Source organism: Peromyscus eremicus, chromosome 1 (assembly GCF_949786415.1).
Source record: "Peromyscus eremicus chromosome 1, PerEre_H2_v1, whole genome shotgun sequence".
NCBI lineage: Eukaryota > Metazoa > Chordata > Mammalia > Rodentia > Cricetidae > Peromyscus > Peromyscus eremicus.
In genome coordinates, this window is record NC_081416.1 from 27,753,664 (window position 1) to 27,814,611 (window position 60,948).

Sequence of the window (60,948 nt, forward strand, 5' to 3'; positions counted from 1 at the left end):
CACACACACACACACACACACACACACACACACACACACACAGAGGCTATTAAAAATTAAAGGAAAAGATTTAAAACTTTTGAGTATATAATTGACACAAAAACAATATGGTCACCTCCTCTGTGTGGACTCAGAGTGTAGACTAGGTGGCTATCAAGGAGGCAGCTTTGGGGACAGCCAGGGACTTCTTGTAGCCATGTATCTATCTCATGGATTCTTGGAATGACTATTTTTAAAACAATATGATACATGCCCTCAGCCATATTGCAGAACTTTGAGGATGCTTGCTCCAACCAAATGCTGTCCCCTTCACTGTTACAGTTTTTCAGTCTCAAGTCAAAGGCACCAAAAAACAAAATAAACAAAAAAAAAACCAAACAAAAACAAAACAAAAAAACCCACAACAATTAAAAAGTAATGATTATAGTAAAAACCATGGCAACATTTAGTCTTTTGATTCAAGCTAGGTTTCACCAAGAAAATTTGTAAAGCAGCTCCCTCACAGTCCAGCTGGAAGCATATGCAGTGTATGAGAGAGGGCTAGGCTTGTAGTACTTCCTGGGTGCTGATCCACATTTGCTATAAGATGACCAGCAGGTTCGGGTTGGAGTCGCCATCCATGTGACCCATGCTCAGGCAGAGTCATGGTCTTGATTTTCATTGTGCTGGGAGCCATGGCAATGGCTGGGTAGATGACGGTGCCATCCAGCAACACTATATTGGCATCAGGGTACTTGGGTATGTGATGTTACATTTCATGATGGAGTTGAAGGTAGTTTGCAAATGACGCAGGACTCCATACCTAGAAAGGAAGGCTGAAAGAATGCACGCAACTGCAAACTGCTCGTTGCCATGGTGATGACTGGGAGAGAGGTTTCAGCAGCAGGTGGTCTCCTGTTCAAAGTCCAGGGTGATATAGCACAGCCTCTTGATGTCATGCATAATTTTCCACTCAGCCATGTTGGTGAAGCTGTAGCTGCACCGGGGCAGTATCTTTATGAGGTAGTCTGTCTGTCTGTCAGGCCCTAAGCAACCAGGTCTGGACGCAGGATGGAGTGGGGCTAAGGGAAGCCCTTCTAGATGGGCAGTGTGTATAACCCTGCTGCTGGAACCATCATGATGCCAGTGATACAAACAGAGGCGACAGGGACAGCGCAGCCTGTATGCTTTATGTACATACATGGCTGGGGTGCTAAAGGTCTCCAGCATGATCTGGGCCATCTCTTCACCACTGGCTACGGATTGGGGAGGTCTTGCTCCTCATAGGCATTGTAGCTTCTCCATGTCCTTCCAGTTGGTGACTCTGAGTACTTCAGGATCAGAATGCCTCTCTTGCTCTGGGTCATGTCGCTCATGTAGGAGTCCTTCTGGCCCATGCCCACCAGCATGCCCTGGTGTCACAAGTGGCTCATGATGGAGGGAAAGCCTGCTTAGGGAGCATTATCCCAGAGAAGGCAGCTTTGTGTAATGATGGAGTTGTTGCTGACAAGTTGCCCAATATAACCATCCAGGGTGGCAGGTGTGGACTGGAGGTGGAAGAGCTCTGAGGGTCCCGTGCTCAAGGGATGGTTATAAACCAACCAGTCTCACTAAGAAACTAAGTTTGGACTTGAACTCACAATCCCTCAGCCTCCTCCGAGTGATGGATTTGAGGTGAGTGCCACGATATCTGTCTCCACAAAGGGATCCCTGTTCTTAGCTTGTTGGGAAGGTGAAAAGTACAGGGGACATCTTTAATCCACAGAGGAAAGCCTCATGCCAAGGCATCTGAAACCCTTTCTAGCATTCAAGTCTTGGTATGTTTCACCAAGGAAGGCTGACATGAGTGTGGTAAATACATACATAAGATGGCAAACATCAACTGTGGCAAACATAGAAAAGTGTGTGTGAACAGATATTACATGGAAAAAAAACAAGACAGGGTGTAAGTATACATACTTAGTTAAAAAGAGAGTAGTATGTTCCAAGAGTCAGATAATGTAGGAATAGTCTATTGATAATCTCAATTTCTCACTCAACTGCTTGCGGTCCTCTCTCCCTCCCTCTTCCTCCCTCCCTCTTTCCCTCCCTCCCTCCCTCCCTCCTTCCTTCCTTCCTTTTTCTTTCTTGCTCCAAAGTATTTATACATGTATATTTATAATACATACATTCTGTGTTCTCTTTTTGAGTTGAACCCAATATGTACCTTTTGGTGTGCTGTTATGATCCTCAGAACTGTAATTTGTAAGGCTTTAGTCTAGTTGATGGTTGGATATATCATTCATACAATACTTAGGAAAAATAATCAAAAGGAAGGAAGTATAAACATATGTATTTGACATAATTTTACTGTAAAGAATTTCCATGTGCAGTTCAAAGGAGAGAAGCAGCCATATGCTGCAATGAAGTAAAAGTCATTTAAATATGAAGGGACACACTACTTCTGGGTTTGTGGTCTTCTTGTTTATCCTTTCAATATTTGACTCCTTTGTATTATCTCAATAAGGGAAAATCGAGAGTGGATGAAGATGTTGAGTCTTTTAATTTTTCCTTTCAATACTATAAGAAAAATGTCTGTTTTCAGTTATTTTCTAATAAATATTGTAAAATATTAAAGATGTTTATTTACTAGCAATGTTTAAACATGCTACTATTTGATATAGTAACTTATTTAAGGTGTGTGTGTGTGTGTGTGTGTGTGTGTGTGTGTGTGTGTGTGTGGTCTGTGTGGTTGTGGATGGGTATCAAACTCAGAGTACTCATGTATGCTGATCAAATGCTCTATAATTGAGCTATACCCTCAGCTTCTACTTAAGCAGTTCTTTTTGAGCACCTACATAAAGATTGTATGCCAGCATCTCTTGTTTTTAAATGGGAAAGTGACTGAAACAAATAAATAAAGGCAAAGAATGCATCTGCTGATACTCTGTGGGCAGAAATTAGTTTTTGTTAATATGTGAAATTTTTGTCACATGCTTTCCCATGTATTTTGGCTTACAAGTGGAGTTCAAGTCTATTAAAGAGGAACTAGTAATCTTAAGGGATGTGGCAGAAGAGTTTTGGAAAGCCAGGTGACTTTATAGCTCATCCCTGAGTTGTGTTGCAGAGGCATGCATGACCAACCTCGTGCCAGGGCTATGTGTGCTCCATGTGCTTAAAAGTGTTCTGGTGAGATGGCTCGGGAGGGGGGGGGGGCGGGGTAAAGGCATCTGCCATCAAGGCTGAAGACTTGTGCTCAGTCCCTGGGCTCAAGGTGGTGAGGAGAGAGCTGCCTCCTTCAAAGTGTTCTGTGACCTACACACACACACACACACACACACACACACACACACACACACACTTGCGTGCACACTTTCACGAAAAGTAAATGTGACATCATATATATATATATATATATATATATATATATATATATATTTGTAATGTGGCTTTAAAGGCCTCATCGAACAGTTTACTGAGGTGAAGGACCCTTAGAATTCTTCAGCAAGGAGAATTTTGTTTAGAGGAATGTGGAGTTCTTTTTGTTGTTGTTGTTGTTTTAGAAGTCATAAATCTGGGAAAGGGACTGACAAGAAGGAGGGGATGATGGGGTGGGAGAGATGAGAGAGGGTGTAGGGAGAAAATAATCAGAATGTATTATATACATGTATAAAACTGTAGAAGAACTAAACTAATCTTGAAAAATTAAAGTATTTCCAGAAATGACTAGCTAGTGCTTCTCTGGACATGTGCATTCAAGGCGCCTTACTGACCAATAAGAAACCTGCAACTTGGCAGAAAGATGAGGAACAGAGATTGAGGTTTTTGCATCAAGTGTTTGAAGGTGACAGCTGGCTGAAGCCCAGGGAGTGCCTATGTTTCACAGAGAATGGAGAGGCCAGTCTCATAAGTAAGTTTTATATTCGGAACACTGAAAGATCTGACTCGGTAACTGCAGAGACTTACAGCTTAAGTGTGAGGCTGAGCACCAGCTCCAGACTGACCACAGCCCTAGTGCACGCAAGGCAAGGCAAGGCAGCCCCTGGGTGATGCTAGCATGCAGCCATTTTCATTGGTTTCTTTAGGTTCGTTCATCATCCGATTTCTACTCTGTCCTCTGCTCTGGAAGCTGGCAGCATGGGCAGCATCAGCTGGGTTCTCAGTGGGTTCAAAAAAACCCACTCTGGCATTGTGAAGGCAGGCGGAGCCTGAGGATGGTGCACACATGTATCTCCTTCACTGTGGCACTGTCACATCTTGTAGGGTGACTGCTTCCCTTTCCCCAGGATCTTCTACAGCAAGCCACCAAGGGTCCCCCAGCTGCTCTTTCCCTTTGTCTTCTCAGGCATCACATGATGACAGATGTCGGGTGTTACCATCCCCTTTACTGGATTTTTCGACTGCCCATACCTTTGTGAATTGAGCCATTGTTGAATTTTCTCCCACTTCCTAGTTCCTGTTGGACCTTACATGTTGCTAACCAGTAGGAATCCATGCTCTCCACAGCTATCCTGCATAAACAGAGGGGCTTCTGCTCTGGGAGCCTCAGGCCTGGGAGACAAATAAACAAGTCCAGGGACTGCAAATCCACACATATGCGCAGTGTTGTCAGTCAGTGGGATTTACTACACATCATCATGATTTTCAAATGTATGGAAATGCCTTTGTGAGCCCATGAAATGCAGTTTATCTGAATATATGAAGTTCGTCTTACCTGATGTCTTTATATATTCCATCGGATAATTTATGATAATAATAATGACTATTTCCAGCTTGGCTAAGGGCATATTTTCAAATATATGGATCATACTCACATACAGAAAAGTTGGGACCTAGTTCTGAGATGTTTGCTGCGACAAGACGTTTTGGGCCCGAAATTAGAAGGTGAAATCCAGTGATTCATTTCTCACTGTTCTTATGAGGACAGGGAGAAAGATGGCTAAGCCAAATCTGAAAAAAGTTTTGTAAAATTGTGTCTAACTTTTTCACTTCAAGAAGGAAATGTTGGTTCTGAGTCTTAGGGTGCAAGAACAATGAAAGAGAAGAAAAAGGCTGCACTCTGTTCTCAGTCTCGGCTACACCTTGTCCTTTGTGTGACCTGCTGTGGTTCAAGCAGTGAGCAGAGTCTACAGAACACAAAAATAAACATCTCTGAGGGCCTGTGGAATTTGATGGCCTGTGTATGTGGGGCAGACAGCGGGCAGCATGCCAGGCTCTGCAGGTGAGCCCTCCCAAGGCCCACACTCCTTTTTAGCCACTCTGCAAAAGGAAGGAGATGTGAAGCCGGCCAGTGAAGTTCTGCTTCTACACTTGCTTGTCCCATTCTATTGTCAGAGGATGCCCTGTGTTCCCAGTGAGATGAAGCCACTTAGGGCTTCGAGACGTAGGTTTTGGGAATGCTGGCTGCAGTGGCTATAAATAACAGAGAAAGAATGGGTGAATTCTTACCCCGTTGCTCAGGCTCCTTGTACCAGCTCTATGTGATTTGAGAAAATGCTCAGACTAGAGAGCTGGGGAAGTTCAATGCTTACTGACTACTCTTTGCTTCCAGCTACCAACTTAGCCTCACTTCCAAACAACAGTTCTTACAATATTCCACAATGCAAAGGGTTAACTTCTAGCTAGCTGAAATAGTTGACTCACTGTCCCTCCTGTCTCAACAATATGACGGTGCACAGCAATTACAGAGTGAGGAAATGTGGTACAGACAGTACCGTTGTTCTTCAATAACAGGCTTCCTAGTGACAAAAAAAAAAAAAAAAAAAGAAGAAGAAGAAGAAGAGACCTTGTGCAATGTATCTCCAGCCCCGGGCTCTCCTCTGGAGCCAAGATGTCCTTAGTATAATGTGATCTGACTTCATAATGCCATATTCTCTAACGGTGTAAACTGGCATTAGAGAATTTGCAAAAATAACATTGAGTTAGATGAAAATTATTCACCGGACTGCATAAATACCAAGCACCAGCTTCATGCCAGGTTTTTTGCCTGTACTTAGTTGTATGGAATGTCTGTCTCCGTATCAGCCATCTTGATCTCAATATCCACATCAGTCTATACCATCGATGTCCCAAAGAAGATTCTGCTCAGGGCTTCCACTTACTCCAATAAGAGAGAGAAGAACTCTGTTACTGTTGAAAATGGAAATCTGGGACAAATTCTTGCTGTTGAAGTACATTGTAATCAGCTTAGACGTAAACACTGTCTAACGTTGCCTAGAGTCATGGACCAGGAGCTGACCGGGTGGGGGGAAGCAGTTTGTTTTCTGTACTGCTGTGAAACACTACTTGCACCTGCTCCTTCCTTTCTGTGGGTCAAATACCATTCGAATCCCTTGGGTGTTTATTCCGGGTTTTATATAAAGTATTTATAGCGTCAAAGTAGCAGACACAGTGTAGAAACTGTGGCAGCTCCTTCCTCAGAGATCAGTGTTGCAATTTAGTGCCCAAAGGTCCCTGACAGACATCCAAAGCCTTCTGGTGGAAGCCGGCAGTTATTTGCTTGTTACTAGGATCTGTCTGAGGACTGAAAGAGAAGCAGAAAGGAAGAAGAGCTAAACAATAGTCTCTCTTTACCCAAGAATAACATGGGTTTTTGTTTGTTTGTTTGTTTGTTTGCCGTGACACACGAGGAAGGTCATTAAACAACAAAAATATGTAACCCCATGTTCAGCTGCAGGCGTACCTAACGCCAAGGACTCTAAGCAGACAATAATAGCTTGGACCTGGCCTGAGCCTGTCCAAATTGAACAGAAACTTTTATTTTTTAATAACATTCTCCCATCTCAGTCCTTGTATTTAAGTTTGCCCCTGAGTGAGAGTCTGCAAAGCCACCAGCTGGAACACGTGGCAGCGCAGACGTAAAGGCTCCAAGGCTCTTTTGAAATTCTCTCCTAACATAGTTGGACATTTGCCCTTTAATAGTCTCTGATGTACATGATCCCTCGGGGTTTCCTAGTCAAAGGCCAGAGGATTGAATGAGCCTTAGTTCTTGGTTGGGACAGAACCAAACGTTTCCTTGTTGTCTAAAACGAGCGCAAAATGTGACTGACAGGCAAGGTGTTTCTCAGTGAGTGTCCATAAGAAATGTACAATCAGCCGTGCTTAGCAAGTGGAGCCAGGCACCGTTTCAGATGCCAGGGCACAAAACCAAAAGGATACATACACGACTAAGTAAAGATACTTCCTCCTGCTTCTACAGAAACAGGTCCATCTAGAAAGACCAGCTCTAAATGGGACATCCTAAGTACTACAAATGTTACATCCCCAAAGAATGCCTTCATAGGACAGAAACAGAGGCAACAGAACCTCCTCTGAAATCCTACAATTTCTTTGTTCCTATCATAAATCTAAATTCTTCACCAGTCCGAGTTTTAAGTGATTGTAAGAATGGGAAATTCATGGTTTGTATCCTTTCTTAAAAAAAAGTCTATCCCCAGATTTTAAAGAGCTTTTCCAATTTTCTTCTAGCAGTTTTATAGTTTTTACTTTTGTGTTAATATCTGCTACCCATTCAGAGTTAGTTTCTGCAGATGGTGTGATTTAAGTCCCTGGATTTATTCCCCTGCTCCCCCCATTGAATTAGTATACTCTTCTACTCTGATGATCTAATTGGCAATCAAATGCATTGTTGACTTTGATTTGGAATAGGTTTTAAAATTAGTTAGTATGTCATCAGCCTGTGTTCAATCTTTTAAAAAAGTATTTATTTTTATTTTATGTGTATTAGTGCTTTGCTTGCATACATGTTTGGGTACCATGTGTGTACCTGATGCCAGCAGAGGCTAGAAGAGGGTGCCAGATCCCTTGGTACTGGAGTTACTGAGCATTTTGAGTTAGGACTCTATGTAGGAGCTAGCACCACTCATATGAGTGCTAGGACTTGAACCCAGGTCCTCTGCAATAGCAGCAAGCACTGTTAACCACAGAGCCAACCCTCCAGCCCCTGCTCTTTCTCTTAAAAATTCCTTTGACTTTTATAGATATTTCATATTTTCTTACAAATTTTAGAATCTGCTTATCATTCTCTATTAAAAAGAGACTATTAGCATTTTGGTTGAGATATCATTGGAATTATTAATCAGTTTGGGAAGTGATGATATTCTCTAAGTCTTGAAAGCAGTAAACAGGGTTTTCTATTTCTCTGTCTCTCAGGCCTCCTTACATTCCTCTCAGTGTTGTTTGTAGTATTTAGTCTTTAAGTAATATGTATATACATATTATGGTAAATTAATTCATAAACATTTCTAATTCTTCAGCCCTTATAAAGTAGTATTTTAACTCCAACTTTTAAATAAATCTTATATGTTATTATATTATTATATGTGTATGAGCTTTTTGTCTTCATATATGTCTGTATTCCATGTGTGTGCCTGGTGCTTTCATGTTCAGATGAGGTTAGATTCCCTAGAACTGGTGTTATAGATGGTTGTGAGCCATCATATGAGTCCTAGAAATACAATCCAGGTCCTCTGGAAGAGCAGCCAGTATTCTTAACCCCTGAGCCATCTCTCCATTCCCTATACTCTAATTTTTAATCATTTATCACTGACATAAAAATAGAATTAAGTATAAAAGTAGTAATAATAAATTCTAATTAATTGAAATTAATAACCTTTGCTTTTCAAAATGTAGCACTAAGAAATTAACAAGCCATAAAGTGTGAGGAAATATTTGCAATACACAAATTCATATCTAGAATAAATAATTCTTGTATCTCAGTAAAATGAGATCTTAGTGCTTTAATAAGTTCTTCATACAAGAAGATTTATGAATAGTTAATTATAATGTGGAGAGTAGTTAACAGCATTTCTCACCAGGGAAGTACAGATCAGAATTAAAATGAGATCATTAGGTACACACTAGAATAGCTGAAATAAACATGTCTCAAGGCCAAGTATTGCGAAGACTGAGAGGTAACTGGAATGCAGTATGCTATTGACAGTATCATACAACCATCTCAAGTAGTTTGGCAGTTTCTTCTTAAGTTAGGTATGTACTTACATAAGACTCAGCTATTTCATTCCTAGAAATTTGCTACAGAAAATAAAACACATGTCCACAAAACACTTGTACACAGTTGTTCACAGTTCTATTTATAACGATCTAAAACTGGAGTCAACACTAATGTGCGTCATAGGTGAATGAATAAACAAACTGTAACGGGTCCATAGTACCGACTACTAATGAGCAATGAAATAGAATCAGCAATGGACAAAACAAACAGAACGAAGCTCAAAACATCATCAGAAAGTTCTAGAGGTGTAGCTCAGTAGTAAAGCATATGCTTAGCATGGATGTGGTTCAAGTTTAAGCCTTGAACTAAAGAAATCCCATATTGTAGGAAATTCTTTTATTTATTTATTTATTTTAATTTTATAATTTAATTTAATTTTACGTATCAGCCACGGATTCCCTTGTTCTCCCTCCTCCCGCCCCTCCCCTTCCCCCCAGCCCACCCCCATTCCCATCTCCTGCAGGGCAAAGACTCCCCTGGGGATTGAGTTCAACCTGGTAGATTCAGTCCAGGCAGGTCCAGTCCCCTCCTCCCAGGCTGAGCCAAGTGTCTCTGTATAAGCCCCAGGTTCCAAACAGCCAACTCATGCACTGAGGACAGGTCCCGGTCCCACTGCCTGGATGCCTCCCAAACAGATCAAGCTAATCAACTGTCTCACTTATCCAGAGGGCGTGATCCAGTTAGGGGCTCCTCAGCTATTGGTTCATAGTTCATGTGTTTCCATTCGTTTGGCTATTTGTCCCTGTGCTTTTTCCAATCTTGGTCTCAACAATTCTCGCTCATACAATCCCTCCTCTTTCTCACCAATTGGACTCCTGGAAGATTTACTTATTTGTTGTTTACAATGTTCTGCCTGCACATATGCCTGCACACCAGAAGAGGGCACCAGTTCTCATTATAGATGGTTGTGAGCCACCATGTGATTGCTGGGAATTGAACTCAGGACCTCTGGAAGAGCAGCCAGTGCTCTTAACTGATGAGCCATCTCTCCAGCCCCACTGAATGAAATTCTTGGAAGACAAATTAATTTATACTGACAGAAGCAAATCAGTGGTAACCTCATGCTTAGTTTAGTGCATGGGAGCATGACAGGACCATTAGTAGGTGGTAAACTGTTCTGTGCCTTGATTATGGTCATATACTTAGGCAAATGCATGTATTTGCAAAACACATAGTTTTTAAAATGATTGTATTTTGGGACCTAGAGGGATGGCTCAGCAGTTAAGAGCACTGGCTGTTCTTCGAGAGGACCGGAGTTCAGTTCCCAGCACCCACGTGGCAGCTCACACCTGCCTGTAACTCCAGTTTCAGGGGATCTGATGTCCTCTTCTGGCTTTCCTAAGTACTGCACTCATACATACAACACACACATACACATGAATCAATAATAAAATAAATCTTTAGAAAGTGTGTTTTAGTATATGTAAATCATCTCTCAGTTTTAAAGTTTTTAACCATCTTTAAGAGTTTTGATCTATTTGCACACAAGCAGTCTTTTTTTGTGCATTATTCAGCCATGCCTAAGGTTTGGCTCTTTGTAAGGATCATTTATCTCCTCTCTTGGTTTTTTTCCCTTAGCAGTGTCTGGTTTAGGAAGGAGCACACGTACTGTCATTGTGATGATGGTAGAGGTGGAATTGTCAGGTTCCTGGTTTTTCCTAAGGTCTCACAAGCCTGTGTAGAGTTGTTTTTATCATTGGCCATCAAGCACCCTTTGGGTCTCCTGCACCTCATTATAAAATGATTCATCTTACTAGTGTCTAGGTACTGGCATCTGCTCCTGGGGAATCCAGTTTGTACTCAGCCAGAACACGAATACCTTCCCCGTCTTCCTTATGAGAGTCCTTCAGGATCAGGCATGACTCCCACTTGGCTAAGTGTATTTGCCACAGAGTCACTTTTCTCTTTGCCATGGCCTTGGCTTATGTCACCTGTTTACTGTCTGTGTCTCCATTGAGAATACGTGAACATCCAGGTACGGATTTGAGGGACAATGCATAGATGCTGTCTTTGCTTCTTTCTGGTTAAGCCCATCACAGGGTACCCAGTAAAGCTGTATGTTCCCACAGTCACACATGACCTTGATATTACAGCTTCCCCTCTAAGTTAATGTGTAATTCTCTCTTCACCTCACCATGTCTCTGTGGGACTCAGAGAAATGTGGGCAATTTGCCACTCTTCACTTAAAAAATCTCACCCCTTTAACTCTGTGGCTACTTTGCCTTTCTCTATGGTGGCAATTTTCCCATAATATGGCCCATGGTTCTTTGCCTATAGATATAACTATTCTAGAAGTTCCAGTGATAGAAAAGGACTACTGAGAGAAACTGGTTTGAAATAAAGGGCAATTTATCATGACTTATTTCAAAAATATTTCCTATATAACTGGAGTACTTTATAAGTGCTCAAAAAAGAGTCAGGCTGACAAATTTCCTATTTCTTGATTACTAGCAAAGAATGAAGCCAATTGAGTTTATGGACAGTGCTCATTCTACGAGAAGACTTACATAATAAGGATGTAGTTAGTTCAGGTTTCTGGTTTGGATATGAAGTATCCTTCTGCTGGGGGATATCTTTCTGTGAATATATGTTGTTCCCATTGGTTAATAAATAAGCTGCTTTGGCCTATGGCAAGGTAGCTTAGAGGCAGGTGAGAAATCCAAAGAGAGAGACAGGAAAGAGAAAGACAGAGTCTAGAGAGACACCAGCCTGCTGCCCAAGTAGCATCAAGATGCCAGCAGACCAGTAATGCCATGGCTACGTGGCAACTTACAGATGAATAGAAATGGGTTAATTTATTTAAAAAAGAGCTAGCTAGCAAGAGGCTTGTGTAGCTAGAGTTTTCCTGCCTTGCCCACAGTCAGGACAAATCTTTGTCACCTGCCAGTCCCACAGCCTCTCATACCCAACCAAGTAAACACAGAGACTTATATTGCCAACAAACTGTATGGCCTTGGCAAACTTCTTGCTAACTGTTCTTATAGCTTAAATTAATCCATTTCCATAAATCTATACCTTGCCACATGGCTCATGGCTTACTGGCATCTTCACATGCTGCTTGTCATGGCAGTGGCTGGCAGTCTCTCTCTGACTCAGCCTTCCACTTCCCAGAATTCTCTTCTCTGCTTGTCCCGCCTATCCTTCCTGCCTGGCTACTGGCCAATCAGTGTTTTATTTACTAACCAATCAGAGCAACATATTTGACATACAGAACATGCCACAGCAGGCTTGCCATAGACCATACAGTTTGTAAATAATATTAAGCCTTTGAGTGATTATTTTATAAGTGGCTGTGGGACCGCAGGGCCAGGTGGGACTAGAGAAACCTTCCAACTACATCCTTCAAAGAAGCTTATATGTGCAGGGGCCATGTTAATCTTCTCTGTATCGTTCCAATTTTAGTATATGTGGTGGCACACACCTTTAATCCCAGCACTCATGAGGCAGAGACAGGTGGATTTCTGTGAGTTCGAGGCCAGCCTGGTCTACAAAGCGGGTTCCAGGAAAGGCGCAAAGCTGCACAGAGAAATCCTGTCTCGGAAAAAAAAAAAAAAAAAAAAAAAAAAGAAGTTTATATGCTTCAGGCTTGGTCCCCAACCAGTAGTGCTTTAGAGAGTGATTGGCTCACGAGTATGCTAACTTTATCAATACTTTAATTGATTGATGTGTTCATAGCTGAATGGGCTCCTAGCAGGTAGAACCTATCCTTCCTATCAGGAGGAAGCCTGTCATTGTGTTCTGTCTCTGTCTTTTTCTATGTCTGTGTCTGTCTCTGCCTCTCTCTCTCTCTCTCTCTCTCTCTCTCTCTCTCTCTCTCTCTCTCTCTCTGTGTGTGTGTGTGTGTGTGTGTCTGTCTGTCTGTCTGTCTGTCTGTCTCTGTGTCTCTCTTTCTCTTTACTCCCTCCCTTCCTTCCTGGGCAATTTGAGATGAGCCATTTTGCTCTACTGCACCCTCCCTGCCGTAATGTTCTGCCTCACAGGAGGCTCTGCCTTTTAAGCAATGAACCTAGCCAACCGTGAACTAAAACCATGAACCATCATCAACTTTTCCTCATTGAACTTGTTTTTCTCATTTTTGTCACAGAGACAAAAAACTGACTTACCACAACTGGCTACCTGAATTAGAGACTAGGTCTCAGTAGTTCAGTGTCCTGTTTTTATAAGTTAGGAAACAGTGGCAGAGAGGAAGTGATTCAGACAGGGTCACACCACTGAATAGGGTCACTTGGACAGTCATTGTGATTCCACTCTCGGCAATTTTCTGTCATAGCCTTTACCTCTGTTATGGCTGCAAACCAGCTTCTAGAGTAAGCATCCTGCTAATGGGGAAGACACTGGAAATAGGAGACACGGGGGAGGAAAGCAATGGAAAGTGACTGTGCAGCACTTCCAAAACCAGAGATTCCAGTTTCCTTCCAGCTAACTGCGAATGCATGCATTTGTGCATTTTCTACAGATAAAAGAGGTTACTTTAGAAAACTCCACTGAGGGTAACAGGAAAGAGATGCACCCCTCCCCTAAAAGGTAGAGCTTTATAGCAACTAATGTTACTGTGTTAGCAACTCTTTGCAAATGATTAAATTCTTTGAAGCACCAAGAGGATGAAGTGAATTGGGACTAAATTCTAATTTGTACTCAAAGGGATAGTTTTAGAAGGACATTCTAATACAGTTTCTGATTGAGAAAATCTTTCTGAAGCCAGAATAAGATATAGACTACAATTACATTTTAGCAGTTGATGTAAAAATATAATACATCAGAGGATTATTAGTAAAATGAACAGTTTCACAAAGGTAGTGCTTTCTTTGTTTATAGGTTTAGACATAATGGTGAATCAGTAAAAGATTTCCCTGCTGTTTTTTTTGGAAAAAATCAGATGAGTTAATAATTTACAAGATTGCTCAAGTTAATATGATGGTAACTGCTGGCTACTTCAAAGTTTCCAGGAACCTGGCTTCCCAGTGTTGAACCTGTGCATTTCTTTGGGAAGACACATCTATTAATTGACCTGTTTTGAGAGAAACTTGAATGCAGTTTTGTGATCAAGAGGAACCATAGTTCTAACATTGTAGGGTCCCCTTCTCTCTTCCTTTGTTGCTTTTTAGCATTGTGTGGACATCTTGTTGACAGAAATGCCAGTAGTAAATTTGAAATCTCCAGGACTGGTATCTAACTGTATGATCCAAAGCCTGTAGAAATGCCCATTGCCATATGTGTTCAGATGCAGCAGCGTCGATGGAGTCTCCTCTGAGAGGAAGTTTCACCATTGTCAAAGGGGGAGAGTAGCATTCTTTCTGAGGATTGTGCTTTTTGGGAGAACTGTGGTGGGGCTGAATCCTCTAAAGTGGTGCTTTGCCTTCCCTAGTCCTGGTGAGGATAGTCCTTATGCTATGGTCATCCAGGTTAACTTTGACTCACAGAAGACCTCCATTTATCATATTGTCACTACAGCATGGTGAGGATTGTTGCTTAAATTTATTCAGATTCATGCAATTGTGTTTGGTTTTTAAAATATGTCTTTTTCTTTTAATGAAGGCCATGTGCCAATGTGCCACTGTAAGAAGAAGGGGGAAGTGGGAAAGATAGGCTTTGGTGTTGATGCTGGGTACCAAATGCTTGATGTTTGGGTTGGGAGCCTTTGCCTGTAATGGCTGAAATATCTCTCCAAGCCTTGGATTTATACAATTTTGTATTTTGTTAATGTTCCTTATAAACAGATTTTTTTTTTAAAAAAAGTAAACTGTATTACCATGTATTAATTGTTCCTAATGATTAGTTTCATAGAGACAATTTAATTAAAGTATATCATGTACCTATCCTTTTTCTTCCTCTTCTTTCCTGCTAACCCCTTTCTTCCCCTAAACTAGTAGTTCTCAACTTGTGGGTTATGAACCCTCTAGAGGCTGAACAACCCCTTCACAGGGGTTGCATATCAGATATCCTGTATATCAGATATTTACATTATGATTCATAACAGTAACAAAATTACAGTCATGAAGTAGCGATGAAAATAATTTTATGGTTGGGGGGTCACCACCACACTGTGTTCGGGTCACAGTGTTAAGAAGATTGAGAACCACTACCCGAGACAGCCCCACTCCATTCTCATGTCACATATGCATATATGATTTCTCTGCATCTGTAAAAATCTTCAGGCCACATGTGAGAGAAAACAAGCAACATTTGTCTTTTGTACCCCAGCTATTGTATCCATTCGTCTCCTGATGGATACCTGGGCTGGTTCCATTACTTGACTGTTGTGTACAGTGTTCAATAAATGTTCATGGGCAAGTATCTCCATAGTGTGCTGACTTAGATTCCTTTGGCATAGTCTCATGAGTGGTATAGCTGGATGGTATAGTCATTTTGGCTTTAGTTTTTGAGGACTCTCCATACTCATTCTCACAGTGGCTAGACTAATTCACATTCCTGCCAACAGTGTATGTGGCTTAATTCTCCTTTATATCTTCACCAAGATTTATTGTTGTTTTCTTAATGGTGGCCATTCTGACTGGGGCAACACAAAAACCTTGATGTAGTTTAAAATTGCATTTTTCTGATGGCATTAAGAATGTTGACTAATTCATCTTTAGAAAACTACTTGTTTACTTCATTATCCTATTTAATGATTGAATTGTTTATATTGGAGGTATTTTTAATTATTTATATAATGTTAATATTAATTCTCTATATGATGTATAACTAGCAAAGATTTTTCTACCATTTTATGGGCTGTTTACTTGATTATTTCTTGTGCTGTACAGAAGCCTTTTTTAACTTTATGCATCCCCATTTATCAGTTCCTGGTTTTATTCTCTGTGTTATTAGAGACCTTTGCAAAAAGTCTTTGCTATGCCTTTATCTTGAACTGGTTTTCCTGCTTACCTCTCATAATTTCAGAGTTTTGGTCTTACAGTAAGGTCTTTGTTTTTGAATAATTTTTTTGCAAGATGAGTGGTTGATACCTAGTTTCACATTTCTGAATGTGGCTACCCAGTTTTCCCACCACCATTTGTTGAGGAGGCTCTTCTTTCCATGTACATTTTTATACCTGCATCAAAAATCAGGTGGCTATAACTGCAAGGGTTTAATTTTGAGTGTTTCTTAATACTCCATTGATATACATGTCTGTTTTTGTGCCAGGAGCTATTTATGTGGCCCTGTGGTGTGGCATGAAGTCAGATCTTGTGATGCCTCCAACATTATTCTCTTTGCCTGTAGTACAGGTGCTTTGTGGAGATGGAACTGAAATCGTGGTATATTTACCACTGCTTTCTGTGGCATACAAGTTTTCTTTGCTCTGTGTCTGAATCCTTATAAATGGCCAGGGCTGTGAAATGCTTCCTAGCCTCGTCCCTTGGCTTGGCTGAGGACTGAGTGTCACTTTAGCAAGCACACTGTATTCTCTCTCCCTTGCTGTTTTTCCTTCTTTTCAGCAATGATGGTGTATGCTCTCAACAGCACAGGAACACCTAGATAGAAAGAGTAATGTTCTTGCTGTACATGAAAAATTTATGTGGCTCTTTTGATATTTGAACTGCTATACATGTGTATTTTTGTCATCTTTTATCTCAGAAATAAATATTATACTTTGATATGTAAATATATTTTAGATTATGCTAGTATTTATATATATTTTAGAATTTAAATTGTAGGTGTGTCATGGGAAATAATTTAAAGGTACTCTATATTCACATTGCCTGTGTTAATGCTTTTTAAGGTTTATATTACATCATATGCACATTTTTGGTTTAATATAAGCTACTGTCTCAGTTTTTTATGTTTTTTTTCATAAATTTCATAATTTTCTGAAGTAATGGTAACTTCTCAAGGATTGTGAATATTTTGAATGTAAAAACATTTTTACATTTAAAGACTTTTTTAAAAGGACGCTACTGGTCTTTACCATGCCCCAGGATTCATGGTTATAAGTAATCATATTAATAGGAAAGTAATAATTACTTATCAAGTGAAAAATGCACCTTTGAACATGGCAATAGACTAAAAACATGTCTTTGTTTTCATTTTAGATGGCCAGTAACCCCTGTGCCAGGTAGCATCCTGTATCAACTTTGAATATCAACAAGGAGTTACTGGGTAGCAAACTTTCAAGATCATAACTTACTGCTGAAGCAACTTTGAAGGAGAAGAAAACCAGACTTCAAACCATGGCGAAGGTGACTAGAGCTGGGTCAGTAGCCCCTCCAGATGGAGGCTGGGGCTGGATGATTGTAGCTGGCTGCTTTCTTGTTACCATCTGCACCAGAGCAGTCACCAGGTAAGTAGGTCTTTCCTTCTTGATTTGTTAAGGATGACCTCATGCCATTTTATATGTGTGTTTGGCTGCTCATGTACCTTTTTCTTTGCAAGTTATGATACTACAATGCTACAGAGGCCCGGGTATTGGTCTCTTCTATAATATATGATATATGTTAGGACACTTAGGAATTTTTTAATGTGTTGGGCAAAATCTAACCCAGAAATTTGTTTTCATGAGTATCTCTACAAAATGTGGAAGTATGTGATACATAATTCTTCCTAATTTCCATATTGTGCTTATTTGTTAGTGTGAAACACATAAACTCCTCCTATATAAAATAACAGGAGAATTGTCATGATTTTTTTTCATTAGAAGAGGAATTTTTCTATGGTATTTTTGTAAAGAAATCAGTTTTCTAGGGATTATAAAGAATTGCTAAATGCATGCCCAAGAAGATTAAGTTAGCATAAACTGAGTTGGCTCTAGGGATATATAAGATGATCTTTATAAGTTTATTTTTCTTAGATTTGATATATTAATGAGAAATCTTAATTAGGATAAGTATTAATCATTTAGATTTTATAGTGGAAACAATTGCATTTATGATTCATAACCCATAAATGAGAAAACACTATCACAAGAGACTATAGTATGCAATATATCTTCAAGCTTGAAGTATAGGAATAAGGAAAAATATGCCCATGACTGAAGTATAGTTATAAAATTTATAATAGGTTTGTGAACACCTCGTAATCGAGCCAAGCTTGTGTAAGGTTAGAATCTATATCCTCTCGGGAGGGAAACTACGGAACTTCAAAGTATCCTGAAAACCCTTTTGTTTGGTAAGTATTGAGACTGGGAAGTGTCAAACCTAGAATTCAAATTCCTGTGCTTCACTTTGTATTTTGACACTGGTGATGGTGGCTGGATTTTAGGTTGAAGAAAAGCAACTGTATAAAAATAGTGACCCTTTGGTCCTCACTTACTCATTTGTTTTCCCCCAGAGGCATGGTGCTCAGCATACTTAATGTCCAACTAGCTCACTTCATATATATATATGCACGTGATTGCTCTTTCTTCACTTTTGCTCAAATGGACTGAGTTTCTCTTCTCTGACAGTACAAGAAAGTATTTGCATGAAAAACTTCATTTGATATCATAAATGAAGATACTGATATCTGTATGCCAACAGATACAATGCAGAGGTTTATATTTGTCACCATTAAGGTTTGTTGGTTATGTGTCCTAATAAAGATTTTTTTCAAAATAATTTCATATTGAGTCTTATTTTCTTCCTTCTATATTCTGAGTGTGAGGAGTTTGTATAATTAAAAAGGAATTCTTTTGTGTAGCTTCTTACAAATGGAAACTTCTATTAGTCCCAGAAGAGGATAGTTCTGGAAGTGGGCTCATTGCATTATAAGGAGGGCTTATGCTATAGTATTCTGGGTAATTGAATCTTCATGATGAATTTGTGTTCTCCCAAGGTTGTCCATAGTGCTCCTTGTGGCAACACTAAGATTCTCTGTCAATCACATTGTCTCATGTGAGCCTTTTGATTTAGGCAAAACGGACACATTTATCCCTGCTTAGTGGCAAGGCTAAGTGACTTACCTATATTTATGGCTGCCAGGATAGAGATAAACTGGGATCTTAATTTTTTTAATTTACCTATTTTGAATGCAGTGCACACACTCATAATCTACAGACTCAAAGTGCATGCACACAGACACACAAATATCCACACCCATAGAAATCACTACTGCTCTTTCTAGAATATAACTAAATAACTTTTTATCCTATTCTCATAATATACTGCACTTCTGCACCACATCCACACTTTGTAGCTTATCTTCAGTACCATCAAGATCAGCTGTAGTATTAGACACAGAGTTTTTAAATGCCTTGGTTACAGGAAGTATTGTCTGAAGATGGGCTACCTCCTATCTAAGGATAATGATTTATTGTTGTTATACCAATGATAATAAATCATGGTGCCGAGGGGATGCATCTCTCTAAATTTGTTTTCCAGGGGTCCTCTACCCTCTCTGTTCTGTTGTTAATCAGCCATAGGAGATATTACACCAATTCTTATACAAACAACTCCACATGAGTGACTGCGTATGCATTCATTGAACTTTCTGAAACTACAAGGGAACTTGGAGTAGGAGTCCATATATACTTGATCCCCTACATCGAGAGTCTGGAAGACCATCAGTAAATGGGTGAATTGTCTTATTTGGCATGGTGCTGAATCTCTGACTACCACCAAAGGCTGAAAGCCTCATAGCTTTTTAGGTTGTCCTTTTAATTAATTTAAAACCAGTTCCATTAATGATTATTTTACATTCATTGAAGACATAACTCTGTACTAGAGGCTTCTACAACCATAGATACATTGGCTATTTTATGGTAGACTCATGTACAATTATCTGAAATATGAACAAAATCATCCATATTGACCAAATATGAAGTTTATGACCTTTGGTAGTAGTCAAAGGATTCAACAACCTACCAAAAAAGACAAGCCACCCATTTACAGATGGGCTTCCAAGCTCCTGATGTAGGTCATCAAAAAGTTATATTAACTTTGGTCAATATAGAATTAAAATGTGATTTACATAGATACAAATTCATGTCTGGAAGTTGAGGGCAGGCTTTCTAGAGAAGTTGTCCTTGGAGTAAAGCCATAAAGGGTAGAAGAATTGGGCAGAAATAAAAGAGAAAGATGTCTCAAGACCTGCATTAGTGTCTGCCCTTCATCACCACTCCTAAACTGCCCAGAATTTAGTCAGAAAGCAGAAAAGAAGACTGGCTGGCAGTCAAGGCAGAGTGCCAGGGGTCAACAGAAGAGGCCAAGATAAGAATACTTGAGCAGAATAAAGGCAGATGAGAAAGTGTGGTGATGGAGCCAGCCTGGCCATCTAAATGTCATAAACCAAGAAGCAGCCAAGAGAACTGGGGAGGAGAACAAGAAATGAAAGCCAGGGTAATCTGCCTAGTAGATAATCAGTGTCTATGGGACAACTATGCTTGGATTTTCTATTTAAAAAATACATCTCAAAACAAAATATCTTGTGTTCAGATGGTAGCATTCAAACACATTGGAAATATAAAAAATATTTTCTCTTCCTTACTTCTTGACTCAATTTCACTGCCTAAAAATTAACATCAGCAATATTTTTTTTAGTTCAGTCTCAAAATTAAAACAAAAATCTTCCTCAACCTTGAGCTAACACAAATGTACATTCCTGTTATTTACATAAGCAGGATAATTTAGATACAGGATACAATTTCTCTTGGGATTGTTCCATATTAACAAACATTGTTCTAACTCACCGAAAAATAGTTGTTTAAAATTCTATCGTGCTTGTGTCCACAATTATTTGATACATTTTCATTAATGTGATTTTATATTGTTCTCTGAGTTCTGCTTTTATAAACAGTGCTATAATTATGATCCAAGTCGTTTAAAAGTCCTATTTCAGCTCTGAACTTGTACTTTGCAAATTTTAGATTTTAAAGTTCTGCAGTCCATGGATGCAGTCATTATTATTTATTTATGTCATCTATTTATTAATATGCATTGATTTCTTAAGGTACCTTTATCAAAAGACGTTATCCATGTAAGAGTCACATTTAAAGTGCAATTATGTGAATTAATGATGATGAACAGATGCATACATTGACAACTTGAGTGGATACTTGAGAAACAAACATTTGACTTAAATATCCACACAAAAGAATATCAGAGGCCTAGACTTGTTTTTGCCTAGATTTTTCTGGGACCAAATCAACTTAGTTGAAGTAAGTGTCTGGAGTTCTTTGGAGTTTTGCAGCTTTTTCAAACTCCTTTAAGAACAGTTGGGGTAAAAAACAAATGATTGCTAACTTTACTGTGTGCTTGTTGGCATGCTTTCAAATAGATTTCATAAAGTCATTTCCACCACATTGCAGGATTACTCAAGGTATATGGCGGTGATTTTTAACTAGCAGGCTATAACACCCCAGTGAGTCAGTTCTTGAACTGACTCAGCAGATAACTTAATCAACCTAGATATCTCTTTGCCAAGCCACGTATTAGCAACCAGTTCTGCAGTAGCTAGGACAGTGTTAGAGCATAGATGAAATGGAGATAGCAAGTGTGTTGACCCGTTGAGTCAAATTATCTTTAAGAAAGCAGTTTTGGTTATCAGGGATGATGCTCGCTGTGTTTTGTTTCTACATTCTTGTGAACAAATCCTATCAAACCCTCAAGGCCTGAAGAGATGTCATGAGACTCATCATTCTGACTTTTGTGAGTCATGCTTACAAAAATGCTTGATTTGTAGATGAAGAAGTTGAGACCCTGAGAGATCAAGAACTTTCCTCAGTAACTGTTTCCCTGCTATGACTGGGAGATGAGAGTTTTGCTTTCCTGACCTCTGTTATTGCACAGGTATCCCAGACAACAACAACAAAATCCAGATGCATTCATGCTCCTGTTACAATTCAATTTCTGTAAGATCACCACTGGGTTCTAAATCTTACAACACAAGCTTCCACCATCTGGAAAGCTCTACGGTCATCTCTCTCATTTATAAAGAGGTTGAATGTGACCATATTATTCCTTTTTGTTTTATTATTTTGTCATTTTTAACTTGGTCCTCTTCCTTCTGAATGACATAAGCCATCTTCCTGAATGCCATGATCAATGAAGTGCTTGGAAAGATGGATGTAGCCATTAACCATTTTACCTCCAGCTAAGGCACTCATGTGTCCAGACATGAAGCTTGTGCCCTTGATTTTCATACTGTTGTGACTAGTCAATTCAGTTCAGAAAATCAGCAAGTGGAAAACAAGGTAAAATTAAAAAAAAAAAAATGACAAGAGACATCGCACTGATACTAAGTTCCCCAAAGATGAGAAGAGACCATGGTTTCTAATTTTAAAATAGCTCACCATCTCTCAACTCTCTGTGCTCTCACATTGCCACCTTCTGCACCTGATCCTGCTGATTCTTTCTCTCTCTTCAGAGCATGTTTGGATGATTCATATCCCTGCTTCAGCTCATCTCTGAACATGCCCCTCTGTTGGAGCTACCAGCCATTCTTCCTCTTCTCTTTCTATTGGACCATTTCACTTCCTTACATTCCAATCAATTTCTCTATCATGGCATGACTCCCCCTCCCCTTCCTTCTTTCCTTCCTCCTCTCCCTCCCTCCCTCCTGTCCTTTCTCCTTCCTTCCTTTCATTATCTCCCCCTTCTCCATTGAACAATATTTGTAAGCTCTCAATTCATGACAGATACTATATTAGATATTTAGGATTTAGTGTGAGTTAAGACAGATGTCTTCTGCTGTCACAGAGCACTGTCTAGTGGACAGTACAAACAAATGTAAAAGGAGCTGCCACATCTCATGATAAACATGCAGCATGTAGAGGACACATAAGAGAAGCATCAGTTTTTGTCTTAAGTAGTAAGGGAGTAGTCAAGGAAGACTTCCTGGAGGTGCAGACTGGTTGACTGCCTGAGACTAAAAGAGGGGGCTTAGAGGAGAATCACAGAAAAAATAAATAATGTTTAGAAGTGCATAAAACACAGGAGTGTGTTGAAAGAGGCAGAAAGAAGTTCATTATGGCTGATGTGAAGTATCCAACAGTGGACAGAAAGGAACACGAGCAAAAAGGTTCAGCTTGCATAGTCTTATAAGTCAAACTAAAATGTTTAAAATGGCAGGATCTGATTTGTGTTCCAGGAAGTTAACTCTGGCCACTGTTGGCAGAATGTTCTGAAGACTACCAAGTGTGAATTCAGAAGCATTAGTTAGGAGCTTTTAGCTACAGTTCAGGGGAAAGGTATTGGCATGAATTATGAACAATATGGAGGGGTTGAGACCCATGGAGGGATTTGAATGCTCTGCAGAGGGATTGGAAAACTTGATTAGATCACTTGTCGTCAGCCAGCCTCATTTTGGTTTCAAGGCTTATTAACAATGTCTGGAGACATGTGGAGCAGAAATTGGAGAGCTGCTAAGCATCCTGCCACACAGGACAAGTCCCTCAAGGACTTACCCAGCCCCAAAGTCAATCACGTTCTGCTCAGAATCCTGGGTGACGGATAACTTAACTGTTTTGATGATTAGGCTATATCTGTTCAATCATTTTTCACTTATATTGAAAACTGAATAGTTAGGAGAAAATAATAGACATTTTAGTACCAGACCAGAAGTCTTTTTGGATAGTAAGGAACATCAGAAGATTTTTGTTATTGCTCTTAGTATATAGGTATTTATTTTTTATTAAAATTTAAATTAGTATATCAAATCTTGTTATCGTTATTGCATTTTTGAATGAAGTGTTTAGTGATTCTTAGTCCCATTCATCTCCCCCACCTCTCCACTATCCCGGATTTCCCCATGTGCCGTGCCCAATCTCTCCCTTGTTTTGTGTCCTGTGTGTCTTTCTGTTTACCCTCCATCTTTCCTCAGTGCCCACTTTTACCCTCTCTTGGTCTCCTTTTGAGTTTTTTAGGCTTTACACACACTTTTATCTGTTTATATGAACCCATATGTATCTAACATACTCAGATCTGCATGTAAAAAGCATGAGGCTTTGTCCTCCTGAGTTTGGGTTGCCTTGCTTAAAATTATATTTTCCATATCCACCCGTTTCTTGCAAATTTCATATTTCTTTACAGCTGAAATGCCATCGTGTACATGTACCACATTTTCTTCACTCATTCATCTGTTGCTAGTTTCATTTCCTTGCTATTGTGATTGCAGCAGTTATAAACATGGCTGTGAAAGCATCTCTGTAGTATGGCATGGAGCTTGTGGGGCATATGCCCAGGTATAGTATAGGGATCATATGGTAGTTCTATTTTAATATTTTTAAGGAAATGCCCTACTAATTTTCACAATGGTTGTACTAGTTTGCACCCCCACTAGCAGTGAGCAAGGGTTCCTTTTTCTCCACACCTTTGCTGACAGTTGTCAGATTGTTGGCTGAGAAGAGGTGGTATTGAAAAGCAGTTTTAACTTACACCTCCCTGGTGACTAGGGATAGTGAACACTGTAAAAAACACTTAGTGGCCATTTGTGTTTCTTCCCTGGAAAACTTCTCATTTCCTGAGTTCATTTTCCAATTAATACTTTGGTGTGTGTGTGTGTGTGTGTGTGTGTGTGTGTGTGTGTGTGTGTGCGTGCACACGCACGTGTGTGTCTGTCTGTCTGTCTGTCTAATTTATGCAGTTCTTTGCAAACTCTGAGTATTGGCCCTGTGTCTAAAGTATAGCTGATGAGTATTTTCTCCCATCCTATAGGTTGTCTGTTTGCTCTGCTGATAGCTTCTTTTGCAGAATTTATTAGTGAATGTTCTTGAGATCAGTATCTGTTTGGGGAAGGAAGCAAGATCGACAGATAGACTCCTGTTGTATCTGGGTTGAAAGGATCTTGTTATTCTTGTTGCTATGATTTAAAACTGGCTTAATGTAGTTGCAGTTAATTCATGTTTTTAAGATTTTCTGCAATGTTTTAATTCAAATTAAAGTCATACAATTGTCTGGGTAATTTACACTCGGCTTATTGTCTGTGCTGTTGATGGTGACTACACGCATTTCAAGACTCCAGCCTTTGACATGATTACTGACTTCACATTGGATCTGTTACAAGGGTTGTATAGATTCTCAAAACAGTGGATGGAGAAGGACTACTTTTCATACCCTTCCGACTGAAGCATTTCTGCTAGCCTTCAGTGTGGAGAAGCACAGGCTGTGGTGTTACACAGAGATGTGCCAGTAGCATGGCCTCAGCTGATAGTACACATACAGAAGCACACAGCCGTAGCTGTCAGGGCCTTCCCCTCTCCGTCACCTGTAGGAAGCTGCCTGTCCTTCAGGGGGCATCATATCTGATGACTGGTGGAGAGAGGGTGGGCCATCCTTTGGACCCAGATGAGGATTCCTTAGGTTATATCACAGTTTGACCTCCCTTTGCCAATCCTGTGTTCTTTCCTTCCCTTCTCCAGGCATTGATCTCTTATATAACATGAATGCCAGATTCTACGCCATTGCCCATGGGTTGATTATTTAGCTCGCTCTACTACTCCCATAACTCTTTTCCACCACCAGGACTGCCAAAGTAATTAAAGAGCCCAACACAAAATAAAAATGCAAAGCTTTTTGTTTAAAAATTAAAAAAAGCAGGGAAAACACATTGTAAAACCATAATGGGAAAATATTTTTCTTTCTCGAGTCGTCACTCAAATTTTTATGCTGTTCTTTTGGCATTTAGTGCTGTCTAAGAAAATGGTAACGTTAAATTATTATTATGAATTTACTTATCATCTGTGTCATACAATGCCAGTTTCAAATGCAAATGTGAGTATTGACTTTTATGTAGAATCATTGAAACTGTATAACTCATGTTTTATAGCCTGTACATGCAAGTGAGTTTGATTTTTATTAGAACAGTGGAAATCCTGGATACAGCTGACACCCCTATTTTCTGATACTTGCATAGCAATCTCTCTTCTTTCTCCTCTTCTCATCTATGTATCTGTCTGTCTATCTATCTATCTATCTATCTATCTATCTATCTATCTATCTATCTATCTTTATGTGAGTGCATATGTATATTTATGCAGGTGTACACACGTATGTGTGTGCATGTGTGTGTGTGTGTGTGTGTGTGTGTGTGTGTGTGTGTGATCTAATTACACATTCATGCACATAGAGGGCCCTGGGATCTGCCTGGCTCCATATCCCCAGCACTGACGGTATAGGCAGATTATGCCACACATAGTATTTCTATGAGTTCTGGGGATCTGAACTACGGTCTTCATGTTTGCTCATTAAGTATGTTATCCACGGAGCCATCTTCAGCTTCCTGAAAGGGAGCAGAAGTAAGAGTAACCCTCTTATCCTCTTCCTCTGTGCCATCATTTTCCTCATAGGTGATTGGAATTATGAGTTTTAGGCTACCTTTGCGTCTTTCTGTTTTTGACCAAGTTTTGATGTAGAAGTAAAGCGTGGCCTCTCTTGGGCTGTTAGGTCTTTCTACTTTGCTCCCATGTACTTGCTATCAAGGATGTAGTACATGCACTCTGTGCTAGCTTTGAGTCTTACTAAGTTCTCTTGGACTGTAGGTCAATTGGAATTCTGTGCTCATGGGACATCTCCAACACTCCACGTAAGTGGGGCAGCAAAGAGTAACAGACACACATAGGGCATGTGTAACTGTGATCACAGGAAGCCTCTGTCGCTTCATTGAATGTCAGTTATAAATCTAATCCCAAATGTATGATTATTAGGAATTTTAATTCAGTTAAATTAATCAAGGTCCATGCTTCAGAATGCCAGGCTGTGTGTGACACAGCTGCCCTAATCCCACCGAGTAATCTTTCTTCCTCAATCTCTCCACCACCAATATGCTTACCTGGAAGCAACTGGAGAGGAGTAGAAGACTGAAAATAACAGTGGACTATGGGCTGCTGAATCTTGAAGAGTTGGAATTTGGACATATCCAAAAAGATGGATAACCTCTTATCCTTAAGCAAGATGGCCAATGTTCTTTCTCTGCTATTATATACCTCTAAAAGTACCTGTCCCTAAATGAGGTCATTACATGAACCTGTATGAGGCACCTTCCCAATGGTGCAGTGGTAAACTCTTGCCTCACATACTCTGTAGGTAATTACTTTTACATCATGAACATTATCCTTTGTATTTTTCGCTGAACATATGTTCATGTGACTATATATAAGACACCATCTTGAGTGTGAAATCATTTGAAACCCATAAGGTTAAAATAACTATTTACAATCCCATTATTTTCATATAATGATTGGCCAAAATACACACAACTCAAAGGGCCTGACTCAGCTCAGCTCTCAGGCTCTTTGTGTGTTTACATGAGCTATGCCTTAAAACATAAGTTCTTGCTCTATGACCTTTTAAATTCTTTTACATTTTGGGGGGGGGCATTCATGTAGATGAGAGAGAGAGCAGAGAACTATTTGTGGGAATTTGTTCTCTCCTACCACCAGGTGGGTTCCATGGGTCAAACTCAGGGGACAAAGTCATCAAACTTAGGGACAAGAATCTTTACCCATTTTGTCAATTGCTAGCCCTAACTTTTTGAGTTAACATCATGTTATAAATTTATCTCCAAATCATTAGATACAGATCTACATTATTTAAAAATATTTAATAAAATATTATTTTATTTTATTGATATACCATAATTTGCTTAATCAGTTTTATAGCAATTTGAATGAAAGGACCCCCCATAGACTCATATATTTGAATGCTTGGTCCCCATTTGGTAGAACTGTTTGGGAAGAGATTAGGAGGCGTGGCCTTGTTGGAGGAGGTGTGTCACTGGGGACAGGCTTTAAGGTTTCCCAAACCACCCTTCCCAGTTAGATCGACCTCTATCTCTGCCTTGTGCTTATGAATCAAGATGTAAGCTCTCAGCTCCTGCTCTAGTGGCACAACTGCTTGCCTGCTGTCATGTTCCCTGCCCTGATGGTCATGGACTTTAACTCTTTTAAACTGTAAGCTCCAAATAAACTCTTTCTTCTATAAGTTGGTGTCTCATTACAGCAATAGAAAAGTAACCAAGACAAGTCTTTTAATAATAAGCAAGTCGGTTATTATAAATTGTTCTCTAGAATATATATTCATTGAATACATCTATCACCATCATCATTATTATCATCAGATTACTGCCTTTGCAATTAGAAGTAAAATTTCTGAGGCTTATTTTTATAAGTTATTCTTCATTTTTCAAGTTTAAAGTTTCATATCACTTTAGAGAAGTTAGAGCTTTAAAGAAATATCAATAATAATATTTAACAATAAACTCTGTTCTTAACATGTTCTCTTCCCCCCCCCCCAACACCTTCTTAGAGCAGTGGTCTTTACTATTGCCATGGTTTCAGCAGCCTCTCTGATGATGGAATGTAGCTGGAGAGTTTCTCTCCAGCTCCCACCAAGCCCTGGCAGTCACACAGCCCACTTATAAAATAAACACACAGACGCTTATATTATTTAAACTGCTTGGCCATTAGCTCAGGTCTACCACTGTCTAGCTCTTACACTTAAACTCAGCCCATTTCTGTTAATCTATATGTTGCCACGTGTTCCGTGGCTTTACCTGCTGCCCTTTACATGCTGCTCCCTGGACAGCAGGCTGTCATGTCCCTCTCAGCCTTCCTGTACCCAGAATTCTCTTTTCTGCTTGTCCCACCTATACTTCCTGCCTGGCTACTGGCCAATCAGCATTTTATTTATCAATCAGTCACAGCAATACATTCACAGCATAGAGAACATCCCACAGCAATGGAACAGTTGTTTTCTGGTTTCTCAGAATGGCCCCAGTAGTCAACTCCTGGTTTTCTACTGATCGTAGCTCAGTAGCTGAAATCCTTTGAAACTGCAGCAGCTAATGGAAACAATTTTAGGTTCTGATTCAGTTCCATCTTCATTTACCTTTTGTATCAAATGCCTGCATTGTATTTTTCAGATGTATCTCCATTTTTTTTGTGGAGTTTCAGACGCACTTTGCTCAGGATTATTCACAAACAGCATGGATCCATTCCATTGTAGACTGCATGACAATGCTCTGTGGTGAGTATCATTTACCAGAGTAGACAGTTACTGGATACTTATGAAACTGTACATGACAATGGCTTCTGACAGAGTCAAGTGACAGTGTTTTCATTATTAGTTTTATAAGTGGAAGGACTATGTTACAAGTTAGTTAAGACTGAAAAACTAGAAGATCAATCTCATCTTCAGCTAAACCTAACAAGACTTGCTTTGGGAATTGATGACCTTGACTAATGCCAGATGCAGAAATTCATCAATACATTGGGAAAGACACAAATCATTTGGTTCATCTGGATCTGGGTGTCATAGAGCTTGTGATGATCTAGTGGGGGGGGCACAGTTTATGGGTAGAATGTATATGGTTTATATCTTCCAAATTTGATGGCCTTCTAATTTTCCAGTCATGTACATATATACATATACATTATACAGGACAGTGAGCCATTTTGCCCATCCAAATAATAACAGGGACCAACCTTGCTTAGCTTCCAAGATTCACTGAAATCAGGTGCTTTCAGGATGGTATAGTCCATGAGCCATTTCTTTCTTTCTTTCTTTCTTTTTTTTTTTTTTGAGATGGTCCTTTTTTAAAAGATTTATTTATTTATTATGTATACAGTGTTCTGCCTACATGCATGCTTGCAGGCCAGAAGAGGGCACCAGATCTCATTACGGATGGTTGTGAGCCACCATATGGTTGCTGGGAATTGAACTCAGGACCTCTGGAAGAACAGCCAGTGCTCTTAACCACTGAGCCATCTCTCCAGCTCCCCCCTTCCCCCCGTGAGCCATTTCTATATGGTCTCATTAAAGGAGTGCCTACAAGCGATGAATCATATCTCCAGTCCTGGCTTTCTTTCTGCTCCTTTCCCAGAGGGTTCCAAATTTAACTCACAGATTTCATCTTTTCATTAACAAGAGAAATTTTGCAGAATAATAGGAGTGTGTGATCAAGAGCTAAGTATACTCACTGTGGTTATAATTTCATTTATAAATCTCAAATGTGCTCTCTATGACATGAACAGTGTTCCAGATATTCATGGGAACTAACATTGCATCTGTAGTAGATGATGAACTTTTCCTTTTATAAATTTAGAACCAAAGTTACTAACTTTGTTACTAGTGAATTTCTAAGGTTACATAAAATTGGAACAATCCATTTCTAGCCTGGACCCACTCTATCCTTTCAATAAGATAAATTCTAAGATGCTTTAGAAATTATTGTCTCTTGAGAAACTTTTTTCTGGGGCTGGAGAGATGGCTCAGTGGTTAAGAGTACTTGCTGCTCTTGCAGAGGACCTGAGTTCAATCCCAGTTACCCACATGGCAACCCACAACCATTTATGACTCCAGTTCCAGGGGTATCTGATGCCTTCTTCTTTGTTGGAGCTAGGCACATATGTGGTATACATACGTAACACAGACAAAACAGTCATTCCTAAAATATAAAATAAATAAATCTAAAATTTTTATGTTTCAGTGGCAAAAGGGAAGTACTGTACTAATCAATAACTCATGATAAATTCATCTGACTCCATTCTGGGTACTGACTCATATGTACTTATTTTTAATAAATTAAGTTTTGTTGTATTATTTTATTTTTATTAATTTTAATTAAGCAAAATAGTACATTTATTTTTAAATGTCTAGATTTAGGAATCAGTGGAATTGTGTTGAAGTGTACTTCTGGTTCAAATTTTTTGAAAAGACTGTTTACTTTTTCAACTTAAAAGTATTAGGAAAATCACATATTTGGGTTCTGTATGTAGCCATTCTAACCCCCTTGAGCTAGCACTGGATTTTCAGGGTTAGTGTTAGCCACAGGGTTCATATCAGCAGGCCTCAGAGGAAATGCATGACTCATTTCCCTCAATGTTATCTTCTGGAGAATATTTGTGATTCTCCGCCGAGCAATAACAATGTGGTCACCATGATGGTGTAGGCTCTGGGCAGGGTAAAAAATTGTGAATTTATGTTCTGTGGAAGATTGTGAGTCTTGCTATACTCGTTTACATGCGTCCACCTGCTCACCAAGTTACCTACTATGAGAATTTAGAGCATGAACAAGGGACTGCACAGTTGCACTGAGACATCCCCTGAAGAAAATCTGCCATGTGATGAACAGAGAAGTGAACCTCACTTGTTGAAGTTGGTGTAATATCCTCATCAAGTTTGCTTTAGAGAATGACTCAAATGTTTTCACTTTCTGGTAACCACAGTAGTAGCACCCGTGAGAATTCAGCATAGTCTCTAGAGATTTACTTATTCCCATTCTTCCAGAGTTAAATATACTAATAGCCACAGCTTTACCTGGTGGGGGATGCTGGCCTGGTAACAGTATGTCATCTGTGAGTCTCCAGTTTTAACTTGATTAGTACAAAACTGATCATATTCAACAGATATTCAGGGAATCAGCTCTTTTGATAGTTTTCCTAGGAATACTGGTGATACCATGATTTTTTTTCTCCTTCAAAATAAAAATTCATGCATTGTAGTAGTACTTTCTTGTTGGGACTGCCAGATGCCCAAAATTGACACAGAGATTTATTATTAATTATGAAAGCTTAAGCTTTCCCCAAAGTAGCTCATATAACTTAAATTAACCTGTTTTTATTAATCTACATTCTGCCATTTGCCTCAGTTACCTCTCCTCTGTACCATATGTCCAGCTTCTTCCGTGTCTTGCTAGCATCTTCTGTTGTGCCAGATTTTAGCCCTGAGTTTCTCTCTGGCCAGACTTCCTGTCTATTCTCTCCCATCTAGCTATTGGCCATTCAGCTCTTTATTAAACCAATCACAGTGACATGTCTTCACACAGTGTAAACAAATATTCCACAACAACTCAAGTAACTGTCATCATTACTGTTAATTGTAAAATCAATACTGTATATAACATCCTTGAGCAAGAGACGTGCAATTTAAATAAATAATTGATCCCTATATAAAAACACCTTAGGTCTGGATAGATAGCTCCGCAGTTAAGAGCATTTGCTACTCTTACAGAGGACTTGGGTTCAGTTTCCAGCAACCCCATGACAGCTCACAACCTTCTGTAAATCCAGTTCTAGAGTATCTACAACATCTTTTGACCCCAACTGGCACCAGGTATGCACATGATATACAGGCATACATGTAGGCAAACATTCATGTATGTAAAAGTAAATAAAGACAAATAAATAAAAACATAATAAATAATAATAAATAAAGTGTAGATAAAAGTAAATAAATAAAAACAAAAAAACCACACTGTCGTCCTGGAAGTGTGACTGTAAGAGAATGAAGATAAGAGTAAGCACTGAGTCTAAGTCAGGACATTTCATCCCTGTCTCTGCCCTGCTCCTGTTTGTATAACCTCCAATGGGCCACTTCTCCCTGGGTCTCAGTTTCCAAAGCCATAAAATTAGTGGGCTTGCTGTTTAAGAGGTTGATGGCTCTCTTCTTGGTCAGTGCAACACCACAGTGTTTTCAGGGCACCCCAAACCTTTCTCTTTATTGACCTATTTGTTGTTTTCAAAGCTCCACTTGGGAGTGTTGTCAGTAATCACTTATCCTGTCAAGTGGGGATCATGCTGGGCGGCTTGCTGGCATCTACTGGTTTCATCCTGGGCTCATTTGCCACCAGCCTGAAGCATCTCTACCTCACTCTGGGAGTTCTTACAGGTAAGTACACTTTCTTCCACATGTCTGGACACACCTTGTTCAGATGTTGTCAAGCACATATACAAAACCGAGATTTATAAAATATTCATTTTGTTAGATGCATAATGGAGCTGACTTAGCTAATGGCCGCCTACTTAGCAGTTATACAGAGTCCGAAATGTGATGCCATTATGCTAATGAGCATGCCTCACCACATTAATTTAGTCATGTGGTGAAAAATAACTTTTCTTTCTGGTATTATATATGCCTGAGATTCTGTACTCAGAAGAAATGATAAATTACTCAGCACAGTACAGATTTTCAACAATGGTCATTCTCCATCTATCTGCCTTTGCTAAGACACTAAACACTGTATTCAGCCTGGGTTGTCCTGGCTTTATTATGAGTATTATTAACTAATAAGTGGGAATTTCAATTTATAAATCACCTTGTCATAGGTATTCTTATATTTCACATTCTCTCAATATTATAGAAACATAACTTTAGAAAATCATGCTGGATTTTATGGAACAAGAAGATCATGTACATTCTACAAGCTATACTTTAAGGGGACTGCATAAGATCTGAATGAAGTTGGCCAGTGGGACAAAAGTGGCATTCAAATCATCACTGATACGGGCATGGAAAGTGGTACCCACTCCTGTCTGGGGACTGCACCATGAGTGTAGCATGAATTAGGCCAGTAATGGATGTACCCTCATGGTGAGGCTGTACATATGGCTCTGTCTGCTAAGAAAGGGACCTACACTGAGTAACTCAATGGGCCTGACTGCTAATTTTACTAGGAACTGGTCTGGTTTTAGCACTGAAAGTCCCACATCTGGAAACCCATCGATCTGCTGACCATGAGAATGGGAGCTAAAAGTGGTTCTTTGTTCTCTTCTCTGGCATGACCAACCTTTGGATGTGCTGTATTGTTTCATAGCTGTCTTTAGATGTGCTGAGGCAAATCATGTACATGTTCCAAAACCTAGGCTTGAAGCCCTTGAGGCTTTCTAGGTTAAGCTAAAGTAATAGAAACCAGAAGGCTTCTAAACGCCTTTGGGACTATTGGTATTTTTCTGAAAGCCTTGAGGTATATTTCCAGGTTCCATATTCTTATGAAATATTTCCTATTCTACGATGCATCCCACCTAAGTGAAATTAATTCTGCAACTTCCATGGACTCGTATGTCCCATTTCTGTACAAACCCAGGGAGGCATAGACTGTCAAAGCTGTGTCTTCTCAGGCAGGGAAGAATTGAGGCAATTATTCAACTAATTTAACCTACAAAAACAGACAGGGGAGGAAGGGAGAGAGGACACAGAAAACTGAGGGAGAGGAGAAATCAGTTTCTTGGTTCAGCATTTTCTAGATTTTGCTAGTAAATTCTAGCTTAGATTGAATAGTGATTTTTGTCAAGTTCCTCAATTTCTTTTCTCTGAGAAATCATTTCTTTTAGTGTATTCTTCCTAAGAAGAATGTCACTTAAGACATGTGTTTTGCTAGTTATGAATGACTGGCAGGAAAACTAAGTTTTCAGCGGGGTATACGTATTCAGCTTTGAAGGGATTTCCCAGAAGATCAGATTCTCTTCAATCCCAGACACACTGTTGCAAGAGCACTTTTTCCCGCTGGCCGCTCACTGTGAACCGGCTCTCATGGCATTCTCTCTCTCTCAGGTCTCGGATTTGCACTTTGTTACTCTCCAGCTATCGCCATGGTCGGCAAGTATTTCAGCAGGCGGAAGGCCCTCGCTTATGGGATTGCCATGTCCGGCAGTGGCATCGGTACCTTCATCCTGGCTCCTGTCGTTCAGCTCCTTATCGAACAGTTTTCCTGGCGAGGGGCGCTGCTCATTCTTGGAGGGTTCGTTTTGAACCTCTGTGTCTGTGGTGCTTTGATGCGTCCAATTACTCTTAAAGAGGACCATCCAAGTCCAGAGAAGAATCGTGACCATGGAACGCAGAGAGGAGACTGTCCGCAGGCATCTCCCTATTCACCTTTGACCAAAGAATGGGCACAGATGTGTCTCTGCGGCTCCTTGCAGCAGGAATATGGTTTTTTACTGATGTCAGACTTTGTTGTGTTAGCCGTCTCCGTTCTGTTCATGGCTTATGGCTGCAGCCCTCTCTTTGTGTACCTGGTGCCTTATGCTTTGAGTGTCGGAGTTAGCCACCATCAAGCTGCGTTCCTTATGTCCATACTCGGGGTGATAGACATTGTTGGCAACATCACATTTGGATGGCTTACTGATAGAAGGTAAAATAAAAAATCTGTGAAAACACAACCAGTTTCTCCTAGGGGATTTTAAGCCCTAAGTTTTCCCTGACCTTACCTTGTCATACACTTACCTTTGAAGGGTAATTTTGATATCTGAAGGCAGCTTTCTTGCTGATTCTTATAGATCAGGTTTTGGCAAACTTTTTATGTAAAGGGGCATAGAGCAAACGTTGATTGGCTTTGTAGAACATATGTTTGTCATGAGTTCCCAGAACTGCTATCACAGCACAAAAGCAGCTGTGTTCTGATAAGCAATGTACATTGAAATTTTATATGTTTCATCAAATATTGTCTTTTTTTTTTCTATTTCCAACCATTTAAAATGGGGGGAAAAGCAGGTAAGTTATACAAACAGATAGCAAGCTAGATGTGACCCTAATTTGTTCACCCGTGTCTTAGATTGTCTAGGTTGATGAGTCTGTCTGAACTGCACAGGGTGAGGACAACTGAAAGTTCCAATGACATATTTAATTCCCGCCCAGGGCAAGTTAATTCTCCACAGAGACAGCTGCTGTTTTAACTTGTTTTGAATCATCCCCGGGATTAGCTACTAGCAGAAAGGGGAGCTGAATCTAGTTCAGGTAGGAGGGTCAGGTACAATAACACACATTGTCTTCAGCCACATTTTTAGATCTGAATGTGGGAAAAGAATACTTTCATGATATTGTAAGCTCAGAGACTGAATTTATAGGAAATCTACAGCAAATAATTACCTGTTTGGGTTGAAGACTGCAAACTTCTAATGGTGTCCTGGATGAGGAATTCTTTACATTTGAGATATGGCCTAAGAGATCTATCAAGGCTTCTGACAAATTACGCTTTGATAGTCAATCGGGATCTGACTGTCACTCTCCAGCGTGGTTGATATGACATTTAGGATAGATTCCACTTCTTTTGTTCTGTGCTTTGCTGGTGATAAAACCAGCACCTCCTGTGCTGGGCAAGCTCACCAAGCCATTCCCCAGCACTTCCACATTTTAAATTAAGGACAAAGGAAGACGGAAGGGCGAGGTCTGCTGCACAGTGATGATTCAGCCAGAAGCAACGTATAAACCGAAGGAGGCTTGGCTAGGCACAAGACCTAAATTCTTGTGTCAGCTCTGCCCCTTGTTAAACCCATGACCCAGGGAAAATCACCTAGTGCTCAGACTCTCAAGGGCCTCCATCTGTCAAACAGGTCAGTGCAATATTTGGAGGATAATGAGAGGAAGCATCTGCAGATCGCCAGAGCTGACATTTACACAGTTTTTCAGGTAATTGGTATCGTGGAAGGGGATGGAGTTGCAAAGAGGGACTGTAGTGGAAGCACCATTGGGGAAGACTTAGGTCAGACCTTCACCATAGGACTTAGACTTAGGTCAGACCTTCACCATAGGACTTAGACTTAGGTCAGACCTTTACCATAGGACTTAGACTTAGGTCAGACCTTCACCATAGGACTTAGACTTAGGTCAAACCTTTACCATAGTACTTAGACTTAGGTCAGACCTTCATCACTCATGCGTTTCATTTTTATGACCTCACATTCCAGTCTCAGCAATGTATGATCAGTTGAGTTATTGAGCATTTGTGATGTGCTGCATACCAACAGCTACCACATCTTGAAACACCCAGGGCAGTAGATGCCTAGAAAATTACAGTCTCCTGGCATGCTATGTTCTACTTCACAACCAGCTTTACATATACTGAAGTTGATAACCTTATTTTATGATGGAAGAATTTTAGATTAGAGTTATACAGGTAGTGAAGTTGCAATCTTACGCATATATAATTTTAGAGCATCACCACACTATGCTTGCTACAGATATAAATTTATTTACATATGCCAGTAGAACAATTATGGGGTAACAGGAGCTGGAGAGATGGCCTGGCAATAAAGAACACTTGCTACTTTTGCAGGGGACTGGAGTTTAGTTCCTAGCACCCACACTGAGCAGTTCACAACCACCTGTAAATCCAGCTCCATGGCATATAACATCATCTTCGGGCCTTCATGGGAATCAGTGCTTATGTTCACATATACGTACGTGTGCACGCGCGCGTGCACACACACACACATACACACACAAACATGCACGCTTAAAATTTAATCTTTAAAAAGAGAAGAGCAGTTGGAAGAGAACACAAATAGGAAGGTACTTGTATAAATAGCTGCAGCTGTATAAATGCTTACAGCTTCATGGCTCGGTTCCAAATCTCTTTTATGAAGTCTGTGTGTCCCATTCTCACTATTGTTCTTCCCGTCCCTAGGTGTTTGAAGGATTACAGATACGTTTGCTACCTCTTTGCTGTGGCACTAGATGGGCTGTGCTATCTGTGTCTCCCAATGCTCCAAAGTTTCCCCCTTCTTGTGCCTTTCTCTTGCACCTTTGGCTACTTTGATGGAGCCTACGTTACCTTGATCCCAGTAGTGACTGCAGAGATAGTGGGGACCACCACTTTGTCATCAGCACTTGGCGTGGTATACTTCCTTCATGCAGTGCCATACTTGGTGAGCCCACCCATTGCAGGTAAGTGTTAAAAGCTTGCTAGCCACTGTCACCATATTAATGTGGAAGAAGTAAACACACACTTATGAACACAACTCATTCGCCAAAGACTAGGCAAAGCCTATCAAGTGAGTTAGAGAAGAGTGGAAGACAAAGGTAATAGGAATGTAAGAGCCACCAAGGTATCATGGTCCCACTCACATTCTTCTTTTATAATTTTTTCCCAACCAAGTAAGGTATGGTGGCTTGCCTGGAAAGAGAAAGTTCCAAATTAGGGTCTTCGTTTTAGTTCATATTAATGGTAGAACTAAAAGAATGGAACATTTGTTCCAATTCTAAGTAAGCCAGGCACATTCAGAAGGAAGTTTGCTTTCAAAATGGAGCAGTAGGTGGCGAGGCCAAAAGGATAAGCAATGGCATGATGATGCAGTTGAGAGCCAGGCAGAGGACAGGACTCTGAATTCTTTATCATTTGTATGGACTAAATGTTGGTAACATTCAAGTTTTTGTGCAAACTGATGAAAGCATATTTTAGAAATTGTGATCTAGAGATTTATGACAGAGGAAATTAAGATTCTATTTTAATGCAGCTGAGGGAAGCTGATAAATGTCTATTGACTTCCAAAGTGACTACTTTGGTCCTACAGAAATCCACACATAAATCAGACCATTACAAAAATGTGTGCAGGGGGTATGGATTATGGGAAACTTTGTAGAATGTCAATTAATTTGTACACACCATTTTGACCATTGGGTTTGGAAAGCTGTGTGCTTTGTGCTTTCCTGGTGCATTTTGTTGGCATATGAATGATATTTTGAGGAAAAATTTAAAGATGCTCCTTGTCAATTACAAAATAACTGCCTGCCAAAGTACAGCTTTACCCCACTGATTCTCTGATCCTTGTGACCCATATGTTTCCTGTCATACAACATGGTTGCCCTCAAATTTTGTGGCTGGTATAAATATTGGGATTGATATGCTGCAACAGCAACAATGGTCTTGGGTATATACATTTAAGATAATACATACCACCATGTTTGGCACATAATCTTAGCCAAAAGGCAAAGATACAATGGCCCAAAGTCCTGATATTTGAATGGGATATGAGTGAAATTAAACTTCCATTGACAACTGGATACTGCATTGAAGCCTGTTAAGTTACTTAAAATTGTGTGATATCTGGGAATTCTATTAGCATTTTGCATGTCCACTTAACCCCCTATATAAATAACCCTAACTTCAATATTTTAAATGATGTTTAAAGTTATAGGCTATGAAATATACATTTGAGTATTTTCTACCAAATTTCATGAAGTTAATAATCACTAATATTTATTGTGTGATGACTGAGTACAGAGGACTATTATAAGCCCTTCACTTAATAGCAATTATTTAATTTATTTTATGAGTTGCCCTAATGAATCTGAATGTATTTCTCAGTAGCTTCATGGCAATTTTGGGCCATCTGCTTTTTGTTCACAGTCATGATGATGTGCTGTGGTCTATTGTGATCATCCTGACAAATGATTAAATTTGAGAGTGGGTAAATCCGGTAATTGAATTTTCAGTTCAACAATGTGGTTTTGCCTTTGTTTTAGGATGGCTGGTGGACACAATGGGCAGCTATACCGCAGCATTCCTTCTCTGTGGATTTGCCATGATATTTAGTTCTGTACTGCTTGGCTTTGCTAGAATTGTAAAGAGGATGAAGAGAACGCAGCTGCGGTTCATGGCCAAAGAATCAGATCCCAAGCTGCCACTATGGACCAATGGATCAGTGGCCTACTCTGTAGCAAAGGAGTTAGATCAGAAAGATGAGGAATCCATGGCTACTGCGGTGACAGGTTGCAACCTCACGTGACCAGTGTGGCCTTATCCCTGGGAATCTTCAAGGCTGATGGACCTGAGGCCACCAGATTGTTCATATTTTGGAAGTATTTTATTTTGACAGAGTATCGCCTCCCAAGAAAATTATTAATACTGTTTTGCTAACATATTTATAAGGAGAAATAACCAATAACAAAGAAATCTGGAGTGGCCTAGAGTTTTCTCATTCAGGATTTGTACTCACTACAAAACTTAGCTCCCCAGAAGAGGTCAGGACATAGTTGATGGAATTAGCAGTATTTTAGGGTAACTCCAAGGCACAACCAAAGCACTAGTCACCACCAGGCAACAGTTTTGTCGTCACAAAGTCCTTGTCCCTCTGTCTTTCTTCTCATTCTTAACGGAAGCACTGGGTGTGCTGGTGGAGGGTGAAGATACAGAGCTGGCTTCAGGGCAGAGTGCCCCGATTTTTAAATAGAGTGGCAAAGGAGCATTTGAGACTCTTTGAAAGGCAATGGTTAATGTATCACAGATTGTCTTTTGTTAGTTTCCCAAACAACCCTTGGCTCTTCCAATGGGTAGACATCACTTTGAGTGTCTGAATAATCATGAAACACCACGGTTGGAGTGGATTGGAAAGGGTTGGCTGGTAGTGTATTTCATTTGAAACTAGCTGAAACAGGAAACTCTATGCTCTGGCTGTCCCTGCCATTCACCTCTGTCACCACCCCATACTTACTCTAAATTTAACACAACTCAATGAGTGATGGAGCAACTTCTCCATCTTTTCTGAAATGTTAGGAATACCCCCAGGAATCCCACCTTGAATCTGAACTGTAGACACATTCCTGTTAGGAATAGAAGAATGTTGATACTATTCCAATTGAGCAAGAATTGAATTCTTGAATCAGCAGGGTATCTGGTGGGAGTTTTCTTTGCAAACTAGTCATTAGATTCATCATTGTCCAAAAGAGGGCTTGGGGGTTTTCTTATCATAGTGATGTTCTAAAAATTGGATTCTGTGCTCGTTCTGTTCATTTTTGGATCATAATTATAAACCTGACTCATCAGCTTAGAAGGGTCTGTTCATTCTAAAAAAAACTCAACTTTTCTGTGACTTGGAATTGTTTCTGAATTTTCAGATTGGAGAAGAGGACATGGAGAAAACAGAGGAAGAGCAGGGCCCCCAATTCATCTCCAGCTGTTTCAAATCCATAGAATTAAGAGTCCCGAATGCCCAATCATGTCACATCTGCAAAGAAGCCAAGTTATGTAACTAAAAGGGGAATCGTAATCATTCAGGAGTTTAAATCCAAGTCACATGGAAACATTTTGATCTCAAAGGCCATTTAACCTACTGTCCCCAAGAGGCCTCAGAGTGGCTTTTGCCAGACATGATGCTGGGAGAAATAACAAAGCATTGAGGGAAGTCTGAGGATGGCGAAGACCTTGTTTGAACTGGAGAATGTTTGTGTTGCTATATTGCTTTCATAATGGGATACCAGCTTGATTTGACGGAGAAAATGATACTACTTCTTTGTAGCTTTTCATAGAGAATTTGAATGTTCTGTCTTTACTCATCCTGTGACTTTAGTTTTTGAATCCATTCACTTTGTCATTTGCAATTTTAAGAATATTTTAGGTATATCAGTAGAATTCAAAGTTAAAATGAAATACTTGTTTTGGAATAGCACTTTACCTTAAATGTCATTTTTTCATCTTAAAAATGATTTCTTTAAAAAATATAAGTGCTCTTATTCATACGTTTTTCAAAGCATTGATTATAGTAAATTTTGTTTATGTGATTCTATAATATAATTTCTCTATTGTGTTTATGAAAGACTAGGATAGTAATCAAAGGTTTTAAATTTTTATGTAAAAACATTTCAGATCTTTTTTTACTTTATACATGCAATGAATTTGCAATCTGACTTTCTGCAGGCAATGTTTTTGAAGAGCCAGTAAGAAAAGATGTAGATCTTGGAGTTTACAGTTTTTGTATCTATACAAATTTTTACTGTTATTTCCCCCTCCGTGTATTTAAACAGTTGGTTCCAAGTTCTAAGGAATTCATGGGAATGGGGCATTTTATGGAATTAAGAATGAAACTGTAGAGGAATGATACTATACCTTTAATATTTGTTTATCCCACTATAAGTTCTACTTTGGAACCAAATAGGAAAACAGAAGAAATGATCTACTTTTTCAATGTGCCATTCACTCCTCTGTTTAAATTAGAATTTCACTAATGGATCAAATATATAGGCTAATGTTTTCCTAGTTCAAAGGTAAAATAAAGTGGATTTCTACTCACATGTTTGGAACAATTTCTTTTCCTTAAACAAGAGATTTAGACAGGTTAGGGAGTGGGTCTATCCGGATCATATTAAGACATGGCTAATGTGATTTATAAAACCCTAAATCCTTCACTGAGTCCTTCTAGAACACGATATATCATGATAAGTACTTCCTATATGCCCTCCAATTTAATCCCTATATTATCCTAAGCTGTCATCATCTTGTAGATGTGGAAACTGAGGTACCAGGTCTCATAGATCAGTAGCTACTACACTTTTGAGCAGGGATGCTGTCCAACACTGTCTGATGCTGGAGCCTGCATCCTTCCCATTGGGACTGTTTATGTCATTTTACGCGGGTTCAAAAAGTCATCCCAAACCAGATCCTCCAATGGATTATGCATCGGTCCTCTGAATCATTATAGAAAGGAAATATTTAGATTAGCAATTTATAAGAGCTCCCCAAGAGAGATTTTGCTTTGTTTTGTTTTTTAAAAAACAAAAAAACCCACTGCTTCCAGCAAGATGACTTAGTTTATTGTTGATTAATGAAGACTTTTCTTTGGAAGAATTTGGGGTTGGTGGGCAGGGATGGGGAGGAAATGAATTCTGTCTCCCAGCTCCCTTTGCTGTGCAGTATGCTCTATTGCTGGTCTATTTGATGTTCTCCTTCTGGTTCTGAGAAGTTAGTTTGGAAATTGTTTGTGGAAGTGAAGTAGTGGGAATACCGAGTAGGTAAACTGAGTTCCCACACTTCACAGTTTTTAAGTTTTGTTAAACTCCACCAAACATTTGTTCATAGAGCAGCTTTGAGTGACAGGTGGCTGGGAAGTTTCCTATTTCTATTTAGTACAGGAAAGTATTTGGTGAAAGTAGTGGGGAAATATTAAATCATGACAGAAAGACTATCTGAAGGGGAACATATTTTATCATTGAACTTCCCAGACATGTCCAAAGGTTAAAAAGAATAATAAAATGAACTTGGCGTGCACATCCCTTGGTATCTGTAATGGCCTGGCTCCCATTCTCCCCTTTAATGACATGAGTTGAATATGTTAACATGCTACCCTCACATGTGTTCCTTCAGCTGCAGAAGTAACTGAACTTGGCACAATAACCCGTTCAATGCTAGAAGAAGGCATAGGTAGGAAGTACAGTGTCACTTATGAGTCACATCGCTTGCAAAGCGCATTTGGCCCTGTTCTTCCTGTGGGCTTGGAGCCTAAATCACAGGTGAAAGTTTCCTTCTTCTCAGCCCATGCCAACCTGGACATCTCTACTCGAGGCCTTGGGTAATATCAAATGAGTCAAGATATCTTGCTGCTCCCATTCTTGCTATTCAGTGCTCAAGATAACTGTGGTTCTAGGAAAGATGGAGAGCTGTTCTTGGTCCTGGAGATGTTATTACCAAGGTCAGAGCAGGATCTAAGCTTGGGTCATGGAAAGCATCTGAAAGCGAGGGGATGGCAGTTAGAAGTCACCTCTGTGTGGCGCCCTGAGGAGGTTCCAGCAGACACTCCTGCACTGCCTCCATCCGCACCTCTAAGCACCCAGCCTGGCCTGCCTCACACTCTATGTGGTGGTCTGAGAATGGCCGCCATAGGTTCATGGGTTTAAATACTTGGACCCCAGTTGGTGGGCCTCTAGGTGTGGCTGTGCTATCGAAGGCGTGTCACTGGCTTTGAAGTCTGAAAAGACTGACACTATTCATCAGGTGTGCCTTCTCTCTGCTTCCTGATTGTGCATCAAGATATGAGCTCTTAGATGCTGCTCCAGACGCCTACCTCTGAGCCCTCACCCCACCATCACAAATGCTAATCCTCTGGGACTTTAAGCCTAGTTAAAACTATTTTTTTTTTTGAGACATGGTCTTACTATGTAGCTCTGGCTGCTCTAGAACTCACTATGCAGACCAAGCAGGCCTTGAACTCAAAGGGACTTTTCCCCCCTACAGCACCTGATACTTTTCTTAATTATATCTTAATTGTTCATTAAATATTCATATCTTAATTATAATTGTGCACTTGTCTATGTATTTATTTCCAAGTTATCACCCTCCCACTTTAATCAGTGTTCAATTGCTGTGAAGAGACATCAGGACCACAGCAACTTTTACGAGGAAACCTTTCATTGGGGCTGGCTTACAGGTTCAGAGCTTTAGTTCATTATCTTCATGGCAGAAAGCATGGTGGCACAGAGATAGACATGGCGCTGGAGAAGGAGCCCAGAGTTCTACATCTGGATTGGTAGGCAGCAGGAAGAGATAGTGAGGCTGGGTCTGGCTTGAGCATTTGAAACCTCAAAGCCCACCCCCAGTGACACACTTCCTCCAACAAGGCCACACCTACTCTAATGAGGCCGCACCTCCAATGATGCCAGTCCCTGTAAGTCTATGGGGGCCATTTCCATTCAAACCATCACACCTCCCAACCCCACAAGCTTTCCAAAGAGCAGGAATTATGCTGATTTGTTAGTCACTGGGTCTAGTGCCTGATATCCTTAGCATTCAAAACTCTGTGGTGACATAATTAATTTGGAAGTCATTAACATAGTATCAACGATCTATGAGGCTAGAACATTAGTATTATTGTTAACAAACCTTAAGTATTAATTATAATACTTTAAATAATATGTTCATGGATACACAATGAAAATGAACAGATCACGTCTTCAAAAAGTACTTGGTGAATGAATTATGGATAAAAGCAAATGGAAAGAATGAACAATAATGCTGAAGAGAGCTGGGACACAAAGGGGCTGCCGACTGCAAGGTTGGCATGCCAGGTTCTTAGAAGTTCCTGGCATTAGGCATTCCTAACTTAGTGCATCTAAATGGAACACAACAGCAGGAAGCCCAACTGAACACAAGGCAGGCTTAGAAAAGGAAATAAAGGTGGTAAGGAAAGGAGTTGATTAGACGATATCGGTAACTAAAACTTGACTAAAGCCTAAATGTAAAAATGACACAATGTTTGCCAAGCAGTCTCAACTAAATAACTGTGTGCACAAATAAGGAGATGCTCCAGGCAGGGAGTGTCCCCACCCCAACCCCCGAGAGAGCCTGGCAACAGTGAAAGGGGAGGGCTATAGTCCCCAGCACAGTGATAGGGTTTCCTCTACAGACACCTCTCAGGTGCTTTTACGGGTTGGCCAGCCCCAGAAATCCCTGACCAGAGCCCTTGCTCAGTCTACAGTTGGCCCCCAACTCACGCGGCCTTACTGAAAATTAGTGTGTTGGTAGTGTTTTTTGAGAGTTGATGAGACAAAGTGATAAACAGGCACTTCTCTGGTACCAAGGAGTATATACAGTGGGAGAATTACACACACACACACACACACACACACACACACACACACACACACACACACTACCCACTCCATGCTATCAAGCTGACTAATTGGCAAAGTAAACTAATTAATAAAAAGAAGTTTCAAAAGCCAGCTTGAGACTAAGTGTGACACACTCTAGGGCTCCCTTTCTTGCAGAAGAGGCTGGGTGTAGGGAGAACCATTTGGGACAGCCACTTTGTGTGACAACTTAAGGTTACAGCTGAACCAAGAGCCACATGACAAAATCTAGCAAAAGGATCCACAAAGGTGTCTGGGAACTTTGTTGAGATTTAGGGGCTGCATTTGACTTCTCGCCATGAAAGGAGGAATCTTTAACGCATAATGCTTACTTCAACATTCACCTCTCAACTGTAAAAAGAAATGAAGCAATTTTCTCTTTAAGGAGCTTCAAAAGCACAGGAAACCATCTTAACATTGAGATGTTATGCAGCACTGCCACCTGCTGGATGTCATGAGACATCACAATGCTCCAGCTGTTAGGCTGCCTCTTGGAAACACCGAGATTTGTTGCCATTTCCTGGTCTTCCACCCTCTGCTGGCTATTTATCCCACATTTATTCTCTTCCTCTCACAGTGCAACTATCAGGCTAAAGATGCTATCCCTGGTCCCTCTTTTTTTCTACATTTTGAACTCTACAGTGTATGAAGGGATTTAATGTGTTGATAGAGGATAAAGCTAAAAATGCGAGATGCAGCCAGGCAGTGGTGGTGGCACACGCCTTTAATCCCATCCTTTGAAAGGCAGAGGCAGGCAGATCTCTGTGAGTTCGAGGCCAGCCTGGTCTACAGAGTGAGTTCCCGGACAACTGGGTCTACACAGAGAAACCCTGTCTCAAAAAGCAAAACAAAACAAAAAAGAAGTGAGATGTATAATCTCGGTTGTCATATTTTGTAAAGTATTGAAACTAAATGACACAAGAGAGTGAGTTTCATGACAATTAGGAAATAAAAAACTTCGTGCTTATTATATTATGTCAGGCTTATAACAAACTTAGTGATTGGATTTCCTTTAGAATGTGTGGCTCCTCTGAAATTGTGGGAAGATGTGATTAGAATTACAATTACCACACAGACTACAGTGCCCCCTCTGGGCTCCATATTCTGGCCTACAACTTCAGAAGAAGACTTTGGCTTTACTGGAGGCCAGCCTGGTCCTAGAGATGCCGGTTAAGACACTACCCACCGCCCACCTCCTGGTAACACCCCTTAAAGCTTGCCAGACAACCTGAGACTTCACCCTCTCCCAGCCTACAACTTTGGAAGAGGACTTTGGCTTTAATGGAGGACAGGCCAGATCTAGGGATCCCAGCCTCAGCAGAAAATTTCTGCTGCACTAGAGGCCAGACTCTACTGGGAATCCCAGAGGCCAAGCAGACCCCCAAAACCCCAGCAGAGACACCCTACTGGACCTGAAGATTTGCTAGTCACCAGAACCCTTGGACACTTAGAGAAAAGAGAAACCAAGGAACAAAACACCCATCCAACAGAGACAAACCCAGGAATCATCCTGTAATCATCCTGCCTAGACCTATAATCATCCCAAACCCAGATGCCTAAATGTTGTGGAATAATCTTTTTGTACACTGTGAAGATGTGCCATTTGGATTGGTTTAATAAACAGCAGAATGGCCAATAGCTGGGCAGGACTTTGGGGGCAGAGAGAATGCTGGGAAGAAGAAGTCAAGAAAAGCCAGACGGATGCAGAATGAGTCAGACACACAAAATGGGATAGAGGTAAAAAGCCACATGGTAGAATGCAGATTAATTTTTTAAAAATGGGTTAAATTAAGTTATAAGAGATAATTAGAACAAGCCTAAGCTATCAGCTGAGCTTTCATAATTAATAAGAAGTCTCCATGTGGTTATTTGGGAGCTGGCAGGCAGGACAGAAAGATCTCATTCTGAAAAAGAAAAAGGAGAGATATATAAATGGTAGGATAGAAGGGTAGACTATTGAATGTACTTTTAAACTAAAAAAAAAAAAGCAACTACTAGTCTTGAATATTTTACATTGGTGTGGATCTTTCTTTCTTTCTTTCTTTCTTTCTTTCTTTCTTTCTTTCTTTCTTTCTTTTTTATAGCTTTGAAGCCTGTCCTGGAACTCTCTTTGTAGATGAGGCTGGCCTCACAGAGATCTACCTGCCTCTGCCTCCCAAGTGCTGGGATTAAAGGTGTGCACCACCACTGCCCAGGGGATTATTCTACATTGATACAAATTTAAGGTTATTTTTGTTAAAACATACTGTATATGCATTTCTACTCTTATTTAAGTTATTGTACCTATACACATCATTTGTAATGTATATTTCTAGTCCTTGAAAGTAATTATTCCAAACGATTTAAGATAATATAGTTTGCACTATATTATCTTACAGGTTAGTAGTTAGTCACCTATAACAATCAAATTTGTAGTCATGTTAGGAATGGTCAAACAGAGATATATTTTAGATAGATAGATGGTCTTCAAACATTTCAGAGACCCACACAGTACAGTACTGAGGAACCAGCCCCAGGCTGCACCAGGGATCAAAGAGAACACCGAGAGTCTCAAAACTAGACTTTTTCTATCTGAGGGATTTTAAGGGAAAGGGAAAAGGACTCAGACAGTTTCTTTAGATGGCTATTTGTCTTTATTTTCTCATGTTGGCTCCAGCTCCCCTTTGTATATACACAATAGACTCTTTCATGCTGAATATGGGTGTTACATTTTAAGGTCACCAAATTCCAGTAAATGATAAGAGATAGAGCCATCCTGATAACATATAAGTCATAAACCTCAGCCTCCTAATTGGTGGGCTATAATTTGCAGCTGCAAGGAAAGAACCAGTTATTTATTACCTTAATTCTCTTAATATGATCTCACTTGGCATTCTCCAAGGCACAGTGACATTAAAATCGTTTTAAATCTTGAAATATATTTTTCTGTCCTGCATGTAACTTTAGACCATAAAAAAGGAAACCTGCAACTCTTTCTTGGGGCTAAGAAACCAGATTATATTCTGTAGCCCTGGCTAGTTGGCAGAACTTTCCTGCTGTGTACATACCCTGAACAAAAGCTGTTTTGTCTCCAGCAATTTTAGGACCTAGCATAGAAACAGTTAGTTGTCTGAGTTTTGAGTCTTATATCATAAAACTAAAGTTAGGAATCTGTTCAGAGAGTTAATCACTGTACTAGATAATTAGCCAGACTAGGAGAGGGGCTGGTGCCACAATAAAGTTGCTTTGTGCCTATAACCTTGGTTCAACAAATCAGACAGCTGGCTATATTGTCCTAGTAAACTGGATTGTGGTTGGTTATATGTCCTTGTGAACAGAACTGCATTTCCTAGAAAAGTCTATCTTAAAAACCATTAGCAAGGAACCTGATCTAAACTGAAGTTACTTTGAAGCCTTAAATCTGCTACTAATATACAGCTGTTTTTGTAGCTGGAGAGATAAAACTATTTTTCTATGTCAACCTGAGCTATGATATAAAACAGCCTTTAGGTATGACTCATATGCCTTGTGGTCTTGTGTGCAATAACGTGCCTAGATATGAAACATTATTTTTATTCATCAAAATTATATAGCTTAAGGAGGAGTCATCTTTGTGATGATATTTCATCTGTGTCCCCCAATAAGGTTTATCTGAGGATCAGAGTACAAAGCCAGCCACTATGGTAAACACAGAGGTCAGGCAGTGGTAGCACACACCTTTAATTCTATCACTCAGGAGGCACAGTTCAAGGCCACTCTGGGAACAGAGCCAGGTGTGGTGGCACATGCCTTAAATCTCAGTACTAACCATAAAGGTCTGGAGGTCTGTACAGACAGACAGGAAGTGACAGGGCTGGGAAGGAAGAGGAAATGATGTAGCTGGGCAGAGAGGAAATGAGGTGGCAGAACAGAAAGGCATATAGGTGTGGTTATGCAGAAAGTAGGTCTCTTTGGAAGCTGCAGAGTTGGTGAGGTAAAGTTAGCTGTGGCTTTTCCTATTCCTCTGATCTCTCAAGTGTTAATACTAATGTCTGGCTCCAGGTTTTTTTGTTGTTTGTTTGTTTGTTTTTTAACTAATAAGACCATTTAACACCTCATTCTACCATTGGTACCCAATGTTTTATGGCAAGAATTCACTAAAAAGCCACTTATGGCTTTAAAGGCCCCCTGCTCAGGCCAGAGCTGCATGTGGCTGGATCTCCACCCATATGGGCAGGAGACTCTGGCTTTTTCTCTTGTGGGGTGGTAGGCTCTCTCTGGATTCCCATTTCAGACTGCTACTACACTAGGTAGCTGCTTTGAAATTCCCTCGGACTTCTGCTGTTCTATGCAGTCAACAGACTTGGTAAGTCAATTAAGATATCTTAAAGGGAAGAATTAGTTAAAAGAGAATTTTTCCCACATTAAAAAAATGGGAAACATTTTTACAATGGAAGGAATTTGGTCTCTGTTTGATAACACATTAGGCAGTCTGAAAATGGAACAATTAAATGAGAGGGTAATTAATGTTGATGGAATTGTGTAACAGTGCTGTGGAATGTCTTTCTGTACACTGTGAATATGTGCTGCTGTGACTGGTTAATAAAGAAGCTGCTCTGTCATATGGTGAGTCAGGTTATAGCCAGGTAGGAAATCCAGGAGACAGAAAGAAGAAAGGCAGAGAGGAGAGAGACATGAGCCAGCCGCCCAAGGGGCAACATGTAATGGGACACAGGTAAAGCCACAGAACATGTGGTGATACATAGATTAAGAATTATGGGTTAATTTAAGTGTGAGAGCTAGTCAGTAATAAGCCTGAGCTAATGGCCAAGCAGTTATAATTAATATAAAGCTCTGTGTGTTTACTTGGGGTCAAGCGGCTGCAGGATGCCAGTGGGAGAGATTCGTCCTAACTGCAAGGCCAGACAGGATGGAGAAACATCCAACTATACATCTTTTAGATAGTCCACAGATATAAATGTCCATAAAATTGAAGTGAAATCATGGTATAGACACATAGCAGTATAGGTATTGGGGAGTTTCCACAGAAAAACACATCGTGTCAGATACCAGAGAAGAGCACATAGCAGCAACAATATGAAGGCACAGCATAGACAAAAAACATTCTGGAGTCTGTAATTTCATAAGCCTTGCTTGAATAAGACATATTCATCAGAGAGTTGAACTTCTAGTGGGCTAACACCTGAATATTAATTGCCACCTGCTGCACCTCTGATATGGCTACCAGCACCTACAGAATATAGCATTTAAAATGTTTTGTTAACATTGGGCTTTTCATGACAATAAGACATATCTGTTCCTGACAGCACCAGTTTACTTCAGAGAAGATGACGGACATCAAAGAAATTCCATGTGGAGCTTGCTTTCTTTATGGCAAAAGCTAGCCATTTGGGCAAGAAACTGCCCTTGCATCAACTATCTTATACAGAAACAACAACAAAAAAAAATGAGCCACACAGTTAGGGATCTGGGTAATTTTGTCCTTTTGGCAGTAAGAAGCACATTGTCTTTGGGAGAATCTTCAGTGGAATTCAAACCCTTTTCCACACCACATTGTGTATAAAGGGAACATATTGGTCTAACTAGATTTTGGTTAACTTGACACAAGCTAGAGTCATTTGAGAAGATGGAGCTTCAACTGAGAAGACAATCCTCCCAGATTGGCCCATGGAGCATTTTTGTGTCAAGTGACTGACTGATGTGGGGGGTTGGCAGCACCCACAGTGGGTGCTGCCAACCCTGGCAGATGGTCCAGAGTTGTATAAGGAAGCAGGTAAGCAAGACTCGAGGAGTGAGAAAGCCAGGAAGCAGCATTCCTCCATGGCCTCTGCTTGAGTTTCTGCCTCCAGGTTCCTGGCCGGAGTTCTTGCCCTGCCCCCCTCAGGGATAGACTGTTAATGAGGAAGTGTAAGATGAGATGAACCTTAGTGATGTTTGGCAATGGTATTACTACAGCAATAGAATAGGACACACACAGGCACATTCACATACATATAATTAAATCTAGATTCCACATGTGAGAGAAAACATGTAATGTTTTGTCTTTCTTCCCATTACTCTTCCTAGTTCCTCCCTCTGTAACTCTTCCTGACAGTTTCCCTTCTATTTTCCCTTAATGTCACATGTGTGTGCACATATATAAATGTATATATGTGTACCTGCCTGACTGGGCCTCAAGCTCTCTGGCTCCAACCCAGTCAATGGACATCAGGCACATTTACACATTCCTCAGCACGGACTCAGAAGGTCAAGAGCCAGTTAATGTGTACAGGCATGTTCTCTAGCAGTGGTGTTAAGGCCATAATCCCTTCATCAGGATAAAACAAAACCAATAATGCAAGTAGGTCTTCCCTAAACAGTGCTTCAGAATAAGCCCTCACTGTCAGCAATTCTGCCAAGAAAAGGAGGTTAGTCTGTATGGTGGAATTTTATTTGTACTGAAATATGATTTTATTTGTATGTTAATAAAGTTGCCTGGGGGTCAGAGCTAACAGCAAGCCATAGCAGAGCTGGGTGGTGGTGGCGCATGCCTTTAATCCCAGCACTTGGTAGGCAGAGCTAGGTAGATCTCTGTGTGTTCAAGGATACAGCCAAGAGACAGTGATGAGACAGTCACATGGTTGGTTTTACAACCAATGAGAAGGCAGAACAGAAAGTCTATATAAAGACAAACAGACAGGAAGTAGGTCTCTTTCAGAGAGGTCTCTTGGCTTAAGAGGCCAGCTGCAGCAGGTGGGTAAGGCTCTTATCTCTGATCTCTTGGCTTTCTTCTTTGTATCGGTTCTGTGTTTCTTATTTAATAAGACAGTTGGTTACATCTACATTTGGTGCCCAACGTGACAAGAATCCATTAAAAACTGCTTGACTTGCCTTGGCGGCAGGCCCGGTTTCCCGCCTGGGCGGCTGGCTCCCTAGCCCAGGAGGCCGGCTCCCTAGCCCGGACCCAGGTCGGCTTGGCCTCAGGCCAGACTGACCATAGCCCCAAGCAGTTAGCTTAAAGCCGGTGTTACAAACAACTCAGGCCTGCCTTGCCGAACAGGGCCCCTGCCTATAAAGCCAATGCATGTGGTCGGAGCTTAAGGAAGCCAGAGCCAAGGCTTGACTCGACTCAAGTGGGAACACGTGGCTGGATTCAAGCTCTCAGGCAGAACTTGTGGCTACGCTTTTTTGCTCTCTCTCTCTCTCTCTCTCTCTCTCTCTCTCTCTCTCTCTCTCTCAATCACACCTCGGACACTAGGTGGCTGTTTTGAAATTCCCTCGGATTTCTACTGTTCTACACAGACTTGGTAAGTCACTTAACATATCAGATATTTTAAAGGAAACTATTTAAAAGAGAAATTTTTCCACATTTTTTAAAAAAATGGGTTTATGTGTATATTGGAAGAAAATTGGGCTTTGTTTGAAATTTTAGGCAGTCTGACATTGGAACAACTATATGAGAAGATTAATGTTGATTGAATTATGCAGTTTATTACTATGCTTATCCTCATTTTACTATTTAAAAAGATAGTCAATTTAAGTGCCAGGATAACAGTTTTAGAAAAACTTGTTAAACCTGTAAAAATGAATCATAGAGAAATTCAAATTCAGACAGAAGAAATTAACAGTGAAGTTGTTTCAAGATTGGATCATAAGGTTACAGAAAGAAAGCCTGTTTTCACACAGTCGCCCTTAATTTATCCAGTAACTGTACAGCAGTTGCCTAATCAAATGACTACACAAAATATTTGGGCTCCAGTTGAAATGTTAGATTTACGAAGGTTTAAGGAGGCAATAGTATCTTATGGCATGCATTCCCCATATGTAAAGCAAATGTTAAACTCCTGGTCAACATATAATAGGATTATACCACACAACTGGTGGGAGTTGACACAGGCTGCTCTTGAACCCAGTCAAAGGCTCCAGTGGCAAATCTGGTTCAAGGATGAGGCTAAAAACATAGAAAAACAATGGAGAGATAAAGGAATACAAGTCTTTCAGGATCAGCTTATTGGAGAAGGCCAATATGCTTCAGTACAAACACAATGTTTATATGATGTCCAAATGCTAATTTTATGTCGAACGGCAGCCTTGAATGCATGGAACAGAGTTGAGGAACCAGGAAAAAAAATTGAGTCATTTACAAAGGTTATACAAGGCCCAAAAGAATCTTTCACAGATTTTTTATGAAGACTGGCTTCAGCAGTAGAGAATAGTCCCAGATTCAGAAGCTAGTCAGATAATAATTGAATCTTTGGCCTTTGAGAATGCGAATGCAGCATGCAAAAGAATAATCAGGCCAATAAAGGCAAGATCTGCACCTTTGGAAGATTGGATTAGAGACACGGTTAATGTTGAGGCTCATGACCATGATGATATGTGGGTAGGAGAAGCAATTTCAAAAGGTTTGAGGAATGTTAGATGTTTTGGATGTGGAAAGCAAGCACATTTGAAAAGGGACTGTAAACAGGTCATTCCTAGAAACAATGTTTCTTCAAGGAACAATGGCAACAGAATGTCCCTTCCTTCTGGAGTATGCAGAAGGTGTAGTAAGGGAAAACACTGGACCAACGAATGTAGATCAGCAAGGGACAGGTAAGGTAATCCTTTGCTTCAGTCTTCGGGAAACTCCCAGAGGGGCCTCATGCAGGCCCCCATAGCAAATTCAGTTCAAACCTTTCCTGCAGTTGTAGAGGAAACTCCTACTCAGAGCAATTAAATAACCAAATGTCTATTGGAATAAATCATGCTGGTCAGGATGATAAAATAGAGAGAATAGAAAATTCAGGAGAAAACATAAAATTTTTTGGCAAACTCCTATTAATGAACAAAGACCAAAATTAACAATAAAAATAAATGGTGCTTTGTCGTCTGGTCTGGTAGACACAGGTGTGGACGTTATCATAATTGCACTAGAATTTTGGCATCCAACTTGGCCTCTTCAGGAGGTAAACGTTCAACTGTTAGGAATTGGGACATTATCTCAAGTGAAACAGAGTGCAAGATGGCTTGAATGTATAGGTCCAGAAGGACAGAAAGGAAAATTAAAACTGTATGTGGCTAACATAGCTATGAACCTGTGGGGTCAAGACTTGTTGCAACAATGGAATACTCACATTAACATCCCTCCAATCTCAGAAACAAATCATAAACTAGCACATGTTTCTGAGAGAAATATTAGAAGATATTATTCTAATGCGTGGTCACCAGCCATCCATATTATACAAGAACAGGGCACAACAATTGATGATCTTCCAAAGACACCAACAGCTCTACCTTTAAAATGGTTAACAGACAAGCCTGTATGGGTTCAGCAATGGCCTTTAACAACAGAGAAACTCCAGGCTTTAGAAGAGCTGGAAGAAGAACAGTTAAATGCTCAGCATATTGAAGAATCAACCAGCCCTTGGAATTCTCCTGTATTTGTTATTAAAAAGAAATCTGGTAAATGGAGAATGATAACAGACCTTAGAGCAATTAACAAAGTAATTCAGCCAATGGGCTCTCTACAATCTGGAATTCCTTTGCCTACTCTGTTACCAAAAGGATAGCTTCTCTTAGTTATTGATTTAAAAGACTGTTTCTTTTCAGTACCCTTACAAGAAAAAGACAGAGAAAGATTTGCTTTCACAGTGCCTACTTATAATAATTCTCAACCGGTTAAAAGATTTCAATGGAGGGTCCTCCCACAGGGAATGTTGAACAGCCCAACTCTGTGCCAATATTTTGTACAACAGCCATTGGAAGTGATATGTAAAAAATTTCCTAAATCTATAATTTATCATTATATGGATGATATTTTACTAGCAGATTCAAATGCAGATACTTTAGAAAGAATGTTTGAAGAAGTAAAGAAAATTTTGCCTTGCTGGAGATTACATATTGCTCCTGAAAAGATACAAAGAGAAGATTCTATTAATTATTTAGGATATAAAATAGAGCTACAAAAAATTAGACCCCAAAAGGTGCAAATTAGGAGAGATAGACTACAGACACTTAATGACTTTCAAAGATTATTTGGAGATATTTCTCATCTATGAACTATTGTTGGGGTAAAAAATGATGAACTGCATAATTTGTTCAAAACCTTAGAAGGTGACAAGGACCTAAATAGTCCAAGGGAATTATCATCTGAAGCTGAGAAGGAATTGGCCTTGGTAGAAAAGAAAGTACATGAAGGGCACGTGGATCGTGTTGATCCAAAGCTGGATTGCATTTTGGTTATTTTACCTTCTAGGCGTTCTCCTACAGGAATATTAATGCAGAGGGAAGATATTATATTGGAATGGATATTTTTACCAAATAAACCAAATAAAAAATTAAAAACTTATGTGGAAAAAAATCTCTGACTTGATTTGGAAAGGAAAATTGAGACTTCGTCAATTAGCAGGAATAGACCCAGTAGAAATTGTTGTACCTTTAACTAAGGAGGACATTGAAAAATTATGGACAGAAAGTGAACCTTGGCAAAAAGCTTGCAGTAATTTTTTGGGAGAAATTAACAGCAAATATCCCAAAAGCGATAGAATTGATCTTATAAAGAGAGCTGATTGGATCTTGCCTCGAATTGTATGGGAAAAACCCATATCTGGAGTTTGTACATTTTATACAGATGCCAAAAAACAAGGAAAAGCAGGTTACAAATCAGAAAATTTAAGTAAAGTCGTTCAAAGTCCTTATAATTCAGTTCAAAAATCAGAATTGTATGCTATTCTGTTGGTATTAATGGATTTTTCAGAACCTCTCAACATAGTAACTGACTCTCAGTATGCTGAAAGAATAGTATTATATATTGAGACTGCAGAATTTATCCCTGATGTTTCAGAATTAACTTCACTATTTATTCAATTACAAGATACAATCAGGAAAAGGAGTCATCCTTTATATATAACTCACATCCGATCCCATAGTTGTCTGCCAGGCCCTCTAGCACAAGGCAATGATGAGATTGATAAATTATTGATAGGAAATGTGCTGGAGGCCTCAGAATTTCATAAAAAACATCATGTCAATAGTAAATGTTTAAAAAAGGATTTTTCCATAACCTGGCAACAAGCCAAAGAAATAGTAAAGAAATGTCCTACTTGTTCCTTCTATAATCAAACGCCATTACCAGCAGGATGTAACCCAAAGGGTACTCAGAGGAATGAAATCTGGCAGATGGACGTGTTTCACTTTGCAGAATTTGGAAAATTGAAATATGTATACCATACCATTGATACTTATTCAGGATTTCAATGGGCAACTGCTTTGAGTTCTGAAAAAGCTGATTCTGTAATCACTCATTTGCTAGAAGTTATGGCCATCATGGGTATACCTGCACAAATCAAAACTGACAATGCTCCATCATATGTCTATGTTAAAATGAAACAGTTTTTTGCTTATTACAATATAAAGCATGTTACAGGTATACCACATAATCCTACAGGTCAAGCAGTTATAGAAAGATCAAACAGAACTCTAAAGGATATGCTAAATAAACAGAAAGGAGTAATAAAAACCCCAAGAAATAGACTGCATAATGCTCTATTAACCTTGAATTTTCTCAATACCAATGAGAAAGGAACAACAGCTGCAGAGAGACATTGGATAATAGAAAAAACTACAGAATTAAATCAGACTATATACTTTAAGGATGTGCTGACCTCAGAATGGAAACCAGGATGTGTTATGTTGGGGACGAGGTTTTGCTTTTGTTTCTACAGGAGAAGATAAGCTGTGGGTACCATTAAAATTGATAAAGGTTCGATTTGAACAAGAGAGACCTCTTAATTAGAGGAGGTGATAGTTCATCAACCAGCGTGAACATCCAATTTAAACTAACGTATACCAGTAACACATGCCTTTTCATTTAATCAGATAATAACTTGCCAAAAAGGAACATCCCCAAAATTAGTCTTGGGGAAAGGTTTTTGATTTTGTCTTTTAGGAGAATGAAGGCTAAGGAATCTGAAGAACACTGGACAAATGAGACAACTGAGGAAAAAGGGACAAATCATCTATCCCAGGAAACAGAGTGAAATGGCGTATGGGTATATCATCGAAAAAATTTTATGTCTTCCTAAATGTTTGTTTCTGCTCTTCTCTAAAGATCTAACACTATTGGTCTTCTAATAGTCCCAGTTCAATTAAAATTTAAAGCTGCATTGACCACATGAGAACAAGAAGAAGCAAAGTGCTAGAGAGGCCCACAGAAATCCACAAAGATACCCCCACAACAGACTGCTGGCAATGGTCGAGATACAGCCCGAACTGACCTACTCTGGTGATGGGATGGCCAAACACCCTAATTGTCGTGCTAGAAACCTCATCCAACTACTGAGGGATCTGGATGCAGAGATCCATGGCTAGGCCCTGGGTGGAGCTCTGGGAGTCCAATTAGCGAGAATGAGGAGGGTTTATATGAGCGAGAATTGTTGAGACCAAGGTTGGATAAAGCACAGGGACAAATAGCCAAATGGATGGAAACACATAAACTATGAACCAATGGCTGAGGGGTCACCAACTGGATCAGGCCCTCTGAATGGATGAGAGAGTTGATTGGCTTGATCTGTTTGGGAGGCATCCAGGCAGGACCAGGTCCTGTACTCATTGCGTGAGTCGGCTGTTTGAAACCTGGGGTCTATGCAGGATCGCTTGGCTCGGCCTGGGAGGAGGGGTCTGGACCTACCTGGACTGAGTCTACCAGGTTGATCTCAGTCTACGGGGAAGGCTTTGTCCTGGAGGAGGTGGGAATGGGGGATGGGCTGGGGGGAAGGTGAGGGGGGGCGGGAGGGGGGAGAACAAGGGAATCCGTGGCTGATATGTAGAACTGAATTGTATTGCAAAATTAAAAAAAAAAAAATTTAAAGCTGACTTTGGAGTTGGAGAATGGCTCTCTCCTTCTTTAAACTCAAGCATGTTGTTAAAAGGAAAATGCAAACTCCCTGTATCATGCCAGAAGAAAAGAGCCATCTTCTGCTATGGGACAGGAGAAAAGCCAAATTAATTAAGGGACTATTTTATTACTAATCTCAACTCTTTGATTCTATTCTGATTCTTTAAACTTTTCTTAAAGTATAAATTTTATATCAAAATTTACAAGATTTATATATATATATATATACATTTTAAACTTTGTTAAGATATGAATGGTCATCTAGAGTACTAACTAATTCTAGAAAAAAGGCTTCAATTAGCTGCATATATATGTCTTTGTGTTCGAGTCTCTTATCAGTTTTCTGCAGGAAATCACGGCCAGGCCTAACATCAACTGAAGTCTCCAGGAAGAAGATGGGGCCCCACAACAACAACAATTCCACGTGGACAATAATAATATCACTAAGCTGACAAACATCATCTACAGATCAGCTTTGAACTACAAAGTGCTCAGAGCAATTTTGAGAGGGCTAGCTGAGATGATCCAGTCTCAAAGACTACTTGAATAAGGACTTGAGATAAACCCTGAACTTCGGCATTATACACAGACTGGATAATGAAGGATATAGTTACCTTTCCTAGAATTTGACAATTAACCTAAAATTTTTCTTTCAGGATAAAGATAACTTCACCCATACCCAGCAGGAAGCAATTTTAAGAATACGACGCCCACATTCCCAAAGAGGTGATGTGGGGCGGGTGGTTTTTTGGTCTTTTTAATGGGTTTTGGGTCTGGGATAATTTTCATTGTTTAGGGGGCTTGGTTACAAGTTGTTGTCAAGGGTTAGGAAAAAGGCTAAGCAAAGGAGATTAGATTTAAGGTTCTTGTTGAAAGAAAAGGAAAAAAAAGAAAAGAAAAGTAAAAGACAATTACTAGTTTTAAATACTTTACATTGGATTGGATTGTTTTATATTGTATACAAATTATAGATATTGAAATTGCTATTGTTAGAAAATGCTATATGTATATTTCTAATTGTACTTATACCATTCATTTAACAATGTAATGCAATTTTCTGATCCTTGAATGTTGTTATTATCAACTATTAGGATATAAAGAAATGAAAGTTAATAGTTAGACATTACAATAGAACTTGTAGTCATATTAAATATGTTTTAAAAATTTAGCAGATATATTTTAGACAGGTTATCTTCAAACTCTTCAGAGATCTACAGAATATGGCATTTAAATGTTTTAATAACTTAGAAAATTTTTCTTTCTTGTTATGACTATGAGACATGTTGGCTCCTGGCAGTACCAATCTACTTCAGAGAAAATATGGGCATTGAAGAAACTGCATATGGAGTTAACTTTCATTGTGGCAAAAGTTAGCCACTGGATAAAAAGTATCTCGAATCAACTGTTGACAAACAGGACAGACAGGACACGAAACAAAGGACTACCGATTCTTGCCAAAAACAAGTGTGGTTATGGCTTTATCAAAAGGCCAGGATAATATGGCACCATCTCTGAAGTAGCCTTCGCAATTAGGAAAAGGTACAGTGCCCTTTTCTTTGAAGGCTGCTGAACAGGCAGTGGGCCGATGGCTTCTGATGTACAATGGAACAGCAGCTGAAACAGTTATTCTTGAAGAGTAACTAAGCTCATGCCTCTCAATAGTAGACTGGTATTTAATAGAGGGATGTGGAGAAGAACAGGCTGCTGAGATGAAGCCATATATACACAACCAAGAAGAATGGACAGCTGAATTAAAAAACCATCAACAATTTCCAGAATTTAAAATCCTGAATCATGACATGACACTAGTGGAATTCAGGTGTTTCTGGTACACGGACTGCTCTCACCCAATGTGAGATTGAACTGTTGACCTTGTGTACATCCTACTTCACAAATGAGTCTGTCAGATACGCCAAGCCAATAGGCTGAAGATGATGCCCAAACACTGCGGAGAAACCTCAGGTGACTGTCCAGGCAGCTGGCTGTTGTTGTCAACTCACAAATTTTTTGGAAGTTGCTTGCATGTACTTCCTGTTTTTATTTTTGTTTGGTAATATTATTTCCTTCTTGGGTCTCTGAGGGAGTTGAAGATTAGTTAGTTATAGTTGAAGATTAGTTAGTTTTGGTTGAAGATTAGTTAGTTATAGTTGAAGACTAGTTAGGATAAAAAGTGAATTAGGTACATTTTGGACTTACCAAAATAGGATAGATAATGGAATTATTTTCTTTGAATTTGTCAAATACAAATGGACTAGACATTGTTTAGGTATTTATTACTTGTATATATTGTATATAGTTATTGTACTTTTGTATATAGTTTTTCTTATATTAGTTATAACCTTTTTCCTTTTTTTCTTTTTATTAAAATAGAAAAGGGGAAATATGGTGGTATTTTATTTGTACTGAAATATGATTTTATTTGTATGTTAATAAATAAAGTTGCCTGGGGGTCAGAGCTAACAGCAAGCCATAGCAGAGCTGGGCAGTGGTGGCACATGCCTTTAATCCCAGCACTTGGTAGGCAGAGCTAGGTAGATCTCTGTGTGTTCAAGGATACAGCCAACAGACAGTGATGAGGCAGTCATGTGGTTGGTTTTACAACCAATGAGAAGGCAGAACAGAAAGTCTATATAAGGACAAACAGACAGGAAGTAGGTCTCTTTCAGAGAGGTCTCTTGGCTTAAGAGGCTAGCTGCAGCAGGCGGGTAAGGCTCTTAGCTCTGATCTCTTGGCTTTCTTCTTTGCATCGGTTCTGTGTTTCTTATTTAATAAGATGGTTGGTTACATCTACAAGTCTGAGTTTCTGAACCTTGGCACTTCTGACATTTGGCTCTTACTGTGGGAAGCTGCCCTGTATGTATATTGTAGGATATTCAGGTTGCATCTTTGTGTTTAGCCTCTAGGTGACAGTAGTACCTCATATTTGTGACAAACAAAACCCTCACTGGATTTGCTGAAGCCTCCTGCACCTCAGTGGAGAACCAAGGCTTTAGTAAATACCTTCTCTGTTTATTTTCCCAATTGAAAATATGAATATGCACAGCACAAGTGAGAGATATGAGGCAGGATACAGATGGCGGAACGAGTAATGAAATCAGATCATAGGCTTATTTTAAGATTCAAGAAGAGAACATGTGAAAAGGTGGAGTTGGGGAATATCAGGGATCAGTTAGTCCCTTCACCAGGAACTTCATAGTGGAAGTTTATTACCACATTCGGTCTGGTTGAGGACAAGATACATATGCAGCTGTGTCTGCAGACTAATGGTGGGTGCTATGGTTTGGATACAGTTTGAGTGTGGAATCCCAGAGATTCACGTTATTAAAAGCTTGGTGCCTATAATGGTGATATTAGGAGTTAGGACCTTTAAAAGGTGAGGTAGATTGAGAAGTTGGAGATGGCCC

General features: G+C 39.8%; 1 protein-coding gene and 1 pseudogene across 1 annotated transcript; one reads left to right on the forward strand and one right to left on the reverse strand.

The window, feature by feature from the left end:
* Positions 1-12,291: 12,291 nt before the first annotated feature.
* On the reverse strand, positions 12,292-12,392 carry LOC131902880 (U6 spliceosomal RNA; annotated as a pseudogene).
* A 4,717-nt stretch (positions 12,393-17,109) lies between these two features.
* On the forward strand, positions 17,110-41,356 carry Slc16a12 (solute carrier family 16 member 12). Its single transcript, XM_059258845.1, has 6 exons — positions 17,110-17,249; positions 28,739-28,842; positions 32,341-32,484; positions 34,147-34,726; positions 36,998-37,257; positions 38,836-41,356. The coding sequence occupies exons 1-6, from the start codon at positions 17,140-17,142 to the stop codon at positions 39,096-39,098; spliced, it is 1,461 nt and encodes a 486-aa protein (XP_059114828.1). The 5' UTR covers positions 17,110-17,139; the 3' UTR covers positions 39,099-41,356.
* Positions 41,357-60,948: the final 19,592 nt, after the last annotated feature.

Excerpts from the sequence above, each read along its gene's own strand:
- Slc16a12 (XM_059258845.1), top strand. The coding sequence starts at position 17,140 with ATGGCGAAGGTGACTAGAGCTGGGTCAGTAGCCCCTCCAGATGGAGGC. Across the intron at positions 17,250-28,738 it reads TGCACCAGAGCAGTCACCAG|ATGTATCTCCATTTTTTTTG; the intron begins GTAAGTAGGTCT and ends TGTATTTTTCAG. Across the intron at positions 37,258-38,835 it reads GGTGAGCCCACCCATTGCAG|GATGGCTGGTGGACACAATG; the intron begins GTAAGTGTTAAA and ends CCTTTGTTTTAG.